At 40.1% G+C, this 56,253-nt stretch overlaps 1 protein-coding gene and 2 long non-coding RNA genes across 6 annotated transcripts in view; 1 reads left to right on the forward strand and 2 right to left on the reverse strand.

Moving 5' to 3' along the window:
* Nucleotides 1-11,782: 11,782 nt before the first annotated feature.
* On the reverse strand, nt 11,783-33,780 carry LOC102745541 (uncharacterized). Its single transcript, XR_004075008.2, has 4 exons — nt 33,673-33,780; nt 33,135-33,207; nt 25,557-25,698; nt 11,783-15,472 (listed from the first exon to the last, which is right to left on the reverse strand). It is a non-coding gene; the product is annotated as an uncharacterized LOC102745541 (long non-coding RNA).
* A 3,122-nt stretch (nt 33,781-36,902) lies between these two features.
* Nucleotides 36,903-39,330, reverse strand: FOXG1 (forkhead box G1). The gene has a single exon (XM_031025820.2). The coding sequence runs from the start codon at nt 39,298-39,300 to the stop codon at nt 37,831-37,833; it is 1,470 nt and encodes a 489-aa protein (XP_030881680.2). The 5' UTR covers nt 39,301-39,330; the 3' UTR covers nt 36,903-37,830.
* A 987-nt stretch (nt 39,331-40,317) lies between these two features.
* The window catches only part of LOC115940217 (uncharacterized), a 104,450-nt gene continuing 88,514 nt past the window's right edge, over nt 40,318-56,253 (forward strand). For 3 of the 4 annotated variants that reach the window (XR_014148194.1, XR_014148193.1, XR_004075007.2), the window contains exons 1-2: nt 40,477-40,769; nt 44,131-44,245. This is a non-coding gene — a long non-coding RNA (uncharacterized LOC115940217). Of the gene's footprint in view, nt 40,414-40,476; nt 40,770-44,130; nt 44,246-56,253 lie in introns of those variants that run through there. The other variant, XR_014148195.1, reaches the window with a different exon arrangement.

Consider the following 56,253-nt stretch of genomic DNA (forward strand, 5'->3'; position numbering starts at 1 on the left):
CCTGGTGGTGGGTATTGAGGAGGGCACATTCTGCGTGGAGCACTGGGTGTTATGCACAAACAATGAATCATGGAACACTTCATCTAAAACTAATGATGTAATGTATGGGGATTAACATAAGAATAAAAAAAAACAAAAAAAATGCTATTATAATGACAAAATAAAAACTTGACGCTAACACTGAAAAATTAAACGAACTTGACAAATGCAAATTGGCTTTTGGGAAAATGATCTTCCTCAAATAGATTCTTGTAAAGGAAAGTACCAAAAACCTAGGTCAGTGTGATAAGCTTGTTCTGTGTTAACAGAGTACATTTATTGGGAGATGGCTCTTGAAGACCTTTTGAGTCTTACCAACACTGACAGTAGAAAACAATGGTATGTGCCTATATTCATTATTAATTTCACTACATAGAATTGGATTCAACACCATGTATTAAATACTTATTATGCACAGACACAAAATGCAAAAATGACCAAAACAGACACAGCTCCTAAATTGAGTCTCAATATAACTGAGTAAGTCCTATCTCTAGAGGGCAGAAGTGCCTAAAATAATAAACCATTATTAAATGTCTGCTCATATTTTAGCCATTGAGTTTTTGAGATGTATACAAAACAAAATAAGAGCCTTACCTTCAATTCGTTTGAAGTCTATTTACTATGAGACTGAAAAATAAACATTTTCACCAATGTGTAGTGTCATGATAGAGGTAAGTATGGCCCTTAATCCCATTTACAGAGATGGAAGTGGTTAAGAGAAGATTTTATCAAGAAAGTGACATCTAAGCTGAGACTTCAAGGACAGAGATTGAAAAGTTGAGAAAAGAGTAAAAGCATACTAGGCCAAAAGAAAAGTAGATACAAAGGTCCAGAGGGGAAAGAGATCATCACACGTTCCTTCTCATTGTAATTTTTTAAATTCCAGAATAGGTCATCTTAAATTACTTTCATTCATCCATAATGAATTTGATAAATAGGCACTAACTGGCATCCTTTTTCAAGTGGGAAATCTAGGATATATAAGAAGATTAAATTATTACATGCCTGATATCAAAGCCTTAGAAATCAACCACTGCAATGACAGAGTTGGCAGGTCAGACCAGAAGAATCAGAGAAGAAAAATACATTATTAATTGTTTCCTCAATTCATCAGACATCACACAATTTGTAAATAATTACCAAAAATTAAAGTTTAATAAAATATTTTCTTTACACAGCTTTTCCCAAATCTTCACTCATTCATTCATTTATTCATTCATTTATATATTCATTAAACAGATACTTATCAACCTTATCTTAGGCCATGTTTTAAGCACTGGAAATTTTTTTTTTATTCTTATGTTAATCCCCATACATTACATCATTAGTTTTAGATAAAGTGTTCCATGATTCATTGTTTGTGCATAACACCAGTGCTCCATGCAGAATGTGCCCTCCTCAATACCCACCACCAGGCTAACCCATCCTCCCACCTCCCTTCCCTCTAGAACCCTGTTAGTTTTTCAGAGTCCATCGTCTCTCATGGTTCGTCTACCCCTCCAATTTCCCCCGTTAAGCACTGGAAATTTATTACAGACAAAATAAGATGAAAAAGACAAAACCCCTGACATCATGGAGCTTGTATTCTAGTGGGACAGAGAAACAATAAACAAGTAAAATATACAGTATGTTAGTTAAATGGTAAGGAGAAAAATAATGTAGGGAAAAGTCATAGGAAGTGTGGGAGAAGGGTTGAAATTTTTGATAGTATAGTTTGGGAAGGACTCATTGAAATCTGTGTAAAGGAAGTGGGGAGTCAACCATTTGTTTGTTACATATGTGTGTGGCTGGGGCAGGGGGAGCTTACCCAGGAGAGGGGATAGGAAATATGAAGGTCCTGTTATGGGAGCAATTCTTGTACCTTTGAGAAACAGCTAGTAGGCTAGAGTGGCCAGACAGAGTAATGGAGGGAGAGAGGAAGTGGCTATGAAGTCAGAAGGGTAAGGAAGAGCACAGGTCATGCAAGGCCTTATAATCTTTGCAAGGATTTTGGCTTTTAGCCTGACTAAAATAAGAAAGCAATAGGAAGTTGAACAGAAAACTGAGATTACCTGAGTTAGATTTGAACATTTCCTGGTTACTGGTTGAGTAAAACTAAAGAGAGACAAGGACAGAAGCGGAGGCTATTTTAATAATCCAGGTGAGATATGATAAATGGCTTGGACCCAAGTTGTGCCAATGAGGGTGACAAGGAATGGCTGACTTTTGGATACATTTTGAGAATAGCACCTACATAAATCACTGACAGACTGGATGTTGCATGTGAAAAAAAGTTAATAGCCAAAGGCCATGCTAAGGAATTTTAGTTTGTGTAATTAGAAGAATGGAGTTGACTTTCCCTGACCAGAAAAAGAATGGGTGAAGAGCAGGTTATGGGAGAATACCAAAAGGTTATCTTTGGACGTGTTAAATTTAAGATGTATATTTGCTATCCAAGTGGACTTATCTTGTGGGTAGCTGTAAAGAATGTAATTCACAAAAGAAATCTAAATCAGTCACTTATATTTATATGTTGATTTATATACAACATGTCTATAGGTTTATATACTATATATTTATATAATATATTTTTCAATATAAATATAATCTATAATATATATTTGTATGTTTTTATATTATTATATTATATATTTATATATTATATATTACGTATATTATTTATACATTATATATTAAATCAGCATATCAAAGCCTTGAGAGTGGACGACTTTGACAAAGTAATTATTATGAGTCAAAAAAAGAATTGATGTGAGTACTGAACCCAGAAGCACTGCACTATTTAGAAGTCAGGGAAACTGGGAGGAAATATAAAAAAATCTGAGATGGAACATCCAGATGTAGGAAAACAAACAAACAGAAAACAAAACAACATGTAAGTTTGTCTTCCTACAAGCCAAATAAAGCAAGTGTTGTGAGAAGGCGATGGTGATCAATTTTGTCAAATATTAATGAGAGTTCAAGTTAGATGAGGCTTGAGAATTCACCTTTTGATTTAGCAACATGGAGTTCACCAGCAACCTTGATAAAAGCCATTTGGTGAAGTTTTGGCAGTAAATGTCTGTTTGGATTAAAGAAAGAATAGGAGAATTTGGAAACTGCATATAAAAACTCTTTTTCAGGGAATTCTTTTAAAAAGAAATGAGAGAAGAGGAGAGGTTGTAAAGAGAATGAGCCAGAAAGAGAAGTGGAGTCAAAAGTGAGTTTTTTACAAGTGCAAGAAATAGCCTGTGTGTGTGTGTGTGTGCTGATGTGAACCACTCAGTATCAAGGGAAGTATATGTGGTGCAAGAAAGAGAAGAGAGAATTGTTAGATTCACGTTGTAGAGTAAGGGACAAGAGGATAGAATCTAGTAAACAAGTAGAAAGCTAGACTTTTTCTAGGAATATGGTAATAAAAAATGCAAGTAAATTTGCACAAATATAAATAGGTAGAAGTAGGAGCTCATACGAGATGTCCATCAAAAGATGAATGGAAAAAGAAGATGTGGTATATATATATACCATGGAATACTACTTAGCCATCAGAAGGGATGAGTACTTTCCACTTAACATCAATGTGGATGGAACTGGAGGGTATTATGCTGAGTGAGATAAGTCAGTCAGAGAAAGACAATTATCATATGGTTTCACTCAGATGTGGAATATAAGAAAGAGCACAGAGGATCATAGGGGAAGGGAGGAAAAACCAAATGGGAAGTCATCAGAGAGGGAGAAAACCATGAGAGACTCTTAACTATAGGAAACAAACTGAGGGTTGCTGGAGGGGAGGTGGGTTGGGGGATGGGGTAATTGGGTGATCGGCATTAAGGAGGGTACTTGATGTGATGAGCACTGGGTGTTATATGCAACTGGTGAATTATTGAACACTACATCCGAAACTAATGATGTACTATATGTTGGCTAACTAAAATTTAAAAAAAAGAAATATTAACTCATGGAAATGCTGTTCTGTTTCATTCTTTGTGGGGTAGAAATTATGGTCAGCAGTTGAGGATGAAGATGAGGAAAGACATACTGGAGATTTTGAGGAGAGAAGATGTAAAATAATCATCTGCATCTTATGAATGAACTAGGAAAATGTAGTATGAGTGCTACACAGTATTAAAGAGTTACTTGAGAAAATTGATCCCAAACTTAAGGTGATATCAGTCAACATTGTTTTGTATTTTTTTTTCTCCAGCCACAGTCAATTGCAAGTGGGGAAATATTGAGGAAGATAAGGGTTTGATTTAACAAAGGTGGTGCTTTATCCAAGTGAACTTAATGAAGCAAGAGTAGGGCAAAGGAGTGGATAATGTTTGCTAGTGAGTTATTATCACTGATATAAGTAGCATTAGTAGAAAGTTATTCCAGTTTAAAGCCAAGACATATTTTAAACACTTCCATATTTCATCAATTGCTAAGTTTTATGGTCTTCCTTGACAGCACAGAAAAAACACAAAGTTTTATATGAACCTTCTTATTTTGTGGTTCTAAAAAGGATGCTTTATTACTGCTAGTTCTTTAAACTGTTATCATTTGAAAACGAGTGCTCCATTATCAATATAAGTATTCAGATGTGGGCTTCTCTAAAACAGCAAAAAGTTAAAAAAAACAAACCTTAAAATCAAATAACAAGTAATATTAAATTATCCCTGAGTGCACATTATTTGTTCCTCGTTAACTTAATTGTTTTCCAGTAAAAGTGAAATGTGCAATATGCAAATTAAATAATATTACATGTCAGAGTTTGAAAGAAATATTCACTTAACATTGGAAGAGGCTTTTTTTCCCCAGGAAATCTTGTTCATTTATTTTGTGAGAATTTTTGTTTGTCGCTATTTGTTCAAAACATAATACAATTGTGAGATCCAGTGCCTGCTGGCAAAGTTGGAATAGCTGTCAGCAGGAAATGGCAAACTAATAATAAGTGCTGGTAAAATATTTATATTATAGTTTACTGGGAAGCTGAATGTAGTTTTGTATTTCATTAGTGCTTGAGGCAGTACATAGTAACATAGTTGTGCTCCAAAAAAATGGATAGAATTCTAAATACTGTAGTAACTTATCTTTCAACTATCTGCTAAGGAAAAAAAAAGAATTAATAATAAGCCTTTTACAAGCTGAAATTTAAGAAATTTTCAACGAGGTCCATAGGCAGTAATTAGTAGCATCTCACGTTCAGTGTTATTGGACACTAGGCTGCTGGATCAACTACTTCTGTAGGAGGCCTAGTAATTTAGCTCTAGTTCATAATTTTCAATAACAGAGCTATTCAAGAGGAAGGGGTGGTCCTAAATCACCAGAGGACTCAGAAGTATGGTGATGTTCAAGTACAACACTGTGTTTATGTACTCCCCAAAGTGTATCAAAGCTCAGATCCAGAGAAATAAAAGAAAAGTCAAACAAAACAAGCATTAGACTGCGTAAAATAAGGTATGGACAAGGCAAACAGGTGAGGCATTGTTTAGGTGGCTAAGGTAGATCAATATCTATTCTTGCAAGCCAGGCATCCTGCCTGCTTTCCTCTGGCGCTTTGCAGATCATCTTACGGCTTGCAGACAGACTGTCGCCTAGACCCAACTGACAGACAACCTATTTCACCCCTGTAAAAATCATACACATCTTCTTCCTTTGTGGTTCACCAAGGAGAGAAAAAATATAACTGCCAAAATAAAATGATACCAGATTGGTTTTACCACATTTTAACATCCCTTTTCATTAACTTAATTAATAAAGACTGGCTCCTAATTTCTCTTTCATATATAATTTTAATCTATTCAGTAGAATATAAGTATGTTGTGAGCATAACAATGTGCCTGTTTATGGAGATATGACCAAATGTATCCAAATAGTAAACATGTAAAGTGTCTTGCACATAATAATCACTCAATAAATATTAGTTAATAACAATATTCCTATCATAATAATTTTTAAAACCTAACAGAGGATGGAGAGAATCTCATAGAACATGAAGAAATAGATGTTTGTATTTACCTTGAATTCATAAAGAGGCAGTATTTCAGTAACTTTGAAAACATGTTTAACAAGCTCATGATAGCTGAATTTTGAGTGAAGAACAGAAAATCAGATTGTTCATGTTTTGTGACACAGCACCATCAGTATGCCTTGTTCCAATAAACTAGAAATTCATTCAGAACTATTAGCAATCTTTTAGTTTTCCCATATAATGTTTTAATTTTGATGAGAAAATGAAAACCAGAAATATTTTTTTCAGGAACAGTTATTATACTTTAGTTATATAAAAAATAACCAAATATAAAACCTGTCCTCTTGTTCCATAGGGCTTTAGAAAATTATCCAAATTTCTTTGCAAATTAAGCACTATATAAAATTTTTCCCTTACATATATAATTTTTATTGAGCTTTTTTCATTTCAGAAGTTTAACTAAAAGTTAGGTGAATCCTTTTACTGTAGTGAAAGTAATGGTAATTGTTATAACAACAAATGTTCTATGTAAAGGAGAAATTACAACAAAGGCTACTTAACAAAATATAAAAGGTAAAAAACATAAACAGTTCTCCTAATTCTGCTTTGGCAAATGGGAGACATTTTGAATGGCATTGACTGAGATTTCTCATTTTTCATATATGTACAATAACTCATGGATTTCATTTTATTCAGAATTTCATATCAAAATCCATCCTGCTAATTTTTTTACCTTCTGAGTTGACTAAGAAAAGGAGGGACAATTTTAATACAATATTTAAAATACTAAAAGTCAAGACAAATTCTTATTTTAGTGGTTGTCGAGATTTTGTCTTAATCTTGAGGGTGGAAAAGTTCATATTTTGTAGACTGGTGCATATCATATCTCTAAGTAATAAGAATATGTCTTTTCATCACTGCTACAGTTTTCTGCTTTCCTATTTATGGTGGAAGAAATGTAATTTACTTGTCAGATTGAAATGTTTGATATAAATCCTTATCCTATCTTTTGAACTAGCATTTCTGAAACACTACATTGTAAACAAATGACATGTTTAATTAAACAACTACTTTACTACTGCCTGAACAAGAGAATATGATTATATTAATTTAATAGCAAGCCATATGACTAGAATTTAAAGAAAATGTTTTCAATTCAACAAGAAAGTATGATTATACTAATTTAAAATTGATTGGAATGTAAACAAGTATTTTAATTTCCTATCTTTGAAATCTCAAAAAGGTATTTTTAGGAGTTTAAACTAATACAATTTAGAACATATTAGCTTACATTAAAATTTCTTCATTAACTTAATAATCTACATACAAAGCTAAATTTAAAAGTCAAGAAACAGCTTACTATGATGCTAAAAACTTATTTAAATGGAAACAATTGTGATTTTCCAAGGGATTCATTTTGCTTTTGTGTGTGACTGATTTTTCACTGCCACAGGTTAGCAACTCTGAAATATATTAGCTCTGTTCTAATAAGAATGAAAATATGTTAAGGTAAATTTAGCTGAATAATTAGGCATCCTATAATATACAGAATTATATATGTGTGTATGCATGTGTATTTATGTGTATATGTATAAAAATATGTATGTTTAAGTATATGATATATATATATGATTGTTTGAAAGCTGAGGATTAATTTTACTTTCAGATTTCAAAATATGAAATAATAGATTTGCTGTAATCATTCAAAGGCACTTATTGTTGAAGGTCAATCCATTTATACTCATATGTGGGAACAAAGAAAAATTTTTAAAAATATCGCTGAGTTCTGACCTAATCAAAACCATAAGTTGTTTTTCAAAACATGCATTGTTAGGATCTTAATTATCTTATTTGTGTTTGTTTAGATAGATAAACAGATGAGACATTTCTGATCCAGATGTGACAATCTCAGCGCTGTCATTTACCTTTCAAGGATCATAGAATTTTTGCTTTTAACACATTCCCTCGAGTACCTACATGTTTTCATTATAAACCAGTAGTTGAGAAAACATGTCAGATGCCAAATTCAAATCCACCATGCAGGAAACATGGGGAAATGTAACAACTGTTTTGGAAGAAAATGTCTTGAAGTCAACTTACATAAAATCTTAAATGGTTTGCCAGTGAATTATAATTGTAAATGCTAAACAATTTGTACTTAACTACTATAGGACTAAAGTTATTTTTGTCAAATATGCATAAAACCTTAAGCTAAAATGTCTACGTCCTATAATATAAAAGTTTAGTGATTTAAAAGTAGCATACCAACTTCAGTTATGAAACAAAAGGAACAAAATAGTCTAAAGTCTAGAGCACTTAAACCTTCATAATCTTTAATACATGATATGAAATCTCATAAAGAATATGCAGCACTCAAGGTGATAATTTCTTATACGAATATTCAATAACTTCTATGTCCAAGTAGACTGAAACTTAGAAATTTTTCTAGAGGTTCACATTTACTAGAGTAAATGAAAGTTTAGGATGCTTGTGTAAAGGTTAAAATTACTGAAATTATTTTCTCAGTAAATGCTTCCTCATCTTCATCAATCATTATTCTAAAATATAAAGAAAACAATTTATAGAACACAAACACTATAATTAATAAAAGACTATATACAATGGTAGATAATGCAAAACAACTGAATTTATAATATATAACATCTAAAATATTTATTTTTATAAAGTTTTTTTTTTAATTTTATTTGTTTGACAGAGAGAGACACAGCGAGAGAGGGAACACAAGCAGGGGGAGTGGGAGAGGGAGAAGCAGGCTTCCCACGGAGCAGGGAGCCCGATGCGGGGCTCGATCCCAGGACCCTGGGATCATGACCTGAGCCGAAGGCAGACGCTTAACGACTGAGCCACCCAGGCGCCCCTTTTTTATAAAGATTTTTATATATTTATTTGACAGAGACACAGTGAGAGAGGGAACACAAGCAGGGGGAGTGGGAGAGGGAGAAGCAGGCTTCCCGCTGAGCAGGGAGCCGGATGCGGGGTCGATCCCAAGAACCCTGGGATCATGACCTGAGCCGAAGGCAGACGCTTAATGACTGAGCCACCCAGGCGCCGCTATAACATCTAAAATATTTAATCATAGTTCTTATATGACTACACAGTTAGTAACTTATTTTACTTAATAAAATACTAAAAATGCCATTTTCTACTTTTTTGAATGTATATTTGCCTTTTCTCTCACAGAATTCTTCAATTAGATAATATGCATTTCCAGGTAAAGAACTAATATAGTTAGGGATACTCATTTTTCTAAATTAATTTATTTAATAAAGACTAAAGTTGCTTAGGCTATCATGGAAATAAAAATTATGATGTTAGCGGCACCAGGGTGGCTCAGTTGGTTAAGCCAACGACTCTTGAGTTTCAGCTCAGGTCATGATCTCATGGGTCGTGAAATCAAGCCCCAGCCCCACATGGGACCCCACGCTCAGCAGAAATTCTGCTTGGTGATTCTCTCTCTGCCCCTTCTGCCATGTGCATGCTTCTCTCTCAATTAAATAAATAAATCTTTTTTAAAAATCATGATGCTATTTTCAATTCTATAACCTTTTAATTTGAAAACAGGTAATTATAGAAAAAATTATAGAATGCACTAAAGAAGCAGTTGGAAAACAAATATTTCATGTAAGAATTACTAATTAGTGTAATAACCATTAAAAATGGAAGTTTGTGCATAAATATATAATCATCCAAAGAATGTCAGTCTTTAACTTCACTTAATTACTAAAATGGCCATTTAAGGGCATCTGGCTGGTTCAGTTGGTAAAGCATACAACTCTTGATCTCAGGGTCATGAGTTTGAACCCCATATTGGACATGGAGCCTAGTTAAAAATAAAATAAAATAAAATAAAATCTTTACAAATTTTTAAAAAGGCTTAAAAAAATAAAATGGCCATTTAAGAATGTACCTTAATGAGTATCACAAATATATTTTTTGATTAAACAAGAATAAGGGAGGGGAGCACTGTTAAGCATCTGCCTTCAGCTCAGCATCTCAGGGTCCTGGGATCAAGCTCTGCATTGGGCTTCCTGCTCAGCGGGGTGTCTGCTTGTCCCTCTCCCTCTGCCCCACACCCCTATTTGTGCTCTCTCTCTCTCTCCCTCACTCGCTCTGCTCTCTCAAATAAATAAATAAAATATTTTTTAAAAAAACTTTAAAAAGAAGAATAAGGGATAGTTTCTTTTCTTAAGTTTTTATTTTGATTTCTAATAAAATATCAAAACAAAAGACCAATTTCTCATATGCATATTAATTATGAGAAAATACTTAAAATATTTATACCTTCTAAATAAATAGTATCAATATAATTTAAAATACTCTTAGTGGAAATGAAATCATTAATATACATAACCAGTCTCCAACAGATTATTAGTATTACTAAAATGTGACTGTTGAGTACTACTTGCTATCATTTGTGATTTGTTGGCTAAAGTGTAAGATAAATAGGAAGTTTTACTCTATTTCCTAGCCATGATGAATAAGCACCATCAAGAAAACATTTTAAGTCTGTCTTTTGGAGAATGCCTGGGAACCCCTGTGCTACATAGGTTTTAATATAAGGAACTCTCTTATCGGTAAAGTGAAACTTTAGAAAAAGTCATATTTTGAAGTATCATAGCAGAGCTTGCACCATGTGTAAATTTTACTGTCATAGCAATTCTTCATAGGAAAAAATTCTTAAATCTAAGGTTGTTAATCTGCAGTTTTTTGAGTATTGTAGTCACTTAGAATTAGCAGTTAACAATGAAAAAACCTCTTAAGAGCATTGACTTTTTACACTTCATTCTAACAAAACAATTCACTATTTACTTATTTTACAGTTAATCTCCGTGCTAAATCTGAAAGTATGCTCTCAATAACAACTATAATAAAAGAATGTAGAGGGGCGCCTGGGTGGCTCAGTTGTTAAGCGTCTGCCTAATGCTCAGGTCATGATCCCAGGGTCCTGGGATCAAGCCCCCCATCAGGCTCCCTGCTCAGCGGGAAGCCTGCTTCTCCCTCTCCCACTTCCCCTGCCTTGTTCCCTCTCTCGCTGTGTCTCTCTCTGTCAAATAAATAAATAAAATCTTAAAAAAAAAAGAATGTAGAGATAATGACACAAAATGATAAAAGCAAGGAAAATGCTCATTTGAGGATATAATCTCTTTCACATATATGAGCTTTAAGTAGACATGAAGAAGTAGGAGAAATGTTCTACAAAAATTACCCAGAGAATTCCTATAGAACAAAACCTATCAAAGTGTGTAGAAAGCCTTCTGAGATTCCAATCCCTATTAATAAACCCTTTCTAATATGAGATATTTTGCTCTACAAAATTATGTGCAAATAAATTTTATAAGCAAAAGTTCCTTACCATTGTTAATGAAAACTTAGAGGAAGAATCATAAAACTTAGTTTTGTTGGTGGAAGTGTTAGACAGTTGGTAAAGCAGAGATAATGCTATATGTTCAGCAAACCCATTTATTTTTTTAAATATAATAAATTGAAATATAATAAATTGTTGACTGTAATTTTATTACAAAAGATTGAATTTTCATTATGTATTTTTTATTATGTTATGTTAATCACCATACATTACATCATTAGTTTTTGATGTAGTGTTCCATGATTCATTGTTTGCGTATAACACCCAGTGCTCCATTCAGTATGTGCCCTCCTTAATACCCATCACCAGGCTAACCCATCCCCCACCACCTCCCCTCTAGAACCCTCAGTTTGTTTTTCAGAGACCATCGTTTCTCATGATTCATCTCCCCCTCCAATTTCCCCCCCATCATTCTTCCCCTCCTGCTATCTTCTTTTTTTTTTAACATATAATGTATTATTTGTTTCAGAGGTAAACCCATTTATTTTTCTTCCTTAACACATAACTAAATTACATTCCCAAACCTCCTGTGCGATTAGGTTGGGCCATGTGACTGACTTTGGGCCAGTGGGTAGTATTATCTTTCAGAATCCTCAACAAGCTTTCTTCCCTCTATATCTAGTACAGAGTATCCAGGACTCCAGGGCTCTATAAGATGGCAGAGTGAGTCCCTGAGTGACATAATGGAATATTCTCTATCTGACCCATACTGGAATGTGACATAGAGGAGTAAAAAATCTTTATAGTGTTAAGCCTCTGAAACTTGGGAAAGGCCAGAAGATTATTCATTCATGAATGTATCTGTTTCTCAAATATTATGAATAAGAATTACAGGGGATAAAAATAAAATTTAGTACTACAGAGGAGGGCAAAAATGGTTATTGTATTGATCTAAATATTAGATTAGGAATAGTTTTTAGGAAGTACAGTTCACCCTTGAACAATACAGATTTGAACTACACAGGTTCACTCATATGTGGATTTTTTTAATAAATACAGTACAGTGCTATAAATGTATTTTCTCTTCCTTATGATTTTCTTTCTTTTTTTTTAAAGATTTTATTTCTTTATTTGACAGAGAGAGACATAGCGAGAGAGGAAACACAAGCAGGGGGAGTGGGAGAGGGAGAAGCAGGTTTCCCGCCAAGCAGGGAGCCCAATGTGGGCCTCAACTCCAGGACCCTGGGATCATGACCTGAGCTGAAGGCAGACACTTAACGACTGAGCCACCCAGGTGCCCCTCTTCCTTATGATTTTCTTAATAACATTTTCTTTTCTCTAGCTTAGTTTATTACAAGAACAGAGTATATATAATACATATAACGTATAAAACATGTATTAATTGACTTTATGTTATCAGTAAGGCATCCACCCAGTCAACAGTAGGGTATTTAGTCAAATTTTGGAGGAGTCAAAGTTAGACACAGATTTTTGACTGCACTGGGGTTGGTGCCCCTGACCTGGGCATTGTTCAAGTGTCAGTTGTATATGATCTGAAGTATTCTGCAATTGGTCCCTGTCAAACTCTTGCTTCCCCAGTTGTATGCTTAATTTATATCATCTCATTATGATATTATAAATATTAGTAATAAATGCTTAAAGCATTAGCTACCATTCATTTCTTGCCATACTATGAGAATAGTGCTTAGCACTTTATATGAACTATCTCATTTAATTTCAAAGTTACCCTATGAGAGAGTTTTAAAAATATACTCATTTTACAGAGGAAACTGATGTCCATGAAAGTTAAGATGATCTCACAGCTAGTAAGTGGTGAATCCAGAATTCAAAGGTCTTTTTGACTCCATGGCCACCCTATTAATATACAACATGGCATTAAGTGTAATATTTGGTTTCAAACAATTACTGTTTGAGCAATGATAATTTACTTCAACTACTTTCCTACCCACAAACAGAATCATATAGTTGTTCGTTCATTTTGTACATCACAGAAAAGGCCAATAGGAAGAGTTGATCTTAGCAAATATATTGTCATCTTGGATCTGCCCCTCATAGTGAAAACCTTACACCCTGATTTTATCAACATGCCAAAAATCCATCTATCTATTAAGGGTAGATGCACAGTAATCACTAATGTTTTGACCCAAAAATCAAATTATTCATTTATGATGAATAATTTAAATGAAAAAAAAAACTTCATTGAAGGCCTGGAATATAATTACACACCTAAAAATAACTACCATTATAAATGATATATATAAGGGGTGCCTGGGTGGCTCAGTCAGTTAAGAATCTGACTGTTGATCTCAGCTCAGGTCTTGATCTCAGGGTCCTGAGTTCAAGCCCTGTATTGGGCTCAACACTGGGCGTGGAACCTACTTAAAATATATATATATTATTATTTATATTATTTATAATATATTTATATTATTTATAATATATATTTATATTATTATATACATATAATAAATGATACATATGAAATTCATGTGATTAGTATGTATCCTTGAGCAGAGATACTTTGGAAGCCAAATACTAATCAGAATATTACTTGAAAAATATGGATTCAGAATGAAGATATTTTTGTGAATAGAATGTTTAATAGCATCAACTATAAATAGCTTGATACTCATTCACAATATGAATAACTTTGTCTTTGGGACTGAGGTTCAATGGAATTAAGTCCCACTCCCTCATCTCTGCACCATATTTGGATAGGCTTTGCCCATATTGCTTTTGACTTTCCTATTATCTGCTTTCATGGCTAAAAATCTTTCTGTGGATATGTCAATACCTTCAACTAGTTTATGTCAAACCCTGCTGCACAGGAATTTATCTGTTCTTTTAAGAGAACTTTGCATATCCTTGTACTGATCTATTTTGATTGATCTTGAAATTCAACAATCCAAAGGCAACCTCATCTTGCGTCCTTTATTTCAGATCTTTTGCCAGTACCTCTCTCATAATAGTCTATAGGAATAATTAAAAAAAAAGACAAGAATTGAAATAATTAATTCCAGGATAAGATAATGCTCACTGAAAAATCCTGCCTATTTATGAGAAATTAGTGAAGATAAATAATAGCAGCTGTTCTCTGTTTCTTTCACATAGTGTAGAAGCAGTGTATCCACAGGATTCAGTTAATTTTTTTTTTTTTAACACACATCTTGATTGCTGGGGTAAAGCTCTCCAAACTCCTCCTACAAGAGGCACCATGTTTCTCTTCATAATGGTACCAAACCCCATGGTAAGCTAGAACTGTTGCTCTGAAAGGAAGCATGGCTCAGAATTCATCAAGGTTGCCATACAGTGTCAGGGAAAGATGGGGCTATGCCAGTTGCACTCCATCAGTGAAAAACTAAACTTGTTCAATCTTTATGCTGCAACCATGCCATGCACTTCAAGAGCAAAGTCTAGTGCTACGGTCCTGGTGTTCCTTTTTCCAACTAGGCGAATGCCAAGGGAGCACTTCCCCACAAACAAATATGTGGGAGATAATAAACGCAATAACAAGGTTTATTAAACCACCAGGGTGCTTCAAGACTGGAATGATTCAGTCAGACAGAAACAAACAATTTTTATTCCTTTACTGTTGTTTCTCTTTTATCTGTGAGCCAGGGGGTAGGAAGAGGACCAAGAATTCAAATATGGGGTGGGGGGGGCGCCTGGGTGGCTCAGTTGGTTAAGCGACTGCCTTCCTCTCAGGTCATGATGTCAGGGTCCTGCGATCGAGCCCTGCATCGGACTCCCTGCTTCTCCCCCTACCACTCCCCCCGTTGTGCTCTCTCCCTCTCTCTCTGTCAAATAAATAAATAAAATCTTTAAAAAAAAAAAAAAAGAATTCAGACATGGGAAAGATCTGGATGAACTTAGGAACTATTCTAGTAGTTTAGAGTCCGGAGAATACTGTAGAGAAAAGTATTCCAAAAACAAAAACCAGGAAGAATGCTGAAGCAGCTTTCTCTGGAGACACAGCATGCATAGTTATGGAGTTCCCAGACACGTTTCTGCCTGGATCCAGCTACTTTTCTTTGAGTTGGAGAACATACTTGGAAACCTCTGACTGACAACAGCACACTGATGAGTAGATATCCTTTGATGTGAAGTGAATGATCATGCCATCAACCTTCACTGTACTGGCCAATGAGAAACCTCTGAAAATAACAACATGGAAAGGACAAGCAAATAAATGACAATACAGAAAAGGCAAAACTTCTTAATAATAAGAGATAAATAGACAGATAAAAATTAAGTTACAAAAGCAAAAATTTTTAAACTATATTAATACCATATTTGTAATTCTTTAAATTCTTGTACTATTATAGCATGTTGTTACATTCACCAAATTTTATTTTTATTAGTAGAACTAATTTAACTGATAATAAAATGAGGGAAATTCCATTAAAGTAAGCATTGTCTATGGTGTCACTGTAAAAGTTTGGTCAGATCTGAATACACAAACTATTTCAGTAAAGCAAAAAAGAAAACACATGAAAAATTGTTGTGTATAATTGCGCATACACAAGGTTACCCTCCCCAAAAATTATGAATAAAAAATTTTAAAGAATTTAAAAGAAAAAAGGTCAAGAGTATTTTTTAAAATATGAGGGATCCTAAAATTCTAATTATCTTACTCTATCTTTAGCAACTATAAAAAATAAGACACAGCACACCAAACTCACCAACTATCATATGGTTTCACTTTGTTCTTAACAGTTTACTGTAGTCAACAACAAGCTAAACCATATTAGTGGAGAGAAATCAAAAGAAACATAAAACTCTAAAAGAAAAAATATATATTCCAAAGAAAAAAATAAAAAAGTATCTAATAAAACGTCCCAAATAAGAGCTAATTACTGTCTGGCAGAACTAATAAATGAAAAAAAATCAAAGCTGAATGAAAGCTTTATTGCATCTCCATTACTACTGGATAACAGCTTGAGGTACTTGTACAAAAGCTGTTTTTTTTGGAACAATGACTTTGGGTTTGTGTTTCTTTTTCCAAACACTATAGCTTAATGGTATATGCACAATAAATAAATAATGGACCATAAAGCTTTTCCTAAAACTTTTTTTAAAGATTTCATCTATTTATTTGACAGAGAGAGAGAGAGAGAGAGCACAAGGCAGCAGCAGAGGAGAGGGAGAAGCAGACTCCCCGCTGAGCCAGGAGTCCGATGCCAGGCTGGATCCCAGGACCCTGGGATCACGACCTGAGCCGAAGGCACACGCCTAACCGACTGAGCCACCCAGGCACCCCTTTTCCTAAAACTCTTTTTTTTTTTTTTTTAGAGATTTTATTTATTTATTTATTTGAGAGGGAGGGAGAAACAGCATGAGAGGGGATAGGGTCAGAGGGAGAAGCAGACTCCCCGCCGAGCCGGGAGCCCGATGCAGGACTCGATCCAGGGACTCCAGGATCATGACCTGAGCCGAAGGCAGCCGCTTAACCAACTGAGCCACCCAGGCGCCCTTCCTAAAACTCTTAATGATAATTTTCAAGAAAGAATCTCAAACTCACTTATAATGGTGGACAAAGCTTCCATTTTTGAGAATAATGAATTAGTCATATGTAGCTATATCCCAAGAGGCAGGATTTGACTTTCAAGTCCTAAAAAGTAATTATCAAGAGGCTCTATGTAACTGCAAATTTGATCCAGGTTTCCTTTTCTAAAAATGCGATATCAAAAAGAATAAAGGACTACCCATATTACAATATTTTCTTTAAATATATGGGAAATATGATGTCCATGTATAGTTCATTATTTGAGTGGGGCATTTGGTTTGTCTTGTCTACAACAATTAAATGGGGCAATACACAAAAATGAAGGCCTATTCAAACTTTTTTACATTTTCAGTCAGACAAAGAAGATGCTCAGGGGCGCCTGGGTGGCTTCGGTTGGTTAAGCAACTGTCATGATCCCAGAGTCCCAGGAGGGATCCAGTCAGCATCCAGCTCCCAGCTCAGTGGGGATCCGCTTCTCCCCCTGACCCTCTCCCGTCTCATGCTCTCTCTCACTCTCTCTCTCTCTCAAATAAATAAATAAAATCTTAAAAAAAAAAGAAGATGCTCAGATCTTGAGAATTACCTGTCCTGTTTCACAGGTAGCACCTGTATTGCTGCTACACATCTGTGGAAGCACAATATCAGCCAACTGTTAATCAAGGATCACTTCCCTTCAAAGTGACTGATGATCCACTGTTAAAACAGCTTATAAAAATAACTTCTCCTTCGAAAAGGTGCTTCAGGGTTTTCAGACACATCTCACCATTCCTGCTAGCTTAATGCATGTTTGAAAGTTAATTTCTCATTAATATTTAAAGTAGAAATGGCTTCAGAACAAATTTTAAATGATCCATTACATTTTAGAAATAAAATATTATTGGCATTATTTTCATCTCGATTACAAGGAATAATAATGTCCAAGATTGGCTTTTAAAACTGTTAATGAGCCCTGGCAATGTGAAAAAGATATGGATTAGGTAGATGTAATGAGATATGATTAAAGGGTGCAGGCACTGAAGGGTGTTGGGAGAAATTCTTTTCTGAAAGAGTATAATTAGTGTCTGATAAAAGTACTTAGTAGGTAAGATTTTTGAAGAAGAAAGGTTAAGATAAACACATACTTTATGACAAACCTGCTTAATTTTTCCCCTTTGGTTCTCTTACATACTCAATATTATGTTGAAGTTTCATACATAAATAATGTTTGTCAAATACTTCATGCAATTCTACCAGACAATTAGAGTGTTTTAATTGCCAGACACGGAGAGCACAAAATGTGTTGAAACATCTTATTCCATTTCAGTGTACATTTCTTTGTTGATTTATGTAATGTAGCTAATAATATGCAACCTACCCTAGTTTTAAACAAACAAATGAACTTCTAAAAAGCAAGCTTTCCATAAGTTGCTAAGCAACTCCAAAGGCACATTTTATCAATTTAATAAATAACATTTAGATGACAAATCCTTAAGGAAGATTTCTAACTCCATTTTATAAAAAGTAGAAAATCCAAGCAGGTACCCTTCTGATTTTCCTGTTTCTAAGGCCTCAGGGCTAGACAGAGCCACTGCTATTTTCAGAGGTACACTGGACTCACCAAACAAATAAAACATTTTGCCAATTGAAGTTGTTATATAATAGAAGTTAGGTTCTGGGACTCATTGTGTAGCTCTCAGAGTTAGAGCTCATGCTTCATTCCCATACCTGACGGTTTCTCAACCTCAGCCCTATTGACATTTTGGACTAGATAATGTGTTGCTGTGGAGGGCTCTCCCATGCATTGTAACATGTTTAGCAATATCTATCCCTGGCTCCTACTTGCTAGAAGCCAGTAGTGGCCTCCTAGTTGTTAAAACTAAAAATGTCTCCAGACATTGCCAAATGTTCCTGAGGTGGGGGCAGGAGGGTGGTAGGGTGCCAAAATCACACCCAGTTGAGACAGTTAAGAACCACTACAGTTGAATAATGAGTAAAGATGCTCTGAGAAAGGTATCTTGAGCTTAACTGGTGATGAAGATATCGTGATATTAGTTTTCATCAGTCAACACCTAATATCTCCTAGTACCACCAACAGTGAAGAAATAAAGGAGTAGTACTGGATTCCAGGGGTACTCTTGCTCCGTTCAAGGCTCTTGCTCCATTCAAGGCTCATTGTTGATCTTATCATTTCAATGTAATTCCCACTGTATAAAAACTGGGGAGAAAGGGCCTTGTCATAGCTCTGTGTCTGTAGTAGTATCCCATTCCAGAACTGCACCAGAATCTGTTTTCCTACTTTCTACCTCAATTTTCACTATACTCAGTTGCTAACTAGAATCATTCTAAATATAAATCTCAATTTTAATAAAGTCATCCTCTGTGCATAGGGTCACAATAGGTCTCTATCACTTCCGTTATCAAATACAAACTCCTCTACGTGGTCTTTAAGGTTCCCTACAAATTACCACCGAACTCCATCTCACCAAACACCTTTCTCATTCTCCTTTTATATCACCTTTACCCCCTCAAACACAAACATCTTGCATATGCTCATCTTCCTATGTGGCACATAAAGGACAAACTCATTTCCTCCATGAAAGTTTTCCTAATTAATCCTTCCTTTATTTCTTATCAATATCATATTTCTGTTAGAAGAATGGCGTGACTGCAAGTTAATACGTGAGCAATTATTTACTGAATGTTTTCAGTATGCCAGACACTGAATATTGCTTAGTAGTTATTTCTATCAATTTATGTTCACATTATTTATGCTCAACTAGACTGTAAGTTCCCAGAGGATAAGAACAGGTCTTATTTGTATCCCTCTGATGCCTCTTAATAATGATGCTAATAAATATGCTTTAAATTTGATTAGCAATTGTAACCTTTCAAATTCCGTTCATGGTTACTAACATTCGTTAGATATTTTCACTATTTTATAGTCAATGAAAGTGGGACATTAAATACTCTAGGGGCTAATCTATGGGTTACACAACCGGTGCTTAGTAGAACATTCATTTAATATATGCTGACTGACCGAATTCAGTCTCACAACTTCACAACTATAAAATTTCTCTCCTGTTTCTAAAGTTCTTAGTGCATTTAAAAACAAATGTTTTTGTAAAGAACAAGAACAGCTGAATGATACAGAAGACACAACGCAGAAGTCAATTAAGGTTTCCAAGGGTTAAATAATGACACAGCAGGAAAGCAAAAGAGAAATTAGTTACTGCCTCAAATTGGGTACAAGAGATTAACTTCATAAGATCTTGACCTCTCATCATAGAAAGTAAAAGAAAGCAAAATGGAAAGGAAAAACCACAGAAGGGCTGATGTACCCCCAAATTCTAAAAATCACAGCATTTTACTTCATACACACGAGTAAGTCCGAGAAAACATTTTCAACAACTCTAAGAGATTTCCTTTCACTGGTTTGGGGAAGTCCCTTAAAAAAAAAAAAAATCAAAATGCCTGTAAAAATCATTTATCTATCAACCTCTCAACACTCTTCAACAAAACCCAAGTCAGAGGTCAGCTGATTTCTGAGGCTATTCACTAACCCTAACCACCTGTGCCCAAAGAAGCAGCATATTCAGTAATTCTTTCTACATTTATTGCATGCCTACTAAGTACAGATACCAGTGTAGGCCCTGGGGTAAAACAAAGATGCCTGAGTCTTAGTTGCTGATGTGAATTCCTCCAGGGAATTCAGAAAGGGGCAGGTGCTCTGAGAAGACAAAAAAACGGTTATCTTCAATGGGCCTTTTCTCTGGCCCTCCTCCACTCCACTCCCCACGGGGTGGCGGGGGGGGGGGGAGCAGCGACGAAATTAAAGGAAATTCAGAATAAAGAGAAATGACGGGAAAACGGGTGAACGCCCCAGCAGCTACAGAAAGGCATTCAAAAAGGCTCTCCATATATCCCTCAGCCACGTGATTCGGCGGAAGTGTGGGGGTAGGAGCCGGTCAGGGCCCCACAGGAAGACCGGAAGTGCAAGATCTGGAGTGCGCGGGAGAAATTGCCCTGAGCAGGGTTTGACTCTAGAACCGAGGTCGTTCGAAGCCTCTCAGGGTTTCTCTGACCACAAGGTCCCATCACATCATAGCAGGCTTTCTGCAAAATGGGGATTTTTGAGCTTTCCCGAAGAGGTTCCTAAATGTGGCTGTAAGCTTGACGTGAGTTGGGCAGGGAAGGGGCCGCGCTCCTCTGGCAGCTTTTTCCTAGGCGACTCTGCACCCCCCACCCCGAACGGGGAGGGGAACGGGCGCTCGGCCTCGAGTCACGCGAGCGGCGTGCTGACCGGCCCGGCGCTTGCCGAGCGGCGCCCCCTTCCTGAGAGAGGAAGACTGAAGTGGGAGGCAGGACGGGGTCCTGGCGGACGGAGTGTTAGAAAGCAGGCACTCTGGGGCACCGCGGTTCCGATGGGGACACTGAAAATGTGTGGGAGGAAGGGGCTCGTGTTAGGGTTGGGGCGGGGGGTTGGGGGCCAGGGGGGAGGGGCTTCGTTCTCGCCGCCCTCCTTCGCGGAGGCCCCGGCCGGGTTCGGCTGGGCTGCTAGCGCAGCGGGCAGAGGCGCTCTGGCCTTTGCGGAAGCCGGGGCTGGGGCGGCGCTGTGTGAGCGGCTGAGGGAGCCGGGGGCGGGGAGAGTGGGGAGTGCACCACGGGGCTCTTTTCAAATTAAATTGTTAAGAATAACGTTGGCTCCGAGACTTTTATCCAGAGGGTAGAAAAGAAGATGGGAACTCGGAGTCTCACTATGTCTTCCCCGTCCCCGAATTAATTCTGGAGCTCTCAGCGTGGCCTGCCAATGCGGGACCCGGAGGAAAGAGAGCACCTCTTCTCTCTCTCAAGCTCTCGGTCTCCCGCTCCCTCTTTCTCTCCCCGTGGACAGAATCGCCCCCGCCCCTACCTTCACCCCACGCACCTCATTGAACCATCTCAGGAGTCCCTTATATATGCCACAAAACACACAACCACCACAGCGTTCCACTTCACTTAATCGCAGCATTAGGCGACTTACATCAGAATAGGCTAACCAAGAGTTTCTTGCTGGTCTTAATATAATTAAAATGCACCAGTACTGTTTGTTCCCAAAGGCATGAGAGGGAAAAGCTCGACTCCGTGCTGAAGGTCAATAGATCTCCATAACTTGGTTTATGAGATCACTTTTAAGCTCTCCTCAATTCAGTTTCACTGAGAATTCAGTCGTGAGAGGAAATAGCTTTTGAGATGAATTTTCATCACATTAAACGTATGACTTCTCACTTTCTGCTGTCTTTGAATGTCCAAAAATGAAATGGAAGCTGTAGGTTAATTTCCAAAAGTCTAGGGACCCAGAGGAAGCCTAACTCCCCTTCCCTGCACTGCCTGCCCTCTGGCATCCTGGAAATGGGGAGAAACCCTGGGATCTGTGGCCACAGAACTGAGGACCCTAACAAGTTATAATTGTTGAAAGGGGGAGGAGGGAGGGTGGGAGGAGAGAAATGGAAAGGAGGAAAAAAAATAACATTTGTGTTCATTTACACATTTCCTGTGCGGAACAAAAAAGTCCCACCATCAGCAAAAGAAGTCTCTTCCTCCAAAATAGCAGCCAAAGAAGGAAAATTAGAATATGCATAAATTCCTTCATTTTCATTCGCACAGAGCATGATTTCCGGCAGATTTGTATTTAAACTGCTCGATTAATCCCAATTTCTGAACATTTTACTTAGCATCTTCCCAAAACTCACCTAAAGAATATTACTCTCCTCCCACCACCCTGTTTTGAAGCCTCCCTCTTTCCTATTCTCCAACTGCCAATGAGAATTTCATTGATAAAACTGTACCTTTATTTTTCCTGTCCACTGTTTTCCAAACTGGATTGATGCACTGGACTACACTTTAATACAAACTGGTTGCTGTCTGTGAGCCGTAACTGCAGATGAGAGCCTAGTGGAAAGGCTATGTTTTTGAAATGTGTACCTAAAAGAGACTAAACATGACAGGACCAATAGACTTTTGCAGCTTCTCTCATGGCATGAAAAACTTTCCTGTTCTACACAGGTCATATTCTTTCACCATTAGCAATAGTTAGGATGCTTGAACTTTTCCTCCCCCAAATCTCCACCTCTACCTGTTCCCCATTTTTAAGGAGCATGATAGACAATCCTGACCCTCTTCAAAGGAATATTACTCTTCATAAATATTCAAAGTGTGTCAGTCCATTAAGTCCCCCCACAGCCCATTTCTAAAATATTTGCTTTGCCACTTGTGCAACAGAGCTGGCTGTATCGGCCTTGAAAAGTTCTTTGTTGGAAAAAAATATTAGCATCATTTGAAACCATTCCTTTCAAAATATCACTTGACTTGGGCTTACTTCCACTATCTTTGAAACTGTTTATGTCTTTTCTTTAATAGTAGGATGTTAATGTTTAAAGAATGAAATTACTACATCTTGGTTTATTGAAAACATATAGATCACAATTCCACTCATCCCTAAATTCCTTATTCTTGCAACAGCCCAAGACAGAAAGAAACCTATATTTGCTTCTTACAGTCTAAGCAGAATGTAGTGGTTCTGGCTTTCCTTCATTGTTTACAGATCAGAAACCCCAATTACTGGTGGTAAAAAGTTACAAATGCTAGTTTTTGCTTAGTTCTTAGTTTCTATAAAAAATGAACATACATATTTGAACTATATGCAACATGGCATATATAATGTATATATATGTGTATATAAATGCATAAACATTTGAATATCTGGTTTATGTTGGTTAAAGATTTTTCAAGATATTGGTATATAGAAGCCTATTAATTTTGTTAAATAAGTGCATAACTGAGTGCACGCAAATGTCTGCATGACTTTTACTACTTTGTGAAATAACTGCTTTTGTTGTATCTTTACTTTCTGTCAAATATTCCCATTATAAAAGTATTAATTTAGTGTCTTTTAGTTAGGCATGTCTCCAATGACTCAGAGGTTCTCAGTTATATATACAATTAAAGCCAAAGTGTTTGAAAATAAATTCTTAAAAGCCATACTTTGGGGGTGTATGTAACAAGATTGAGGGCACTTTTACTGGAAATATTGATTTCTTTTAATTTTCTTCCTGAAACAAATGACACTTGTCTCTGAATCAAAGGAAAAATTCAAATAAAAATCACAATAACAGAGTATTTTCCTTAAAATATTATTTTAATTAGAACTGGATTTTATATAGAAAGCTCCAGTTTGATTTCAAGTTGCAGAGCTGTACTTCCAGAAGAGCTGAAGTGAACTTAGTAGTTATTAGTTATTATTAGTGCACGGAGAAAGCCTGGGGAACCACTGAAGAGCAAAGCGATATACAGTTTCAGCCAGTCACCTTACTCCCGTTGCAGAATGAGCATCACCTCAGTGAACTTATCCCTAGAAATAAAGTTCCTCAGTCTTGGTCGATCTTTAGTGAAATAATATTCTCATGAACAGGAATATTTTCATATTTTTTTAAAATGAAAAAAAAAAAAAACTAGACAGAAACGAAAAAAAGATTGTTCAGCCTCCCTGCTGTGAAAGGTGCAGAGATAGAAGCCCGGTACTACCAGCAGGGAAGCCAGCCCTTCCTTTCTTTCCCCTCCCTTGCTTCCTTCAACTACTGTTGGGTTTAGTTATGGACTGTGTGCATATGTGAAGTTGAAGACAATATCTAAAGAAAAAAGTTTTCTAGAAGACAAAACTGGCTATTGATAGTTATGCTTTTCTTTTGTAATTTGTTTTTTAACAAGGCATACAGATCTTATTTTCTCATAAATTTTCAGGGCTACGTTGATTTGCAGGAAGACACAACAAAGCCTAAAGATTTAACAGTCACCCTTCCGTGCTCCCAGTCTGTTCTTCTATAACTAAGGTCTGTTTCCATTTGGCCTTAGCTGCTGGGCTGCTGAGGAATTTCTATCTCAGTCCTGCTCTCCTCTCCTGTAACTGCCCTTCATCTCCTAACCAGCTTTCTTTCCCCTTCACAAATGAAGGCAATTATCAAACAACCTGCTTTAACTCCAACATCTGCTGGACAAACAGAGTCTCATTCCCTCCCCACCTGATTTTTATTTTCTTTCATTTCCTTTTTCTTGGGGTGGGAGGAGGGACAGAGGCTTAGGAGATGGGGAGAACATTCGGCTGAGAGGAGTTAGATCCCTGCAGGTACAAACTCACTGGTAGATTTCTTTACAACCTAGACTCAGGAACTGGTGGCTGTTCTTGCACGTAGGACAGTAAACCTTGGCAGGTTTACAATTGACAAAAGCACCTCTACCTCCTCCTAAGGAGACAGGCTTAGCTTTACTGCCTGGATCACCACTAGTTATTAACATCTTCAACCTGAGTTCTTCCTTTCACTTCTACTTCCCTCATTTTATTGTCCCCTTTCTGTCTTTTTATCCAGAAAGGAATCAAAAGAGTTGGTGATCAGGGGGACCTAGTTCCTGATTTTTGTGTCTTGCCCTTTGGGATGAGTTCCTCAGGGCCAGTGTTCTCTTTAGACTCAAAGGAACCTTAGTTACTTCGTCCTTCTGAAACTCCTCAGCTTTGTGAACATGGTTCCCAAATATGACAACTTGCCCATTCACCAGCCAGAAGGCACCAGGTCTTTCTACCCAAGAATCCCTTCACATGTCTGCCTCTGTTTACAGTCTCCATCCCAGACTGATTTACTTGGGAATCGTGTCCAAGGGGGACACGCCTATAGCAATGAAGAGGAATGGGTACAAAAGCACTTAGTGCTATTAAAAAGACCTACCATATTAGACCAAGGGAGTCTTTATTAGAACACTTGAGTTGGACTGGAATGGATCATCCATCTAACCAGTGAAACAAATCAGAGGAATGCCCGATTGTAGCCATGAAACGCATTTCAGACTGAAATGGAGTCCATCTTCATCCTGTCAACCAGAGAAATTATTTTAAAATTGTTTCTGCTATTATTGTTGGCATTATTATTAACAATTTATTTCTGTCATTATTGCTGCAGTTTTTGTTATTTTATTTTTGTTGTTATTGCAGCTATTATACTATTCAACAGAAGTTTAGAAAGATTAGTCAGATTAATTAGTTTATTGGTAATTTAAAGCTGAAAACTGGTAATTAAGCCAAAAAACTAAAAATGATCAGGGATGATTCATACCAATGTAGGATTTGGGAGGAAGAGAGTCTAAATTTTGGATATAAAATTTGGCAGCTGTGAAATAAACAGGACTTGGGGATCAGAAATATGGTAATTGAAATATTCTTAGTCACTCAACCTCTTTCCCTCCTCCAAATTCAGCTAAGATCATTCTTTGATTTGCTTGATAGAGGAAAAATACTATATTTGCTTTTGTTGACAGAGAACAAAGACCCCATGCTTATTCTTCATGTGATTTGCATTTGCACGTGGATTCCCTTGCTTAGGACATCCAAATATCTAAGCTCACTCCCCTCCAAGTTTGCCTCTCTTTGCTCTTGTTATGCACCTCACTGGAGAGGGTGCATCATATAAGACAGGTATACAATTTCAGCCCTCTCCACAGACAGATTCCATGGAATATAAATTCAATAATGCAATTCTCTCCACAACAAGCTCTCTGCTCTCTTTCAAATATAATTAATGTTTTGATAGTGTAGTTCTTTAACTACATATATACACACAAAAACAGACGCACCCTCTAGCTTTGCTGTTTGTGCATTTAAAACAGAAATGGATGTGGCTCTTTCAGTGACTCCTAAAATTCCTCAACTCAGTCAGCCCACAGAGAAGAAATCTGTTTAGGTAATAACTGCACAGTCTGTTGTGTGCCCAGAAATATTTAAAACAATAAAAAATGCAAGCCCCTAGTTTTTGATAGTCATTTTTTGTCAAATTTCCTAGAAAATAAAGGATATTCTGAATTGATATTCTGATACAGACATTCACTAGATAACAGTCAAAATCAACAAAAACACAGTCCTAAACTACTGGTTGTCTTTTCCAAGTTTTGATGATGGAAACTGAATTTCAATACCTTCCATTTTATCCAATTGGTGCTAAATTAACACAGATGTATCAAAACTAGCAACCATAATAGACAAAACTACAATGACTTTCATAGAAATTGCTTACTCCATCAAACACCTCAGTCATGTTTTAGGTGGATTATTACATTTAGTTGCAATTGGTTGTATATTAACTATTCATATGTGAAAGACGATCAGAAAGAAAGATATGTAGAGGACAATATGGCTAGGAGGAGTTAAGTAAGCAAATGCTTCTGAACTCCCATATTCAAATGTACCATATCCCTAACATTTCATTGCTACAAACTATAGTACATGATATATTTTCAGTCTTTAATAAAGAAAAATACATAACCTGTGATTCTTAATCCAATGAAAATATAAACTTTAATCTTCCCATATTGTTACTGGTTGAAGAAGCTAGTTATTTAGAACTAATACACTGATTTCCGAGCATCTTGGCCATTTTGCTTGACTCCTGAGTGTGTATGAGGTGCTGGCAGGGGAAGCATTTTACATATTTCTCCACAACATTTTTAGAGGGGATATGTAAAAGGGATTTCTTTTACATCTTTTGAGGTTTAATTTTCTTACTCTTCATGTAGTATTTGGTGTTTGGAATTGTGAAAGAAGATAAAAGAATGAACAAGGAAAGGAGAACATGTGGCTGATTCCAAGTAGATCGTTTAACTGGATGGAAAGAAACAAAAATATTTCCCCACTGCAGTTGTGCAAAGAAAGGGAAAAGTGTGTGATCCGTCAAGAGCTCACTTGTGCTTTTTGTTACTGTTTTAGATGGTGGCCCATCAGGGTTCCTTTCCCATTACTTTCCTCCAAAATGTTTTCCTTGAGAGCATTATGTGGAAACTACTTGTCCCTTCATTCTCTCACAGGCTAATATATAACAGCAAATATTTTAGTTAAATTTTCAACAGAAAGTTTTTACAGGTACAGAGATTCAGTCTTAGTACAGAAGCTAATTACCAATCCCAGTTGGTTAGATACACTTACCTTGATATTTGCTTGTGGTGAGCTATAAAATTTTATATATGTGTAAGATTTTTACAATATCGATCAGCAATGACATGTGAGCTATCAAAAAATCCTGAGACTACATTTGTTCTGATTTCTTCTTCGTTTTCCCTTTCGATTTGTTTTTGAAGCAGTGACATGACTACTTCTCTGACTCTCAAATGAGGTTTCCTTTGGCTCAGATTAATATTTTAAAGAAGATCACATACACGGTTGGAAAATATTGTTATTTTTTTTTTAATGGGGAAAATTGGACTCCCGCGTGTCAGATCTGTGGTTTTCCGAAGGGCAATGGAAATGGTACTGACATCACTTTGCACTTTAACAATCGGATTTGGTCAGGGTACAAGTTGTTTGTTTAACCCGACAGCTCGGTGCACTCCGTCGCACGCTTTGCACACTCATTAAAACGATTATTCACGACCTGTCGAGTGTTTTCGGGTTCATTCACAGGAAAGGCTTGGAGCAAGCGAGAGCAATTCAAGTCAACACTGTCCACTACCCGGTGCACGTGAGGACGAGCTGGTGCGTGCGTAAAAAGACGGAGGGAGGGGTGGGTGAGCACGCTTTAGCTATAAATCCTGTTCATCCGATGCTCTGGAATCTCAATCTCGAAAGAATGCCAAGAGTGCTTGGTCTTAAAAGGCTATGTCGCTGTGTTAACTTCAAGGGCTTGGCACAGGATAGAAAAATAAAATAAACCAAATAAACAAACTCAAATCTCTCCCTCCTTTCAACCTTCTGCAAAGCTTGAGGTCCCCGGGCTCGGCCACCTTTTGCCTGCAGCTGCCGGACCGTGAGGCTCCACCTCTCACGTCGCGGAAGCTGAGGATAAGTAGTTTCAGGAAAACTCACCAGGGTGAAGAGATTAATTCCCTTTCCATCTCCCAAGGCCCTTTCGTTCTCAAGAAAGAATTCGGTTACTTTTCCTTTCTATATTTCTCTCAAATACTGGAGGGGGTGGCAGGAGTAGGGGATGCAAGAGATGAAGAATATGACTGTTAACCATAACTGGTAGATGTCTTCCAAATTACTAGGAAAGAAAGACTCATCTTCCAAACTGCAAGCAAAATCCTATGAAACGAGGAGTAAATAGCCCTCGATAAATTAGACCCCTTGTTTTCTCAATTTCCAAGTCATCTTTCAACATTTTGTGATGATAATAAGCACAAACACGAATGAATCTCAATCTCCCACAATTGCCTGTACCTATAAAAGACACACCCCGTGGTCTTTAGCTGTTGTATTTCTTCAAATGAGCCCTGATATAACATTCACGTGTGAGCTATTAGTTCAAGAGAAATGCCTATCTTCATACGGTGTAATCGCAGATACATACTAAATAATAGAACAGATGAGTGTATATATGCATTTAATATATACTGAAGAATTCTGGAATATCCTGTTCAGCATGAGTATCCCCCCCCAATAACTTAACAATACCATTTCTATATTCAAATCCTGCTCCCCCTTGATTTTTCATCTACATCCTTAGTAAACCCAACGGCCAGCTTATTGTTATGAGGAAAATCCAGTCATGCCAACGGAAAAAGACAAGGCTCACTCATCGGTTTCACTCTATCATATCTGAGATAATAAAATCATCTGTTTTTCTATTTTATTGAAACATCAATACAATATGTGAAGAGAAGAATGGAAGTTTTCAAGTAGCATGAGGTTTTAATCAGAAACAGGTTTCTAATTGCTAAAAAGCAAGTACGAATAAGTAATTTTGTAAACTCCCTGGGTTGCTATAATTCACTATCAAGTTTACTTAAAATTGATCTGTCAAATGTGTTTCCTGTACAAGCTCTTTCATTAAAACCAACCTGCAATAATAATCAAGAGGCAGATGCTGAAATATGTAAGTAAATAACTGAAAGCCTCTGCATAAATAAACACAAATCAATGCAGTAATAGACAACACTATCGATGTAAGAATGATCGATTTTAGTCTTCCAACCTGCAATCAGAGCTTGCAGTGTATAATTAAAAGTAAAATTTTCAACTCTACTACTACTACTACTACTACTACTACTACTACTACTACTACCACCACTGGGAAAATAAATAAACAAGCCCTGCTTGCTGCCAGTTCTACCTGATCCTACTTTAGCCCATCTAGAGTATTTCTGAAGGGGTGGGAGAAGTACTCCACTTTTTCTAAGAAAGCTTTGTCAAACTCTAAAACATTATTATAAAAATTATAAAAGTATCAAATAATAATATTATCTCCTTTTCCTTGTTCTGAATTTCCAACCTTTATCATAGCCTCTAATTATTCAGCACATTTTAATAGGAAACACAATAGTGCTTACTATTTTTAAAGATTTTTTTCTCAACTACTATGATACTTTGGGTTTAAAGATTTTTTTGGCCCTTTTGTTAAAATGAATAAGAAAAATGTAATTTCTTCAATATACCCTGAAGCTCTCACACCTATGCCTGCATATACAAGCAGTCTGAAACAAGAAAGGGGGAAAAAGCATCTGCGTTATTCCAAAACTGTTTCATACAATGATTGCAAAACAGTGTCTGACTGAAAGAAATAAATATGCCTTGGATTTCTAGAAATCCATATCTAGAATGGTTCAGATTTTGCTTAACATTAAATTTCCTTTTTCAGACTATCCTTGGAGGGCAGAATTAATTTAGATTAGCAAGAACCAGTGTATGATGATTTTGAGTATTTAGGTTCTGAAGAGTAATGAAAATACGGTGTTCGTGTTTTTTTCTTAATCAACAAAGATGCTTATTTACATTCATCCTTGAATTACTGTGGTCCTTCTGGGGCACAGGCCTTTAAAAGAATTTCTTAGTTATGAAATTCAGCTTCTTTGAAAGTGATCTTTCTTACATAATAGCACCTAAACATGGGTTTTGATTATATTATTAGGTGACCAAGCATTCTCTGACTCCTCTCTTTCCCATCCAGGGGCAGCCAGACCCAAATGGAAAATATCATCAGTTATTGTTTAGGGCTAATTTAACAGATAATTTAACTCCAAACAACAATGATCAGGTCATTACATTTCAGAGCAGTGAGAAAATGAAAGAACCGAGAAACAACTCTCCCTAACTCCGCTAGTTTTTGGTGTTTCTGCCCAATCAACGGCATCAACAACGTCTGCCCTACAGACGTGGAGTAAGATACGTTTGCACTTTAAACGTGTTCTGATTCAAAAAATGAGACACTAAGGGGAACAGAAGGGGGGGAGGATAAAACTGAAGAAGACAACCCAATTCAGGGAGTGCTAGCCCTGTAGGAAAATTCAACCTAAGGCGAAAATGCATAACCAAACATGTCTGGCAACGGAACACTTTATTTCATTCGGACACGAATCCCCAAATCTCGCAACGTGCAATATGCTTTCCTCCCGTGCAGCTTTTCCGCAAGGCCAAAGATCAGGGGAGAGGATCATACGGGTTAAGCCACAGACCACCAAAAGGACGTGGGGCGTTTTATCTCCCTTCTCACCCCCACAGACACAATTTTGAGAGTTATTTGATATTATTTTAAATGCATTTTCTGATGACAATTTCAAGGTTTCTGCCTACCTCACGTTTTGATAGGAGGCCAGGTGAGGATGGAGTTAAGCACCGAAATTGGGTCTTATGAGGGGGGATGGGGGGCAGTCGGAAGTGGACGAGCTCTCTTTTGCCTGTCCTTTTCTCCCCTTCCTCTTTCCAAGGCTGAACCACCGCCAGAGAATCTCCCGCGCCCGCGGGATGCTCTCTGCCCACCCAAATCCCCGGCCACCCTGTCTCCAACACAGGGCCACCCGTAGTATTAAGGTAACTCCTATCCCAAGGCCAGCTCTTTTCCTTTAAGAACCCTTCACCTTGGCCCACAGGCTTGGACAGGAAGGAAAATGGGGTAGAAAGCGAAATAGAACAGGGGAGGGAGTGGAAAAGAGAAAAGATGTCTATTACAGAGAAAACAGTTTTATCAACTAGCAGATAAGTGCTGAGATCTGAAACCGCACCAGGTAAACAAAAAGAAACAACTTTCAGGGGGAAAGGGGTGGGGGAAAAACAAGAATAAAAAGAAAAAAGGTGGGGAAGCGCGCCAGCCAAGGAAGGCTGTGGAGTCGATTTTCCTGGCATCAGCCAGTGTGCGCTACCAAACGCAAAGCTCTCCTTGTCCTGGGCAAGAGCGCCCTCACCTTGTTGCTCCCTGCTCAGCGTCGGGCTTCGAGTCCGCCGGAATCTCCGCCGCCACTTCCCGAAGCGCCTCTCCTACCCCGCTACCCGCCGCCAGCGCCGCCCCGACTCAGCAGCCTAAATCGCTTTTTACTTGATTCCAAAGGCCGAGAAAACAACGCCGCTGGGTCCCTGCCGCGCCACCGTGCCCTTCTCCAGTTTCACCCGGGAGTCCCTGAGGCGCCGGGAAGGCTAATAGGAAATCGCGGCGAGAGCCCCAAATTCGCTTCGGGTGAAGCTAACGTGCGTCTGGCGCGCTTCAGGCACTCTCGGGACAGCCAGGCTCTCGAGCTTACACCGCCGTCTCCTAAGTGTGCATTAAGAATCAATTATTTGCCTGAGATTCCCAAAGCCGGGGAACTGGGATATTCCCATCAGGGACAAAGTCAAGCCCAGAACGGTGCGCTTTTCCCGAGTCCTGCGAACGGGCGGAGGAGTAGCCTCCCACCGCGGTCCAGCCGCACTGTACCTGAAGCAGTTCCGCTAAATCCCGCGGGGACCCTCGCCTGACCTAGGCCAAGGAGCTGGGGGCGGAGGGCCAGATCTGGGAGAGGTTGGCAAAGTTAGTGTGAAAATAGGGGGAGGAGGGGCGTACTACAAAAAAAAAAAAAAAAGTGTCGGGGGTAGAGAAGAAGAAAAGAAAAAAGAACTTTAGAATTAGACAAGTCCTTGGCTCTGGAGCAAAGAGCTTTGTCTCAAATAGGGAGAACAAATGCGTGAGAGTTTGAACGTTAAGAAAGGTCCGTTAGGGTATTCTGGAAGCTGCGGCAAGACTCAGAAATCTTATTTCCACGAATTGAATTACTCTGCACTTTGGGACCAATTTCAGTCTCCCACTATCCCCTCCTACGCATAAATTCGACTCCTTTGCTCTTCACCCCTCTTTGCCATGTCTTCATCCTCTTTACTTAGGGATCCACGGTGACTTTCTGCCGACGTGGAAAAATCATGCATTTTTTCTGCTACTTCTGCTGATAGCGCGCCCGCTAAGGAAATTTTTCAAAAAAAAAAAGAGGAGCACTTTAGCCCCGGACCTCAAAGTCGCGGTTTAAGCCTTAGTCAAAAGCAATCTGGCATAGCTCTCCTCCCTCCGAAAAGCACTTGCACTTACCAATCTTGGGGTAAGAGCGTCCCAGTCCTTAAAGCTTTTTCTTCGGCATCCTTCGGCCAACACCAGGCGGAGTCTTGGATGAAGGGAAAAAACAAATAGAAATCGGAAGGGAGAAAAGAGACTCAAACACAACATTACATCATATATTCCCCGGAGCCACTTTGGCCTACATCCTCAGGACATGGTCCAGTCGAACTGACCGCCAGAATGGGGAAAAGGTCGATTTGGGGGCCAAAAACTAAGAGGTGGATTATTTTAACTGCTGGTGGTTGGAGGGAGGGGAGGCCCTAGAGGGAGGGTAGGGAAAGGGGAATGATTGGGATGAGAACACGCAAAAGAAAAACACGCAAAAGAAAATCGAGAATGAAAGCCCCTTTGAACTCTTACAGGTAGGTAGTTCTTAGGAAGAATGCAGACGTGTGTACTTGCGAAAGGAAAATCTAGATGACCCCTATTCTTTCCATATCTACAGGATCTGGCCTCAATTGGCTTCAAGTGGGGGGGGGGAGGGAAGAATTTTAATTCAAATTTCACCTACCCCGCTTGTTGGAATGGCTGCGCAGATTTTCACGTTGGAGAGTTCCATCTGTCTGGCAGAAGCTGGAGTGGTGTTGGGGGCAGGTTATCTGGTGAAGTAGGAATGTACAGGAACCCCGCCCTCTAGGCACAGTTATACAACCCCAGCAACCCGTCTCAGCCAGCTCTAAAACCTCTAATGATCTTCACCTTCACCCTTTGTTAGCCTATTTCTCCAGCAGGCATTTAGTTCCAAATACAACTAGCCACTTTAGATATTTATAAAATTAAATTCTCAGAAGCAAAATTATTTCAACACAAGCAAATTCCTCAACAATGTTGTAGGAAACACTTTGTAAAGACCACATCTAAATATATTCAATTTATCCACCTCTTTGGGTGAAATATCCACCAACCTAAATATAGACAATTATATCAATACTCTACAAGACTCATTTTTTTGGTCTCTCTACACTTGATTTTATGCAAGTCATATAAACCACATGAAATCTTCCATTGCCATAAAGATACTTGTATTGAAACTTGTTAGTTCTGGACTTCATGTTCACAGGACTTCCAATTTTGTAACAAGTTGGAGAAACATATTTGGAAGATTTCTCTTACTGCTCTAGTTTAAATTATTTTCTCAATATTTTATATATTAATAATCTGTATTAACTTTGTATCAGACACATTCAAGTGAAATACTTTAAACCTGGAGATAAACTGCAGTTTGGGATTTCAAGTTTTAAGTTATGATCATTTTCAGCTCCAAAATCTCAAAAAGAGCAACCTTCATCTCATTAAAAATAATTATAAGTATGAAAGAAGAAAAACTTCAAAAAGTTTTGAAGTGTTTTTCTGGCATAAGCTAATTTTAACTGGCAAAGGTTGGTGACAACAAATATCAACACAACATTATGACCAATTTGTTGCAAAAAAAGTCTATTAGATGCTATCCTAGAACACTGTATGCCTTTGAAAAAGATAACTTGAGAGATGATGGGACAGATTGAGATAAATGAAATGTTCATATTAGGCTTCAGGAGGCCTTCACAAATTTCTCTCTCTGTATATCCTCCTCCCTATCTTGTATGGGTATTCAACTAGCTATTCTTACTTCTAGTCACATCCATTATACATGTAACTTGGAGATGTATCCAAATAGAACTTCCACTCCAGTCCTTAGCTCCTATGAGTTCAAAGAAGTCAATTTTATGCTTGACCTCAAATTATGGAGTTTGCCATTGAAATTCGATTTCTCAATCATGCAAATAAACATTTATCACAAATAAGTATACTTATTTAATATGGCCGGAAAAAAAAAAAAAAACACCTCATGGGGGAATTCTTTCTTCTCTATGTCCCTTTTACCACAATACAAGAGTTCAACTTTTTAACTTTTGGTAGGCAAAAGACTATTTCTTCTGTGCCAATACATTCTCATTCCACAAATAAAATCCATGGTAAAAGCAAACAATACATCATCACCTTTTTCAGTCTAAACACATGTTTTCTCAAGCTGTTTTTGTTCACAAATATGTAATGGGGATTTCCCTTGCCTAACCCCATTCACTTGGACTCTATTACTATTTTTAATATCAATCATAAATTTGGCTTCTAAAACAATTTGTGGAATTTTCTTTCATGCTTCATTCTGAAGAACTGTTACATTTCAAGAAAGTTGGACCTCTGGTGAAACTGCTCTCTTACTAAGAAAATAAAATCATGTCCAGTCTACTTAAAAGAGATAATTAAACTAGCTGTCTTGGTCTATTTTAGTCAGTTTCCCATTTGTGTATATTTGGTTCCAGCTCTTTTAATTTTCCTGGACTTTATCTTTCTATCTTTCTTAGATAGCATTCTCTGTCCTCTTTCTTTATTTCTTTTTGGTAGTGGGAGATGCTCTCTCCCCACCAAAGATCCTCTTTCCCTTTCTTCTGTCTCTCTCTTCCTCTCTCTCTCCCTTCCACAACCCACCCATCCTTATGTCCCAGTATTAACTATTCTGCATTTCTATTTCAATCTATTTGAGTCAGCTTGCTTCTTTCCTAAGCTTTTTCTTTTTTTTTTTTCTTTTTCCCTGAGCAACTCTCTAAGTGTTTGCCGATAACATCTTGGGGACAGATTATTTTTCATTGGGCCCATTGTAAGAAGTAGCCAGCTTATTGCATTACTGCAGAACACATTTCAGACTATACAATTGTAACAAATGAACAACTTGTCCTCCATAGACTCTCCACAGGATCCAATTAGTTACTAAACCTTTTACTTAGGTTTTCTAATTATTTTCTGGAGCCATAGCAATTGGGATGCTGAAACAATTCAAAAAATGTTTTCATTTTGTTTCAGATTGATATATATGCATATATATGCATGCATATGTATACTGTAAGTTAAAACAAAATTATGACTGTAAGCAAAAGGAACAAATCTCTAGATTAAATTATACAGACATTTAAAAGGGAATCAAATAAATACCTCTATGTTATAAAAATGAAAGAAAAGGAGAGAGAGGCATTTTACTTCTTCTGAACATCTAGAATTTTAAGTTGTTATAATGAAAAATAAAATATAAACATTGATCTGCAAGTCATTACAACAGGTGATCACTTCAGCAAATCTATATTGCAACTTCAGCACATCTTTATTAGAACTCTTTCATTGTGGGTAAACAGCCACAAAAATAAATGCTGACTTAGAAAGTATAAATACAAATATTTAAACAAAAATATTTGCAGCATTCATAGCGCAAATTGTACCTGAACTGAAGGGCTCTGTGTGTCTATATATATATATATATATATATATATTACATATGTGTGCATTATATTCACTTCTATCTAACCATATACATATATTTATTTATAATTTGCCAAATGCTATAAACAAGATACCTGAAACAAAATATATAAAAAGCATTCTATCAACTGATTTGAAAATAAACACAAGGTAAATAGCTATGCACATAAAATTATCATTTTTTTTTTGCTGTATATCTACAGAAACATGAAGATATCAGCTGAAAAGCCTATACTTTCTTTAAAGCTAGTGTTTATTAAATAGCCTGCTCCTTGTAAAATTTGATTCCACAATGGAAAAAAAATACTATTTTAATTTTTAAAGTCTCAATTCAAATGAAAGGAGCAGTTAATTTTAGTTGGCTGAAAAAGCCTTTGAATTCCCTAGAACTTTAATGGTCTTTTAAAAATTAGTTCTATTTAATAAAAGAGACAAAAGTATCAAGATATATATGAATTTAGCCTATTTTTTATTTCTGTGTGTTCATAGTAAACATTTTTGTAAGTGACAAACACGGGCATATGACCACAGTATCACAATCAAGAAATTTTAAGACAACATTAACAATCACTCAAATTTTTGCGGCATTTGCGCAACACAGGTTACATATTTGCAAGGTTTACCTATAAGTACAATAGGTATTAACATTTCACTACATTTAGAAAAAATAAAAGTGACCTGTTAGTGACCACATACATCAAAATATACACAACACAAACTGAAGGCAATCATTAATTTTGTCCCCTTCCGATTCATTTGAATGGGCAGTGCTGCCAACTGAAACAACTTTCCTTTTTTTTGTTTTTTTTTTGTTTTTTTTTTTAATACTTAGCATACCAAGTGCATTTTAGAACCCAATCTTTGGTCTAAAGTAAACAAAAGAAAAAAACAGTTTTTTAAAAGAAAAGGACAAAACAATAAATGGCCAAAATAATTTCTTGGGCACCTTTACTACGAATGCTTCTTAAATACAAATTACAGTTTAACATTTTAAAACTCTCCCCATAATTTAGGTTGTTCTCAAGGTCTGCGTCCACCATAAAGATCCATGATAACTTATAATACTGCACACATGGAAATCTGGCGGCTCTTAGAGATAGACTTGTCAGGTTTGAATGAAATGGCAAAGCAGTCACTATTTAGATACACATTCTACTATAATTTTGACTTCCAAACCTTATATTCTACAATGTATTCTCCCCACATTGCACCTCGCTGACACTCCACACCTTGTTAGAATAATAAACAATCCTAAAGACTGAACAAACGTACAGAAATGGGGGGGGGCTTAATAAAAAATACCTGGACTTATTTTTTAATTATCATTTACAATGCAAATGTGTGTAAAACGTTCACTTACAGTCTGGTCCCAGGGATGTTAATGTATTAAAGGGTTGGAAGAAGACCCCTGATTTTGATGTGTGAAATAATCAGACAGTCCCCCGGACAGTCCCGTCGTGAAACTTGGCAAAGAGGGTCTTAAAGACTCACAGGGCAGGGTCGAGGGGGCCTGCGGAGATGTGGAGGACGACGCGGCCCGGGCGCTCATGGACGTGCTGCTCTGCGAAGTCATTGACGGGTGCGGGACGTGGGGGAAAAAGTAACTGGTCTGGCCCGCAAGCAGGTTGACCGAGCAAGGGTTGAGGGAGTAGGTCCCGGAGCAGGGCACCGACAGGCCGCAGGGCACCGAGGCAGCGAGCGCGGCGGCCGTGAGGTGGTGCGTGGCGTACGGGATCTCCCCGTTGACCAGCCGGTCCACGCTCAGGCCGTTGGCCGTGGAGAAGGAGTGGTTGTTGCCCAGCGAGTTCTGAGTCAACACGGAGCTGTAGGGCATGGGGTGGCTAGGGTAGGCCGACGTGGTGCCGTTGTAACTCAAAGTGCTGCTGGCGCGGGGGTGGTGCAGGGACAGGAAGGGCGACATGGGCCAGTAGAGGGAGCCGGCGCGGTCCATGAAGGTGAGGCCGGTGGAGGTGAGGCGCGCCCCGCGCTTGAAGGCCAGCTTGGCCCGCGACGTGGTCGAACGGCGCCGCAGCTTGCCAGTGGTGCCGCCGATGAACACGTCGTCGCTCGACGGGTCCAGCATCCAGTAGTTGCCCTTGCCCGGGTCGTCGTAGTGGCGGGGCACCTTCACGAAGCACTTGTTGAGGGACAGGTTGTGGCGGATGGAGTTCTGCCAGCCCTGCTTGTTCTCGCGGTAGTAGGGGAAGTTCTTCATGATGAACTCGTAGATGCCGTTGAGCGTGAGCCGCTTCTCCGGGCTCTGCCGGATGGCCATCATGATGAGCGCGTTGTAGCTGAACGGCGGCTTCTCGTACTTGCCGTTCTTCTTCTCGCCCTCCTTGCCCCCCTCCCCGTCCTTGCCGCCCTCGCCCGCCCCCTTCTTCTCCTCCCCCCCGGCGCCGGCGCCCTTCTCTTTCTCGTCCGGCCCGACGGGCGCCAGCTCCCCGGGCCCGCCGCCCGGCTCGCCCTTGCCGCCCAGCCCGTCCGCTTTGGCCCCGTCCAGGGCGGCGGCCGGTGGCGGCGGCGGCGGCGGCGGGAGCAGCAGCTGCTGGGGGCCCTTGTCGTCGTCGGCTGCCGGGGCGCCCCGCGCCTGGGGGGGCTGCGGTGCCTGGGGCGGCGGCGGCGGCGGCGGCTGCTGCTGCGGTGGCGGCGGCGGTTGCGGGGCGGGCGGCGGCGGGTGGTGGTGGTGATGGTGGTGGTGGTGGTGGTGCTGGGGGTGGTGGCTGTTGTGGTGACCGTGGCTCGCGTGGTGGTTGTCGTTCTGGACCGCCTCTGGCACCAGGCTGTTGATGCTGAACGAGGACTTGGGGATCATTTTCACCTCCTTCCTATCTCCCATGTCCAGCATCACCCAGTCGTCGGGGGGGAAACGGCGGCGGCGGCGGCGGCGGCGCGGGAGCGGGACAGCGGCGCGGCGGGCGGCGGCGACCGGTGGGTGCCGAGCGGGGCGCGGGCGGCGCGGGCGGCGGCGGTGGCACTGAGCGCTCCGGCAGCAGCGCAGTTGGACCGCAGGCTCCGGCGCTGGCAAGTCATGTAGCAAAAGCAGCAACCACCCCTCAGGAATTAGAAGAAAAAAAAAGGAAAAGAAAAAAAGAAAGAAAGAGAAAAAAGAAACAACCACCGCCCCGGGGGTGAAGCTCCCTCGCTCCCAACTCTACTTCTTGGTCTCCCCCCCACCCCCCGCTCCCCCCCCCTTCTGCTGCTTCCTCCTCCTCCTCCTCTCGCAGCAGCAGTCACAGCAGCAGCAGCAGCAGCCCAAAGGGGGGGAGAGCCGGGCGGCGGGCGGGCGCGTCCCGGAGCGGCCGCGGCGAGGCTGGGGAGACAGCGATCGAGGCGGCTATAGCCACAATTAATTTTCCGAGCTACAGGCGCACACTAGGGCTGTAAAAAAATTTTTGGTTTAACCTTTCCTACCGCTGGGCCAATCAGAGCCGGCGGCGTGCGGGAGCGTCTCTCCTGCCGTCGACCAATCGGCGGATCTGGGCCCACCCACCCCCGCCCCGCCCGCCGGCTCCCGCCCCCTCGGCGCTCGCCTCCCCCTCACCACGGGCCTGGGCCTCCCGGCCGCGCGGAACCGCGTAGGGATACACCGCCGGGAGCACGCTGCTGCCGCGGTCCTTCTCTGCGCCCCCTCCACCCCCTCCACCCTGCGGGGCTGCTCAACCAAAATCCCCCTCGTAGGGCAAATATCTCACATTTCCGGCTGCCTTCTTACTGTATTGGGTCATTTTCTTTTGAGCGTCAATATTTGTCGTTATTGATTAAAGTTTGTATTCAATTTTATTTTTTTAAAAGCGGGGGCGGCGGCGGCAGCGGTGGTGGAGCGAAGAGTGGGAGTGCAGGGAGAGGATGCAAGGACAGGGCAGGAAATGGAGGAGGAAGAGGCGAGGCGCTACTTTCCCGAGTCGGCCCTGCAGGCCCGGGTCGGCATTTCTGAGCCCGTAGGAAAATTGTGCCCCTTGTAGGTAACACTCCAGCGAGGCTTTGGATGGTTGGGGAGGGAAGGCCCACCCCTGGCGTGGGGAGGGGGGTGTCCTGCACCTTGGGGGAGGAGGGTCTGGATGGGGTTTGGAAACGGAGGGCTGAGGAGGAGGAAGTGGGCTGGCGAGCGCGGGGCCAAACAGGGGTTACTTACTCAGTTCCTGCGGCCGGGCGGCGGCGAGCTCGGAGCTCGGGCGCCGCGGGGAAGCCGGGCTTGGGGCTCCCGGCGCTGCGGCGGCGGGCGGGGGCGGCTCAGTGGTGGGCGCCTATGATAGCCTTCCGAAATGAGGGGTGCTCAGAGAGAAAACAATACCAAACAATCTCGAAATAAACCAGGTAACACATGCTATGTATATGTGTCTCTTCCCCTTCTCTCCTGCTCCAGACCGTCGCTCACACGCTGGGTGACTCGGTGTCGTTTTCTCTTCGCCGCTCGAGCGTCTCCTCAGCTTCTAATCCGAATTGGAAGCGAGTAGCCGCGAGCGATCACCCTGGAAATGTTTCATTTTGCTTGTTGACATGGGAGGGAAAATAAGGGTGGGCGGCTATTTCTTTCCTTTTTTTTTTTTTTTTTAAGCCTTCCTGTTTTCACTCCCTCTTTTCTTTTTTCTTTCCGTTTCTCAAATGCTTTTGATTTGTGCGGGCCTTAATGCTGAAATAACCGCATGCTGAAGCCAGCCCTTTCCCACCCTGAATGCAGATGGAAGGCAACTAGAAGCCTTGGGTACGTGGGTCCCACAAGCCCAGCTTCTTGGGCTTTAGAACTGGGAAGGTTCGGCTGAGGGCTGAAGTGAGTGGGGAGATTGTGATTCGGGGGCTTTAAAAGGATCCCGTGGCCAGGGGCAGGGCTAAGGCCCAGCATTTCCCAGGGATTGGAATTTGGTGCGGAGCACACTGATCAAAGGCTGTTTCATCCCACATGGGTACGAAACATACCACATTTTACGGAGGATGTAGCCCTAGAGAAGAGGGAGGTGGAGAGAAGCATAAATGAAAGGCACTTTCCCCCTCCTCTGTAAAATAATCATAAAATGTAAACATTTACTCACTTTGATAAACTATCAATTGTCTGGCAGATTTAGTATTTAAGAAAAGGAAGGAAGAAAAAGCGATGCCTATGTGTGATATTAAAGTTCAATTCTAATATAAAGAATGCAGTTGATGAATACAAGAATACTCAGGTTAATATGGAGTTATTGCACTCTCCCCACCCCACTCCCTACCTTGAAATCCCGAGGAAGAGAAAGAGAGAATAAACTCTGAAGAGAATAACAATTACAAATAGCTAGTGATTTAAAAAATCTCTATTAGGAATACCATAAAGAAACTTTGAATATTGGACTAACCTCATCTATCCTTCCACCCTATGTATGTATCCCCCCTCCCATTTCTACATATTTCCTTACTTAAGCTATATTTATATGTGGGAAAGTTCAAGGGTCCGAGCTATCAACGTTGATAGTGACATGGCCCCAAACACTGACTTCTAAGCTCCAGTTTCTTACAGAGCTGGGTGAGCTAATGGGCTTTGTGGACCGGTTGGAGAGATCTGTGAGCCTTCCTCTTCTTTCTGCTTACTTTCCTTCTTTCACTCTTCTCCCCCCCTCAGGCCTGTTATTCCTACTTTTCCTCAACTCACTTTCCTCCCTCCTCCCCTCTTCCTCCCTCCTCCCCACTCGCTACCCCCCCTTCTCCTCTGTCTATTCCTCTCCCTCACCCCATTCCTCCACCTACTCCTCCCCATTTCTCCCCCTACAACCCCCCTTCTCATCACCACTTATAATGGCACACAAGGGCTCCCTCTGAGGTGGACGGCCCGGTACGTTTTCGTAGTCGGTCTAGCGTGAAATGATTCGGTGTAACCGGATTCTTGGGAAAGGACAGGTTACGTAAACATTTACTGATGTGGAGTAACTATACTATTTGTACTCTGATATGCAGGAAGGAAAGTGTTGATTAACACAGAAGAAAAAAAAGCGAAATTAGCTGATTGCATGCTCATAAGTGCAAGCTGTCATTGAACTGCTTTTAAAATAGACACAGCTGGGTGTTTGTGTTGAAAAATTTCTTGTGTTTTTGCTAATACTGAAATAAGCATGATTTTGTATACCAAACATTTTCAGATCATTAAAATTTGTAATCTGTGCTGGTTTTAAACACAAAGAAAAGAAACAGAATCATTTCGATGTAAAATTTGCTGATATTATATTAACTCAATCAGGTCTGTACAAATTGTGCATTGTGCCTCCTAAAATCTGTTTGATCAATTTAATACACAAAGTGCCAAACGTGGGTATTGTTTGTTAACATTGGACATTTTATTCAAATCTGAGCTCAGCAGCAAACTGGAGGAGCATTCCTTGAATACAACACCAGCACTGACTGATGAATTTTTAATGTTTTAAAGGTGTTTCTTAGGTCAAAGCTGAGTGTGCATTGTTTTGTAATCTTGCATAAAATTTTAGCAGGTGAAATAAGTTTTTCTTTTGTTTACTTTCAAAAAGCAAAAACTGGGGTCTGCTAATGAGAGCTGTAATAATCTGGTTTGATGTGCCAGGAGCTTATATTGACTGGGAAAATATTTTGCATGCAAATTAAGAATATGTTGTATTATTTTAAGGATTGCATGGATGCAAGTCTCAAAATAGGATATTTGTGTAGGAATAAATAGATTATACTTTGATATAATCACTCTAAAGATCTATCCTCCCTGATAACAGAGGTCATTTGCAATCTGGAGGAAAATGATTATATTATCCTTTTAATAATTTTAATGGACTTTATGGTGAGATAGAGTACTATATATATATGTATATATATAGTACATATATATATATATGGGGGGGTAGGTTCAACAAAACATGCACTATTTACTCAGCAGCCCACATTTGTCTCAGCAATGGCTTCTTTTTAGAGCTACTACTAGATGAAATAGAGGGGGAGGGGGTACTTGGGCAGAGCATTGTGCAAGTTGAAAGTCCGTGGATGGAGCTTTATAAATCCTACCGGTCAATTTGGGTGCAAATTGGATTTGAAGGACTGCCCGCATCCACTTCGGGCTTCTGTCCTAAACACATGAAGCCCCAACTCTGTATTTCCACCTCACTCAGTCCCCATGATTACTTTCAGAAGACAGAGGACATCCAGTGGTCTCAGATCTAAAGCAAATTCTGTATCATTCTACTAGTTTCTCATCATCAGCTTAATCTTGATCCCTCACACATGAACATCTATAAATGTACACTGTTAACGAATCAAAGCATAAGTCAAAGCAAATGTAATTTTCTGGTATATAAAGTAGTAAACATCTGTCCTTCTCTGTCTGCTGTCCCACCCCACCACCTCCCCCGAAAAGAGGACAGGCCTTGTAAAGAGTGAGCAGTTCCAACAGAAGAATTCCTTGGGAAATGAATTAGATTATTTCATCTCTAGTTTTAATTAATAACCAAGGCTCCACAGACTATTGCATCTGAGTAGGGAGCAGCACATTTAGTTTTTTCATTTGGGGTGTTACATTAAGTCTTACATAAGGCCCTTTTCCTGCTTTCTGTTGGTTTTTCACTTCTTTTTTCCCTTGTTACCTGCTGGTTAAAGGAGGGTGGGCCATTTTTTACCTAAAATCCACCTTGCTTTCAGCTCCCTGGACAGAGTGTCCTTGGAGTGGCACCAAGCTCTGGCTAAAGCTCTCTTCCTGCAGATGCGTAGGGAGTCCCTGACCCTGAGACGTTTGGGAACAAGTGGAGCTCATGCAGAGGCATCCAGGTATTTCCAGAGACTGACGAGTGAGGTCTGCAATCCCTTCCTAACAGCAGGTAATGGTGCTAACATTTAGTGATTATAAGTTACTCTTTAGCGTGTTGTATCCTTGTTCTGTGGGTTTTGGTTACAGGTTATACGATTAGGTTTGCGAGAACAGTAGTGAACTAAACTTCTCAGTAAGAGGTCTTCACACCAGGGAAGTGTTACTTTTCTGCAGCAGCCCTGCCTTGTCACTCATTAGGGAGCTGCAGGTTGTCAAGCGGCTGCTCTCAGCACGCACGCGTGCACCCCCAATATCCCCGGGGGCGCGCACATGTGTGCGAGCGTGTGTGTGCGCGCGCACAAGCACAGACACACACAGACACACACACCGCACTAAAACTAAATTAAGAAGCCGATGATTAAGACAAGCGTCTACTAGGCCTGTCATTTCAGCATCCTTCCATCATAACATTGTGGCACCGGCAATTTTGCTTGAGAACCTCGAGAAAAAAAAAAAAAAAAAACTATGGGAGAGCCTCCTATTTGAGAATCGAAATGTTTAACTGGTGTAAGCTATCGAAGCTTCGGAAGTGAGAAAGTCCAAGGTGAAGGAAGAAGAAGGCCTGGATAGAGACCCCTGGGACTCCCCAGGCAGGTTTCTGTGATGCTGTCAGGGGTTCCAAGCTCTCTGAAGGCAAGTACATACTCATCAAAGAAACCGCAGGAGATCTGCAACAAAATACAGTCGGGAGTAGCTTCTTCACATTGGAGAGCCAGGCACAGAGAGATGGACAATGAAGTATTATCACCCCAGGGCCAAGGACTTTTTAAAAAGTCTCTCGGAGCCTTTCAAATACTCTACACATTTTTCGTAAATATAAAATGCCCACTACCCTTTACTTATTTCCAGTTATTTGCCAGCCCCCTCAAGACCTCCGGGGGTAGACAATTTTCGGAAAGAGTTGAGTCCCTAATAGTGTGAGGACAAGCCTGTTCCATTTCTTGACCTGATCCAATTGGAAGATATGATCCCACACCTTTTGCGCAAGCGTGCTCTGAGAGGTCCTTTTTCTCCTCTCCTTGCCCAAGGAAATGGCACAGCTCTTCCTTCAAAGGGGTCAGGAAATGCTAAAGAGAAAGACAAAGAGTTGGAGGGTGATGGTAAAGGGGAATGATGAGAATGATGGAGGTCTTTAGCTTTAACCCTGGAGTCTATCTGAAAAGGGAGGAATTGAGACTTGGCAAAAGTCAGCACACAAGATAATGGATTTTCCATCAGCGGGACACCAAAAGAGGGAGAAAAAGAAAGACTTCATAAATATATATCAGGCTGAAAGAAGAGCTTACAGGCCTCAAAATGCTGAGCTCCTAACTATCCTGTCACTGTTCTCCTTAATTAGTTGGAGCTTCAATTTGATTTCCCCGTAGGAGCCTGAATAATCTACTTTGGGAAGTGTTATAGCACTCTTCGGAGAATGTGGTGCATCCAGTCTCCTCTATTTTGAAGCACCGTTCTAACAGGCCCCACAAACTCCAGTCGTTGTGAGGAAAGATGGATCGGTGTTAGTTGCCATTTTTAGGTGGTCAACTCTTAAAGGTACACGAAGAGCACTGAACAGCCCAGGGTCCGTATAGGAGAGTGATGAGTGTATTTGAGAAAATGCTCGTACCCACTAATGGTCTGTGAAGGAATGAGGAGAGAGAAAACTTGCAAGCGTTGGGGTGGGCAGGCCAGAAGGCACGCTGAGAATCCTCCATCACAGATTCCCTCTTCTCATGGGGAAAGTCAAATGAGAGAAAGTAAACTGTTTGCTAATCCAGTACATCAACTCCTTTTCTAAAAACCCAGATGGACAAACCAATGAGCCAGTTTTGACTTCCAGCCTATCTCCTACCCACCTGCCTCCTCACTCTCGAACTGCGGTTCTTGTAGGTCTTCCCCCGCCCCCTCCTAATAGCGATGGAAAATCTATTGGAGCAGCGTTTCCCAAAAGGTCCTGATCTTCTCCCTCCGCCGCTCATCCCTGGAGGCTTTAACCCGGACAGTTCCCGGCGAGGAGCGTCTGCGGAGCCCGGCTCCCGGGCCCGCCGCTCCTGCCCGCGCACACCCGAGCGCCTGCCCCGAGCTCCTTTGTCGCGGAGCCTGCCGAGCGCAATCTAGCTAGAGGACTTGCTTTTAGGTTTCGTTTCCGGATTTTCCCCCTTTATAGTTACCTTTCCAGACGAGATGTCTCGTGTTTGCACATCACGCCGGAAGAATGCACACAGATCAATGTTTTGGGGGCTAAGAGGTCATGTGCTACGATGAACGCGCAAAAAAGACCAGTTAATGGTTTTAAGCTTATTATTTGTATAAAGCACAGCTCCGAGTTAAAAGACTAGGGTACGTGTAGGTGAAGTTAATTCGAATATTCAGTTACATGTCAGCGGTGTTGAACCCAGTAGGGGAGACCAGTTATACCCCTATTTCTCTCCAGCCCTTTGGAAGGAGCCGCATTCGGGGAGGAGAGGAGCGGCCCGGGTAAGCTAGTCGCAGAATCGCGTCAGAAACAAGTTTCCGTTAGCGTGTGAAAACAAAACACCCCGACTCCTCCGTTTCAGAATCTACAACAAAGGTAGTGGGGGGTGGCGATGGTCACTTTTATTTTAAAAACAATCCTAGATTCTTGTTTACCAATTTTAGTATCTTCCTTCTGGGTTTGTCCTAAGGCACGCAGGAGAGAAAGTAATGTTCACGAAAAAAGCACGGTCGGCAAAGTTTGGCTCGTGAGCGTGTGAACTATGAATCACCACGGTGAAGAGGTTTTCTTTTTTTCTCACTCTTTCCTTTTCTCTTTGGAGCGTGAACTTGTAAGATAAGATAGATGAGACCACGAGGAAGTGGAAACGCTGAAAAAGCCCAGTTCTTTTGGAGAGCTGCCTGGCAGACGGCGGCCGAGCTCTGTCTAGGAGCTGAGCGGCGCAGGGTTTGCTCCGGAGCTGTCCCAACTCCTGCCTCCGCGGCAGCCGGCAACACCCAACACTGCGCTGGGATCGCTGCCCAAGCAGCCTACCCTTTGGCCTTGGAGTAAACAGCCCAGAAGATGCGAGAATGGCCCCTAATTGGGCTGAGTGTCTGCTCTTCAGCTCCTAACACTAAACTGGGCCCGCAGGTTTTCCTGGAGGAAGTTGGAAGTCCGACCACAAAACAATCAAAGGATGGGAGACACTAGATTTTAGAGAAGTCTGGAGTTACACATGAAACATTATTTTTCTCATTAATTAGAAGTAATCCCCTTTCCCTATTTATATGTATGTGCACGCTATTGGTTACACACCGCGATTTACTTGAAAAATGCTTAGAGTATCTTTAGCACACGCTCCTCATTCTTTGTCTCCTCAAGCATTTTCAGCTGATAGTATGGCTGGTTGGGGTCAATTAGCAGTGGATTTTGCCCCAAGGTTGCTCCCCAGGGCGGACAAATGGAGCCAAGTCATCTCCAGCGATGTTTTTCGCCCACATGCGTATCCACGCCAGGGCTTTAGAAACAGTTCAAAATCCCCAGCCTTGGTTTCACTTGATTCTGTTGTTGTTGTTATTGATAAATATTGGGTCATACACAAGGCACTTGTCAGATACTTTGGCTCAATCTCGCAGCTGCAGCTCCTAGCCGGGCGTTTGAGTTGTGTCCTAGGAACTGGAGGGATTTATTGGGAGAAGAATTGCACATTCTCTGTTCCTTCAGTTGCAGAGATGATCTCTTAAAATCCTATGTCCTGTCTGCTGTCACGTTTATTTCTTGATTTGTTCAGCTGCGTGAACATTGGGTAGATGCTTGCATCTTTTCATGTATCTTTTTATTGAAATTGTCTTTTTAAAAAGGAGGGAGAAACTATTGATCCCAGTTCTCTAGGTATATCTGAAACCAGAAAGAACACAGGCGAGTAGACAGATAATTGTAATTATGGGCTGGGTAGGGGTTTCCTGGTGGTGCTGGTTGGGTAGGTAAGACACTTGGGGGTTGTGTAATTGGAGTAATATATACAGTTTATCTTTCGGCTGTGCTGTGCATACTCTTTCCCTTGATACATATTGCACATGAACTGAACCCATGGTCGGCTTGTCTTGGCATGTTTGAAGCTCCAGACACCCAACAGTATCATTACAGGAAAGAGACAAAACCCCAAAGACTCCAGGCAGGGAGATGGCTGCCTTTGGGGTGAATGGGGAGTTTGTCTTGGCGTTGGACTTTTCGGGTAAGCGCAACACTGGTTCAGGACTGCCTGGCAGCCAGAGTTCAGGTCTTCCCCGCGCTGAAGTGCAGAGAGGGGGTGGGGATAGGGGTGGGGAAAGAAACAGCTGATTTTCGACATTTCAAAAGGACTCTTTCTATTTATCAGTGTTACCGAAGTGTACGTTACTGGAGAAACAACAAAACAAGCATAGAGCTGCAATTTTCAAGAAAATAGGATCCCCAAATATAAAAATAAAAAAGTAGCAGATAAGATGTATAATTCAATCAAATTACACAAAATTGCTTGAAAATCCAGAACAGTAGCGATCCATTATGCCTCTGTTTTATTAGTGACAAGTACAATTACTCTAAAATAAAGAACACTGGTGAATATATAATTGGCTGTAATCATGTTAGTGTTTGAATAAAAATGACGGGAACATTTAACACTTTGACAACAAAATGTTCAGAAATAACTTATTTATTCAAACAGTTTTTATTTTCCACCAAGTGAAGGAGAAACACAGTTTGCTTAGGAAAATCAATGACTTTTCCCTACAATAAATAAATATCCAAAAGGGGGAAAAACAGCCCCACACCTCTATATTATTACTATTATTTTTTTTTAACCAGCAAGAAGCTTAATCCTGCGTTTGGAGTCAGCACCCGCCTAACTGTTGTTGGGTACTAACGTCCGCCACCTAGAGGAAGAGCTCTGCAGCTCACCCAACGCCAACCCGTTTTCCCGCGGTGACCTCGGGAATCAAACTTAATATTCCTTTGCAAATCGCTCTCCAAACTAACTCCCCCCTCCCACACCCCCTCACATCCCCTTCCGCCCTACAACATCGTCACAATATTTTCTTAGTAATTGCTCTGTGCAATTGACAGAAGCGCCAAGTCCCCGGCAGCGCGGTGCTCTCCCAGCAAAAAGCCAGAGCGCGTTGGGAAACAGGTCAGGGAGTATTTGGGTCTGGAGAGATAATCCATTTTTATCCAAAAATCGTTTAGAGCAGCCTGAATTCGGGTCTCATAAAGCAACGTCTGATGCCGACACCACCACATTCCAGTGCTTTTTTAGGGCTTTCTTAGAGAACACAGCCCGGATTCCTCTGTCGGCCAGTTGCTTACTGCGGGGCTTTTCCCGACTTCTCGTCAGTCCATGCTCCCCTCCACCCCCAAACACGAAGATCTGAGATCCCGGCTCTCTCTAATCAGTTCTTCGAGCCCAAAGGGTCCTTCGATTTTCCAAATGGGTTGCTTGATGTACTGAGGTAAAGGCATTACCGGGGAGGCTAGATTTGGATGCGTGACCCCTGTGGCCTGGGAGACCAACCCAGGAGAAACCCCAGGTCTTTACACTGAGTCGCGGAGTTTCAAGAAACTTTCACAGTGTGCGGGGGAATTTGAGGCTGGGCCCGCAGGAACTAGGGGCCTTTCCGCATTTTAGTCTCGGTGGATCCTATCGGCTTCTTTCGCAGAAAAAGCCAGCCTCACTCCTGGATCTTGCCTGGCTGCTCTCAAGCCAATCTTGGAGGAAGGAGATGCTAAGCGAGGGTGAGGGGGCTGTGGAAAGAAAAGTAACGGGGATGATCCGTGCGCTCCACGACTGGTTGACATCCGAGCAGCAAGCAGACTGTTGACATCAGCGCGCGGGATTTCATGCATTTTTACCCCCCAACACGTCCAAAGTTTTGTTTTGTTTGCTTTCATGTATCTGGAACACTGTTCAAGCTTGAAGTTTGCTAGAAAGGAAAGGAACAAGCACGTTTAATTCGTTTGAGGGGAAGAAAAAACCTCATCAATAATTGGAATTCAATTGGGTTTAATTTCTTCAGTTTCCCCTTCCTTCTTTTTCTTCCTTTCTTTTCTCATTTCTCACCTTTCCCTTCCATCTTCTCTCTCTTTTTCCACTCCCCCATCCCTTATCCCTATCCATATCCCTATCCTTATCTCTATGGGTGAAAGAGAAAAGCAACAGTTTGAGAAGGGTGGAGGTAACCATTTTTAAGGAGAGTTTCAGAACCGCCTTATTGGTTCTCAGTTCCAACCCTGGAGTTTAAAGGAGACGTCAGGGATGACACTTCCTCCCCTCTCTCCCAGAGGCAACCTTAGAACCAGGGACTAAGAAGCTTTTTCCATACTGTAGAAATTATTGTTTTAAAGATAGTTGAAATAAGAGTGTGTGTGTGTGTGTGTATAATATATAACATAACAAGCCTCTCAAACTGATGTCCCAGGACATGCCTTGCCTATGGAATGAGGCACGCCCCAAAACTCACTCCACCCAAACCCCAGGACTTAAATCCTCAGAAATGTTTCATTTTGTTTTATGTAAAACTGGCGCTTCCACTCTCAAATGCCAGGTCTGTCATTGCTCTCCCGCATCATATTAACAGGCGATGTTAGCCTCCCCCCTACGTGTTTAGGCTGCTAATGCGGGCCACTTAACGCAACAAAAATGCTCATCTGTGGAGATTTTCCCAAGGCTGGTAGCGACACCGGCTCCTTTTTCTTTTCTTTTCAGGGCACGTCCATTCCTCCCTCCCACTCCAGGGGCTGAAAAAAGGGGGTCCAACAACTTTGAGCAAGTGTGTGAGAGCTTCCTCCTCTATCTCTTGCCTGCCAACCCACCCAAGGGGTTGTGAATTTTTGGTTTTTCCTTAGGAGCAGGAATAAATGGAAGCTTCAGCCATGGCACCTAGTTGCCTCTGTCAGTTAACTTGCCTTCATCTTTGCCTTTCTCCTCCTCACTTCAGCTTGTGAAAGCAGCTCAGGATTGCTCTCACAGCTGCCTCTGTATCCTTCTTAGCTCTAGCCTTCTGAAGAAAACTGCTGGTTTTCTTTTTCTCTTGGTTGCTGTCTGTCTAGGATTGTTTGTGTGTGTCTTGTATGTTTGTCTAGTTTTAGTCACTTTATGAAGGAGACCTTCTGAAGGAAGGAATCACCTGAAGCTAGATGATGGCTTTTGTCATGTTCTCTTACTTTTTAAAGTCTGGCCTGGGAAAATCTTGTGTTTTCATGATTCATATGTATCTAGTTTCCAAGGAGAAGGCCATCAGGGAGAAAATATAACAAAACTAACTTAATATGTAGTAAGTATCATTCATTGGGTCTTAGTTTAAAAGATGATTGTCTTCATGGATCCCATCTGGAACATTTTTGCTTTTTAAAAGCCTGTAAAATATAGACATGAGGACAGAGTTTTACAACTCTGGGTCTACCATTCTCTTCCTATGGATTCTTAGGCAAGTTACATCAGCGTTCTAGTTCTTTCTCTCCTCATCTGATAAATAAGTGATTTGTATCCATGAATATATAAAATAACATCCACTTACCGAAACCTCAACAACAATAAAAAACAATTCCCCAAACCATACGAATTTTTTTTTTTTTTTTTTTTTTAGGCAGCAGGAAGAAAATCTTATTCAAACGACAGCAGCGACATCTAGTGACCATAATACTCAATAATATTGAAGAATGTGTGGGATAGTTAACTGAGGAATAGATTTTCACAGGAGAGAGACATCATAGTTTTTCTAATAAATCTTGATTGTCTGGAAAACAGTACTCTCTTGATATCAAAGGATGTTTTACTGTGTTCGTGTTACGGTAATAATATACAGAAAGGAAAAGATGTTTACCTCAAGTCTGCACACAGGGCAATTACAATTTATATGAACATTCTTCTCATGCTTTAAATGCCATGTTAGGATACTAGTTCTAAAAAATTATTTTGTGTGTTGTACCTTATTTAACCAATTTTCCAAATTATAATCAAATGTATTATTGCATAAATACTTAGTAAAATTGGAAAAGGTAGAAATTTCTGAGATTTCCTTTTGTCTGGATCAATCATTTAGTTGATTTGAGATTGCTGTCTAGTCAATATCAGGAAACTGATTAAAGATAACCTCTCCTTTAAGTTGTCCCAAGTATGCTCTGCCTATATCACCTTTGCTCAAAATATTTTGGAATTCAAAGAAATGGGATTCCCATTCCCAGATGGACTGCATCTCTTCTTTTTATAGCAAAGATTAAGTGGAATATCTGGGCACGGGTGAAGTTTTAACAATAGCAGAGACTTAGCAATGGCCCAAGACTTTTCAGAATAACAATTTTAGCATTTGCTTGGCATTTAACACTTTAGACAGAGGTAAAAGAAGAATTCATCTCATTCTCTATGACTTTATAAATTGGCCATGTGTGTAGGCGTTTGTGCATGCACTCACTGAAGCATAAGTGTGTTTAATTTCCTATTAGCAAAGCAGCTAGTGACTACTGGAATATATGGATCCATGTTCGTAACTTTAAAGGAAGCCAATTTTGTTTATTCCATTTTATTTTTGACCAACATTTTATGTGCTTTTCCTGTGGAGTTTGGTCACTGAGTGTCATGCTAGCTATTTTAGCCAGGTAGTATTCTAAAATAAGAAGATAACTGGACTTGTTGTTAACAGCTTGGAGAATTTGAGCTAGTCATACCACTTCTCTTAACCTTAGTTTCCTCATATACAAAATGAGAAAGTTGAACTCTCCATTGTCCCTTATAGTTCGAAAGATCTGTAAATCAATAAATCATCAACCCTCATTTGGGAAGACCCTCTGTTGGTATCTCTGTTGTCATTTGTGACTCTCCAATGTCAATTCTGAAATTTCCAGTTAGGCATCTCATCAGAAATAAGGATCAAAAGAATTGACAAAATCTTCTTCTTCATGTCCCTCCCTCTTCCCCTTTATTTGATTTTAAAAATGACAGAAATCTTAGACTTTCCAGTTAACATTCACTCAGGCATTGGCATGCACTCAGTTCTCTCTTGCTGTCCATCCAGAAAAATCACAGCATAGAAATGGGACTAAACTGAACACAAAGATGAGGCAGCTGTATTTGAGTTTCTCTAAAGTGTTCCCATATCCTTATGGTAATGATTATTATTACTATTAATTTTTTTGGGGGGGGAGACCAGAGCCAAAGTATTCTGGCTGCAAATAGCCTACATTTCCTCCCTGCTTCTGTGGCCATATGAATAAATTCCTTCAGGAGGGGGCAGCAAAATATCTCCCACTTCTGTCTGGCTTGGAACATCATTATACACATTTAACAAGGAGACTGTTAACAGGAGGCAAATATTACTCCATAATGCAAATGTACTCATCATTTAATGTGAGTCCCAGTGAGGCTGAAGACATATACAAAAAGAATCAGAACTATGCTGACTTGGATTGGTAGAAGGAACAGGGTTCATTACAAATAAAATTCTGAATCTGCCAAAGGTTTACTTTTTAGATGCCTTTCTGTTCTCTAGATATCTTCCCGCTCTTCCTACTACTCAGACTGGTGATAAAAATACACTGTATTTGTATAAAATTAACAAGGCATGCTTTCTTCTGTGAATTCCTTTAGACCCAGTAGAGACAGTTATTATGTTATTTTAGAAGTGAGGAAACTGACCTAGAGAGGCTAAATGGCTCACCTAAGCTCACACCACTAGGAAGACATGGAAAAGGAACATGAATCTTGGCCTTGGATAGGCTGCATCCTCACTCCTGGTTGTCTTCAGGGTGGGGTTCCTTGTACTGAGCCCAGCGTAACCCATTGAACCTGTTGCTGTTCATCAGGCCTTATTAAGATTCTGCCACACATATTTGAGAAGTTTCAACTTTTGGAGGGTTTTAGGGACCCCTTGAACAAGAGAGAGTCTGTGCTTGTTAGTCTTCATTTATGTATGATTTTATCGTCTTTATGCTAACAATTTTGTATTATTAATATTTATGTTTTCTGCAAAAGAGGTAATCTTTGCAAAAATATTGTACTCCAAACATGTTGTTAATGCCTTGGGATCCAAGATTTTGGAGTTAGAATGAATGTAAGACATCATCTGTTTCAGCAGCTCTGCAGAGAGATCACTGTCTGAATCAATGGCTCCTGGGAGTTGTGCTTAGTTGGAGTCCAGATTATCCTGAGTGTCCTGGTGTTGTTTCCTGCCCATCTCCTTTGCTTCTTGGCTTTCTACATTAATGTAATTGGGAACTCCATTCTTGCTGGCTACCCTGTGGTCTGGTTTTCCAAATGGGCTGCCTCTTGAGTAGCACTGTGTAGATCTGGCTAAGGACCGTAATCTCAGCTGAGAGCTGTTAAATCTTCCTCTTGAATGTATTGTCTCTCAAGTAGCTCTCTGCTGCCCTCCACTGGCACTCAGCCCCTAGAGCCACCTAGCCTGCTGCATCTGTGCTAACTAACCCAGAGCATCCCTGGCTCCAAATGGGAGACGAGAGCTCTATTAACCACACTATACATGGTTTTTGTAGCACTAAAAAATCAAACCCAGGCTCCTCTGTGTCTTCTTATCCCATGTTCTCACGTCCTACAAGTTTGCTGATGGGCTGTGAAGGAGTGTATCTGACTTTAAGTATTTGTGCTAGAGTATTTGGAAGGACTTCTTTATTTTTTTATTTTTTAAAAGATTTTATTTACTTATTTGACAGAGAGAGACACAGCGAAAGAGGGAACACATGCAGAGGGAGTGGGAGAGGGAGAATCAGGCTTCCCGCAGAGCAGGGAGCCCGATGTGGGGCTTGATCTCAGGACTCTGGGATCATGACCTGAGCCAAAGGAGACGCTTAACGACTGAGCCACCCAGGCACCCCTGGAAGGACTTCTTTAAATTGTAAACCTATTTAATTATCAAGCTGAAATACACGTCAGCTGACATCAAACTAGGCCATAAACTTCTGAACTTGCTGTACTTAGTCTTAAGGAATATTAAACATTTTATCTTTAATGTTATAAAGATACAGTGAATTTTACGAAGCGTCTAAGTAATATGTACACTTTCTCATTTATTCAACAAACATCTATCAGGCACTATGTATGTTATGATATATGCCAGGCCTTACTTTTCGTGCTGAGAATACAGCATTGGAAAAAGAAGACAAAAAAAGCCCCCCACAGAAAACAAAGCAAAACAAAACAAAACAATAACAACAACAAAAAAAGCAGAATAATGCTCTGCCTTTATTGAGCTTGCTTCTTAGTTGGGAAAGATAAACATAAAACAAATTAATAATCAAAATGTTCTTTAAGGAAATATAGTATTACCATATGTCCTATCGTAAATGCACTATAATCCATGTTTTTAAGAGTGTTGGTATTAAGATTAAGAGAGGCATAGTCGGAGGTTAGAGAGCTGTGTATGCTACAAATATTCAGTGTTTTTCATTCATTCATTCGTTCATTCATTCATTCATAAATTTCCTGTGAATATAGTATGGGCCTATAAACATAACTGATGCTGATGAGAATATGGATCTCTCAACAGTGAGGATGTTTCATCTTTTGATTCTATTGCAGTCTTCTCTCATGTTAAAATGTCTGGTGATCACCGTCTTGTCACCCCCTGTAAGAGTCGTCAGGGAAGCCCCTGCTATTGCTGCCCTCCGTGATGGGCTCTGCTACTGTCTTCCCTTTACCCTTTGTTTTTATTATATTTTCTTTTTTTTTTTTAAAGATTTTATTTATTTATTTGAGAGAGAGAGAATGAGAGACAGATAGCAAGAGAGGGAAGAGGGTCAGAGGGAGAGGCAGACTCCCCGCCGAGCAGGGAGCCCGATGCGGGACTCGATCCCGGGACTCCAGGATCATGACCTGAGCCGAAGGCAGTCGCTTAACCAACTGAGCCACCCAGGCGCCCCTTTATTATATTTTCTTTCCATGTCTTTTACCTTTTCCCCCAGATCAGCTCTAATAGATACCACTGGCCAAACAGAATAAGTTTTTCCTTGCCTGTATGGCAGAATTATCAAACACAATGAAGCAGGTATAAATTACCTGTCTTCTCTTCTCTACCAGGACTGTTTGAAATGAG

This window comes from Leptonychotes weddellii, chromosome 9 (genome assembly GCF_054177405.1).
Source record: "Leptonychotes weddellii isolate Sample4059 chromosome 9, ASM5417740v2, whole genome shotgun sequence".
In the NCBI taxonomy this organism is placed as follows: Eukaryota; Metazoa; Chordata; class Mammalia; order Carnivora; family Phocidae; genus Leptonychotes; species Leptonychotes weddellii.

Bases quoted from the DNA above. Each gene is read 5' to 3' on its own strand.
- FOXG1 (XM_031025820.2), bottom strand. From the start codon at position 39,300: ATGCTGGACATGGGAGATAGGAAGGAGGTGAAAATGATCCCCAAGTCC.